Source organism: Chlorocebus sabaeus, chromosome 25 (assembly GCF_047675955.1).
Source record: "Chlorocebus sabaeus isolate Y175 chromosome 25, mChlSab1.0.hap1, whole genome shotgun sequence".
Classification (NCBI taxonomy): domain Eukaryota; kingdom Metazoa; phylum Chordata; class Mammalia; order Primates; family Cercopithecidae; genus Chlorocebus; species Chlorocebus sabaeus.
Genome location: NC_132928.1, coordinates 62,771,481 through 62,832,212, shown reverse-complemented (window position 1 = coordinate 62,832,212; position 60,732 = coordinate 62,771,481). Strand labels below are relative to the sequence as shown.

The 60,732-nt window shown below is 43.6% G+C and overlaps 2 protein-coding genes across 5 annotated transcripts; one reads left to right on the top strand and one right to left on the bottom strand.

Moving 5' to 3' along the window:
* Positions 1-22,787: 22,787 nt before the first annotated feature.
* POGK (pogo transposable element derived with KRAB domain) lies at positions 22,788-37,883 on the top strand. Of its 4 annotated transcripts, none has more exons than XM_073011826.1 (6): positions 22,788-22,890; positions 24,238-24,371; positions 30,021-30,147; positions 30,900-30,998; positions 32,327-33,730; positions 35,994-37,883. In XM_073011826.1, the coding sequence occupies exons 2-6, from the start codon at positions 24,240-24,242 to the stop codon at positions 36,050-36,052; spliced, it is 1,821 nt and encodes a 606-aa protein (XP_072867927.1). In that variant the 5' UTR covers positions 22,788-22,890; positions 24,238-24,239; the 3' UTR covers positions 36,053-37,883. The 4 variants fall into 4 exon arrangements, with proteins under 4 accessions (XP_072867927.1, XP_007987876.2, XP_007987877.3 ...); XM_007989685.3 differs by having other exon boundaries at positions 32,327-33,812; XM_007989686.3 differs by lacking the exon at positions 22,788-22,890 and adding an exon at positions 22,946-23,053 and having other exon boundaries at positions 32,327-33,812.
* Positions 37,884-40,211: 2,328 nt separating this feature from the next.
* TADA1 (transcriptional adaptor 1) lies at positions 40,212-60,096 on the bottom strand. The gene is made up of 8 exons (XM_007989684.3): positions 59,912-60,096; positions 53,524-53,615; positions 53,201-53,266; positions 47,885-47,982; positions 45,954-46,163; positions 43,920-44,071; positions 41,826-41,988; positions 40,212-41,422 (listed from the first exon to the last, which is right to left on the bottom strand). The coding sequence occupies exons 1-8, from the start codon at positions 59,983-59,985 to the stop codon at positions 41,270-41,272; spliced, it is 1,008 nt and encodes a 335-aa protein (XP_007987875.2). The 5' UTR covers positions 59,986-60,096; the 3' UTR covers positions 40,212-41,269.
* Positions 60,097-60,732: the final 636 nt, after the last annotated feature.

Sequence of the window (60,732 nt, the reverse complement as noted above, 5' to 3'; positions counted from 1 at the left end):
CCAGTTGGTCCATGGGTGGCCATGGACTGGCAGAAGAGGATCCATGAGTCCCCACTCCAGTCCAGGGGACTGGAAGCCCAGGCACCAGCCTTCAGGCCCTCCCTAGCCTGAAAGTGGAGCCTTACTGGGACCCACCCACTTCCACCCAGGAATCTGTCTGCCTCCCACTGCCATTCATGCCCTTGGGGCTCAGTCCCAACTCTGCTCTGAGATTGGAGCGGCTGCTAGTAGAGAAGAGGCGGCACTAGGCAGCAGGAGCAGACATTTCTGAGCCAGCAGGGGAAGGCGGGCCATTCCTGGCCTGAGGATGCAGGCTGCAGAGATACCCAGGTGCTGCACCTGGGGAGCTCCTGCCCCTGCCCTGCCAACTAGGAAGGGTCAGGGCTCCCACTTGTCCCCAGCTCCTGCCTGCTCCATGGAGTGGGAGGGCCAGGTCTGCAGCTGAGGGTCAGGCAATTGCAGCTGCACCCCGGAGGGCAGATCCTGCCTGCTCCCAGCCTGCCCCAAGAGCACAGGGAGGCTCGGATCCACAGCCTCAGTATGGACCACTGTAGCCCTGCCCAAGAGGGCATGGCTTCTGCCTGCTCCATAGCCTGAGTTTGTGACCTTTTTTTGGGAGGCTGCAGCAGCACACAGGGAGCTCCTGCCCCAACTCAGAAAAAGCAGGGATCCCACAAGCTCTGTGGAGTGTACAGCCCCTGTGCAGTCAGTGTGATGACAGCAGCCACTGGCATCAGTAATTTTACTGATTATAATTTATATAAAGACATTAACATAAAAGTCCATAGTGAATTTCAGTTCTATCTCCTATCTTCATGGTTTATTTGGTCTCCCCAGCATAAGCTGGGGGAAAAAAAGTGTGGTGGAAAACAGGGCCTGAAACCCAATCAATGTTAGGGGTGTGGTTTCAGAGACTCCTTGAAGTTACATGAAGACTAATACCAAACACTGCACTGATAACCTGGCATTCCACTGTCAGGGGCTCTCTCCCTTCAGCTTGAGGCTAATCTGGGAGGAATCCACTTTGCTGCAAATATTTGTTTTAATTATCCCGAAAAAAGTTACTACTGTATATAATATTATGTAATGTGATCAAGTAGTTGTAATCTTTAAGACAGGAATCTTTAAGGAAATCAACATGGTGATCTGCTCCATTTTCTCCCTGAGGAGGAAAAAAAATGAGAGAAGCTTCCAAGGAAGGTCAGTTAAAGGAGATATGAAAAGCCATTTAATTGCACACTTAAAATGGGTGAATTTATGGTATATGAATTATATCTCAATAAAGCTTTTTAAAAAACTATTGAGAAAATCCGTGAGGGAGAAAAAAAAAGGAGCTATGAAGACAACGACAGATCTTAAGAAATACTTCTAGATTACCACTAACCTAACAACTTTAATGGAATTAAATTGTATCATTTTCTCTTCTCTCTTCAATTTTGAACGACTGAATAAAAGTCTTTTTATTGCCTTGCCTAGCAAACCTATCCACATTGGTAACTCCAACACCCATTTTTAATAAATATCCGGTACCTGATTCTCTCAGTTGTTCTCCAGTCATGAACCTGCTCATGAGGGCCAGTTGTTAAATTTTAAGGCCTTTTGTTAAACACAGCCATCAGTAAAAATCAAACTAAACTTAAAATTAAATAAATTAAATTAAATACATAGGTGATAAATACCTCAAAGTTATCCCTTCCCCTATTACTTTACTACGTTATTATTATCTATGCTTTGAAGTGTATTTATATCTATTGAGGTTATTTATGTCTATTTGGAGAGAAAAAGACCATCCTGTGCAAGAGTCAGGAATGGCAAGAGAAATAGGAAGAAAGGAGGAGGCTGTCTGCCACTGTTAGCTACTAGTATTGTTATCACTGCTGCTGCTGTTGCTACCCGGAGACGCAGAGCCCCACAGTATATAACCTATGACACCCTTAGCAGTTGGCACCCTTCTAAGAGTTCATCCCAGAAGATCTTGCACACCATGGCCCAAGAAAGCCTGGTCACCAACAAACTCAGAATTCCACAAGGCTCAGCATTTCCAACAAGCTCAGAATTTCCACAAGGTTCTCCTCTGCAGTTTTGTCCTTATCTTTTATTTCTCCTTCCAAAGATAACAATAACGTTTTGCAGCCCCTTAGAATGTGTTGTGCTCGTCTATTGTAGATGGCAGTTGTTTGTCCACCAGCTTGGTTCTCTCCTCTACTCTAAGAGAGACTGAGCTCCAGTAGAATCTGTCTGTATTAGTCTATTCTCGCACTGCTATAAAGAAATACCTGAAACTGGGTAATTTATTTAAAAAAAAAAAAAAAAAGTTTAATTGGCTTATGGTTCCACAGGCTGGACAGGAAGCATGACAGCATTTGCTCCTGGGGAGGCCTCAGGAAGCTTTTACTCATGGTGGAAGGCAAAGTGGGAGCAGGCATCTTCACATGGCCAGAGCAGGGGGAAGAGAGAGAGAGGGCAGGAGCAATACATTTTTATTATAAACAACCAGATCTCATGATAACTCACTCACCATCATGAGAACAGCACTGAAGGGATGGTGCTAACCCATTCATCAGAATTCTATTCCCATTAACCAATCACCTCGCAACGGGCCCCACTTCCAACACTGAGGATTACAATTGAACATAAAATTTGGGTGGGGACACAGATCCAAACCATATCATTCTGCCCCTGGCCCCCTGCAAATCTCATGTCCTTCTCACACTGCAAAATACAATCATGCCTTCCTAACAATCTCCCAAAGTAACTCATTCTAGCCTTAATTCAAAAGTCCAAAGTTCCATCTGAGGCAAGGCAAGTCCCTTCTGTCTATGAGCCTAGCCTGTAAAATGAAAAATAAGTTAGTTACTCCCAAGAAACAATAGGAGCACAATTATTAGGTAAATACTCTCATTCCAAAAGGAAGAAATCACCCAAAAGAAAGGGGCTACAGGCCCCATGCAAGTCTAAAACCTAGCAGGGTAGTCATTAAATCTTAAAGCTCCAAATATAATCTCCTTTGACTCCATGTCTCATATCCAGAGAACATTGGTGTGAGGGGTGGGCTCCTAAAGCCTTTAGACAGTTCCACCCATGTGGCTTTGCACGGTTTGGCCCACACAGCTGCTCTTATGGGCTGGTGTTTTCCAGGCACAGGGTGCAAGCTGTTGGTGGATCTACCATTCTGGGATCTGGAGGACAGTGGTCCTCTTCTCACAAATATTTTAGGCAGTGCTCCAGTGGGGACTCTGTGTGAGGGCTCCAATCCTAGATTTCCCTTCTGCACTGCCCTAGAAGAAGTTCTCCATGAGGGCTCTGCCACTGCAGCCAAGATTCTATCTAGACATCCAGGCTTTTCATCCTCTGAAATCTAGGCAGAAGTTTGCAAGCCTCAGCTCTTACACTGTATGCACCCACAGGCTTAACACCATGTGGAAGCTGCCAAGGCTTATGGCTTATACCCTCTGAAGCAGCAGCCTGAACTGTAGCTGGGCTCCTTTTATCCATAGCTGGAGCTGGAGCTGCCTGGATACAGAGAACAGTGTTCTGAGGCTATGCAGAGCACTGGCACCTTGGGCCTGGCCCTAGAAACCATTCTTCCTCCTAGGCCTCAGGCCTGTGATGGGAGGGCCTGCCACAAAGTTCTCTGAAATGCCTTGGAGGCCTTTCCCATTGTCTTGACTATTAGCACTTGGCTGTTTTTATCCTCATGAAAATTTCTACAGCTGGCTTGAATTCCTCCCCAGAAAATGGGCTTTTCTTTTCTACCACAAGATCTGGCTCCAAATTTTCCAAACTTTTACACATTGCTTCCCTTTTAAATATAACTTCCAGTTTGAGATCATTTCTTTGCTCATGCATATGAACATATGTTGTTAGAAGCAGCCAGGCCACATCTTGAATGCTTTGCTGCTTAGAAATTTTTTCTACCAGATACCCTAAATCATCACTCTCAAGTTCAAAGTTCCACAGATCCCCAGGGCAGGGACACAATGCCTCCAAGTTCTTTGCTAAAGCATAACAAATATGACCTTTATTCCACTTCCAAATAAGTTTCTCACCTCCATCTAAGATCTCATCAGCCTGGACTTTTTATCCATATTACTATCAGCATTTTGGTCAAAACAATCTGCCAAGTCTCTAGGAAGTTCCAAACTTTCCCTCATCTCACTGTCCTCTTCTGAGCCTGTCACACTCTTCCAACCTCTGCCCCTTACCCAGTTCCAAAGTCACTTCCACATTTTCAAGTATTTTACAGCAATGCCCCACTCCTCAGTACCAATTTTCTGTATTAGTCCATTCTGGCACTGCTGGAAAGAACTGCCTGAGACTGGATAAGTTATAAAGAAAAGAGGTTTCATTGGCTCACAGTTCTGCAGGCTGTACAGAAAACACGGCAGCATCTGCTTCTGGGGAGGCCTCAGGAAACTTTCACTCAGGGCAGAAGGCAAAGTGGAAGCAGACATCTTCATATGGCTGGAGCAGAAGGAAGAGAGACAAGAGGAAGGTGCTACACACTTTTAAATAACCAGATCTCATGAGAACTCACTCACTCACTGTCATGAAAATACCACAGAGGAGATGGTGCTAAACCATTTACGAGAACCCTATCCCCATGATCCAGTCACCTCCCACCACACCCCACCTCCAACACTGGGGATGACAATCAAGCATGAGATTTGGGTGGGGACACAGATCCAAACAGTATCACTATCCAACTTGCATTTTTTTTTCTTTTACTAATCTAATAATTCTAATGGATGTAATAGATCACATGTTATGAGACCATTGCTTGGCTATTTGTGTTAGTTAACAATAAATATCTTTAAGCTTTTATCCTATTGTAAACCTTCTGAAGTTTCCATAAATTATAAATGTAATTATCACACCAAATGGCCTCTTTCCCTCCGGTTCTCTTGAAATCCTTTTGGTCTCACCTATACTACTTTCCCCTTTAGGATCCTCTAACCTTTGAAACTTTTTGTAAATCTAAAGGCTTTTGAAGAATCATATGAGGCATATTCATTAACTCCTTCTCTTCTTTCTACTTATTTCAACTCTGCACCCATCTCCTGTTCCAGGAAGCCTCCCCTAATCACTTTAGCTCCATCTTGAACCACCTGTGGGAAATGGAGTGAAGTGGTTAAAGGAAACGTGTTGCTCTTTGGTTTGTTTAGGGCTTACACACCAGGCATAGAGACTTCTCTTCTGTGGGAGGCACGTCTTTCCTCTTGGTGGGTATGGAGTTGAATAGATAACTACTTTTAAGGACACGTTCGCCAATTTCCATAATCAATATGTATCTAAAAAGATAAAAGCAGCAAAAATCAGGAATAAATACAAAAAATAGTTTTAAATTTTTTTAATTTATGAAGTGAATATATATTCCATTAAGGTAGTCCATTGTTAAGTGTTTCTAATGCCTACAGTATATTTGTCCCGTCTCTGTCTTCTTTTTTTTATGTTTCCACTGTGTGTCCTTTGTGTTCCAGATACTATGGGAGGTATTTGGCACAGATTGGCTGACTTCTTTCTCACTAAAGCAAGGAAGTGAGGTTACAAAGGTGGGGGTAATTTCCCCAAGGCCAAAAAAGCTTATCAGTAGCAAAGTTGGTATTACACCCTTGATGTGTCTCATTCCCAAACCCAGGCTTTTTGTAATATTATTAATATGCGTTTTTACTAATACGATTCTTATTCCTTCCAATCACCTGATTATTCAATATCCTCATAGTATTTTTTGTCTAGGGGTGCTACAAAGAACAAGTAGGAAGTGAATTCCTTCAGAGGTTGTTTCCTAGCTTATTATCGTGAATTTTACCTCAGTATCTATTTCTTGGTGTAATTTAGATACACCTTCCTCCCCTCCCGCGCCCGCTTGGTTCAGAGCTCCTGCCCTACCCAAAATGGACAGCAGAGGGGGCGCTCAGCCTTCAGCCCTCCCTCACTCTGCAGGGTGTGCTGTTGTAGGGTTTGATGCTATCCTTTCTTGGGTTTCCAAAGCGCCTTTCTCAAAAGGAAAGTTTAAGGAGAAGGGGAGAAGGGGAAGAAGTAGAAAAGATTGAAGAGACGCTCCACAGAGAAAAGTGCCATCGTCACTTAGGCTTGGTGTGGGGAGCTCGGAAACAGCACGAATGAAAAATAACAGTGTGGCCAAAGAGTGGCATTGTGCGGTGCTGGCGGGGACGCCTCTATTTTCCACAACCGCCTTTTAATATTTGATGTTATCATGAGAAGGGCACTTCATCTACATAAACCTCAGTCTTCTCATCTGTAAAACAGTGGAATAATACCTGCCCTGCCGATTTCATGAGAATATTGCAAGGATCAAATAAAACAATGAGAGTGAACATGCCCTGAAGTGTCAAATCTTGTGTAGGTCTGGACTGCTGATATCAATATGGAGAGGCGGGCGGCATGGAGGGGAGCTAAGGAAGGTAATAGCCAACATATGCTGAGTGTTAACCTTGTGCCAGGCCATGATTCAAGAGCTCCATGTGTACTGAGAAACCTAAGATGGTAACATCCTAAGAGGGTCAGAGACAAGAACTATGAACCCTCTGCCTTGCTGAGTCACCCAGATGGAAGCAGTGACTGACTTTTTTTTGTTTTGTTTTTTTGTTTTGTTTTTTTTTTCTTTTTTTGAGACAGAGTTTTGCTTTTGTTGCCCAGGCTGGAGTGCAACACAGTGGTGCCATCTTGGCTCCTCAGCAACCTCCGCCTCCCGGGTTCAAGCGATTCTTCTGCCTCAGCCTTCCTGAGTAGCTGGGATTACAGGCATGCACTGCCACACCCTGCTAATTTGGATTTTTAGTAGAGACGAGTTTTCTCCATGTTGGTCGGGCCAGTCTCGAACTCCCGACCTCAGGTGATCCACCCACCTTGGCCTCCCAAAGTGCTGGGATTACAGGCGTGAGCCACCAGGCCCGGCCGTGACCAACATTTTTAATAAAAGAAAAAGAAAAAATAGCTGTCTTTGAAGATGAATAAACTCAGTCCTGCCACTAACTGCATCAATCTATTATTACATATTTGTAAGTTTTGCTTTTCTTTCAGTAAAATGGGAATAACAATAGCCACAATGGTGCAAAAATTATATGAGATAATGCAGTTCCTTCCTCATTTTTCCCGTCTTCTTTTTGCTCTGGTAGTTTCTCACCATTGATAGACCAGAAAACACAGTCGTAGGGGCTCCAGCCCCTACAACCGCATTCTATGGAGGACCATGTCCAGCTACAGAGCCACAATCCAGTGAGATCTAACGTTAGGACCAGTTCCACAGCATGCTCATTTCCTTGCCTACATGGATTTCCGAGCATGATAGTACATTGCACACACCTCAAAACAAAAACTCCTTAATCAAGAAAATGTTTTAAATGAAAGATGAATGACTACATTAGGAGACTGCGTATTCTCATACTGGACACCATTCACAATTGTCTGAAAATCTTGGTTTCAAATAAGCTGCCTTACTATTTATCCATCATCAACTTGGAATGTGTCAAATTGAGTGTTCTCATTGTGGGGTTAAAAATAAGGTCATATTACTTTTTATAATTAGAAATCTCGTCTTTTAAAAAAAAATTCTAACTTATTAAGTAGAATTTTAGGTTAATTTGGTCTACATTACTGTTAAGAAAAATTATCCAAAACTTGGGAATTAGGCAGAAGGAGAACTGCATGCCCTTTCGATGTGAGACTGGAACTTTGTTTAACAGGCTTACCCCAAAATGACTTGATTCTCTAGTAGACATACCTTTGTTTGACTTGCTATTTATTACTGATTGGGGCCCAGATACTGTGAGGTTAAACGGTAACTTGTAGATTTTCATTAGGTAGCAATGCAAACAATTCCTGTACTATAGAAAAGAGAACCACAAAGTTATGGTTTTATTGGCCAGTATGATATTAACCCAGGTTTGCATATAACCTGGCATTCAACATTCTTTCCTCAGTGCCTAAAACTTCTTCAAATGATCTCGACACCAGCTTTACCATCTTGCTGATCCCCTTATCAACACGCTTAATAAATCTTTGATGTATGTTCATTCTATTTTTGTGTGAGTATATATTTTGTTTTGTTTTGTTTTGAGACAGGGTCTTGCTCTGTGGCCCAGGCTAGAGTGCAGTGGCACACTCTTGGCTCACTGCAACCTTAGCCTCCCAGGCTCAAGCAATTCTCCTGCCTCAGCCTCCCAAGTGAGTAGCTGGAACTACAGACAGGCACCACCATGCCTGGCTAATTTTTGTATTTTCAGTAGAGATGGGGTTTCACCATGTTGGCCAGGCTAGTCTTGAACTCCCGGCCTCAAGTGATCCACCCGCTTCGGCCTCCCAAAGTGCTGGGATTACAGGCGTGAGCCACTGCACCCAGCCAAGTATGAGCATATTTTTCATTTTTAAAGAATTATTCTTTGACATTCCTTTCCCTCCCCTATTTTCTACCACTGCATCAGTGAATGATAGGATAATAAAATTCCTGATTGTATATCACAGACCAGAAGTGGCTGCAGTAAACAAACAGTCTTATTCTGTAACCACTGCCAGAAAAAATAATTAGCTATTCTGTACTAAAATGAAATGTATTATCTTTAAGACAAACAATCTCCATAATCTAATATGTATACATCAAATAACTACTTTCTGAAGGTCATCTCGTCCTGTTCCTGAAGGTATGTTTTGCAGATTTGCATTCTAGTATAAATACCAGGAGGCAGAGTTACTCGTGATTTCTTCATCTATTGAGCATTAATTTCTTGCGGGCATCCTATTTGCCACGGACTGCTCTTGCTGCCAGGGTTGCAGCAATTAACACAGTAGACCAAGTCCTTCTACCCATGGAGCTTACATTCCAGTCAAGAAAAATATAATAAACAAACAAGTACATGTAAAGGATCTCAGATGGTGTTAAGTACAATGGAGAAAATGAAGTGGAATGTAGGAGGTAGAGAATGTGGGACATGGGAAAGCAACTACTTTATAAAGAGTAATCATGGAGGGCCTTATCTGGATGGGGACATTGGAACGGAGAAGGTGAGAGTGTTCCAAGGGAAAGGAACAGCAAATTCCAAGGCTCAGAGGAAGAAGGGATGGAAGGCCTTAATAGACACAGTAATAGCTGTGAACTGTATTATGCTGATTAGAGAGATTTGAGCAGAGGAAGGACCTCGCCTTTTTAAAACATTCTGGCTACTGTGTTGAGAACAGGCTCTAGGGGAGAAAGGTAGAAGCCAAGTGACCAGCTATGAGGTCATTGTCAGTGGCCTAGTGAGAGGTGATGGCAGTTTACTCAAGGATGGGGATGGTAGAGGAGGACAGACTCTGCATATATTTTGAAGACAAAACCTACAGGATTCATAATGGCTGAAAGGATAAAGAAAGGAATTAAGAATAACAGCCAGATCAATTGAAATTATGGAGCTGTTACTTAATAGAATGGGAAGACTATAGGATAATAACTTGGGAGTAGTGTCAGGATTTCATGTTTGGACAGATTTAGTTTGACATACCTATTAGACATTCAAATAGAAATTTCTGGCAGGCAGTTGGATATATGAGTCTGTAGTTCAGAGGAGAGGTCCAAACTGGAACATCAATCAATGTGGGTCTTGTTTCAAATGTGGGTATGTAAAGCCAGGAGAACAGATGAAATAAGGAAATGAGTATAGAAACAGAAGTCTAAGAAATGAGCCCTGAGGCATTCAAATGGTCAGCTATGGGAAAAGAGGACAACAAAGAAAACTATGAAGAAGCAATAAGAGAAAAACAAAGCAGTGATATCCTGGAAGTCAAGTAAAGACAAGGTTTCAAAAAGTAAGTCATGATACATGTACTCAAATAGATACTTGTATTCCAACCTTCATAGCAGCATTATTCACAATAGCCAAAGAGTGGAAACAACTCAAATGTCCATCAACAGGTGAATGGATAAACAAAATGCAGAATATACATACAATGGAACATTATTCAGCCTTAAAAAGGAAGGAAATTCTGACATATGCTTCGACATGGATGGAACTCAAAGACATTGTGTTAAGTGAAATAACCCAAACACAAAATGACAAATATTGTACGACTGTATGTGTATGAGGTACTAGAATAGGCAAATTTACAGAGATAGAACTAATAATGGTGTTGCCTGCAGATGGGGAATAGAGGAATAAGAAGTTATTGTTTAATGGATAGAGTTTGATGCAATAAAAAAGTTCTGGAAATTGACAGTGGCAATGAGTACACTAAACGTAAAAATATACTTAATGCTACTGAATTCTACACTTAAAAATGATTTAAGTGGTCAATTGTGTGGTATTTGTGTGTATATTTTACCATAATTACAATAAATATATATACAAGGTTATATATAGGCATGCCATGATCAACTTTATCAAATGCTGCTGGAAATAACCAGCTCCCAGCCCACCTGCTGTCTGACTGCAGCTGCATAAATGATCCCAAGCAAAACTAGTAGATATACCACATAGCTGAGCTCAATGTGAATTGCTGACCCCCAGAATGAGCAATAAGATGATTGCTTTAAGTCATTAGATTTTGGGGTGCTTTTTAATGCAGCAATAAACAACTGATATGCTTGACTTCAACATGGATGGAACTCAAAGATACTGTGTTAAGTGAAATAAGCTAAACACAAAATGACAAATATTGTATCACTGTATGTATATGAGGTACTAGAATAGGCAAATTTACAGAGATAGAACTAATAATGGGGTTGCCTGCGGATGGGGAATGGAGGAATAAGAAATTATTGTTTAATAACTTAATCAGTTTTATGTTACTATAACAGAATAACTGAGACTGGGTAATTTTTTTAAAAAGGAGGTTTATTTAGCTTACAGTTCTGCAGTCTGGGAAGTCCAAGTTTGGGCAGCTCATTTGGTCAGGGCACCATGCTTCTTCAAGTCATGGAGCAAGAAAAGGGGAAGCTGAGAATGCACAAAGGAACTGTAAACCAGAAATAAAATTATACATCCCTCACTGACTAAATGGACCCCCCTCTTGGCCAAGGGCACTTGAAAGAAACCTGAAAAACTAGTTCAGACTATAATGGGGAGGATGGGACAGGCCTCATTATACCCTACTCCCTTTGGCGTTTAGGCACAACTGGACAGCATTAATATTAAAATAGAGATCACAAGGCTGAAAAACAGACTCTTTGCACAATAAAAACCAAATTCCAACCTGACTCTGGAATAGCATCACATGACACATAGTTAGCCCTGAAGAAAATCTAAATATTTTACACCAAAATACAGTCTTCTGACATATTTTGAAATGGTCCTGCAAGGCTGTCTTTTGTGGGGGAAAATTTGCATTCTGTAGAGAATCCCCTTCCCTTATTGAGTCTTTTCTGGATAATCTAACACCTTTTAAGTTCCAATAAGAGATATTTACCATATATTCTCTCTGCAGCCTGGAGGTTTCATGTGTATGACAAGAATCTTGGCTTCTACAGCTCCCCTTATCTTAACTCAAGCATTTCTTTTTGCTAACTTCAACTCTTCAGGCAAAGCCCCTTTCAACCAATCACCAATTAGGAAATTTTTGAAACCACCTGATATGGTTTGGTTCTATGTCCCCACTCAAACCTCATCTTGAGTTGTACCCCCATAATTCCCACATTTTGTGAGAGGGAACCAGTGGGAGAGAATTGCATCATGGGGGTGGTTTCCCCCATACTGTTCTCTTGGTAGTGAATAAGTCCCACAAGATCTGATGGTTTTATCAGGGGTTTCCACTTTTGCAGCTTCCTCATTTTTCTCTTGCTGCCACCCTGTAAGAAGTGCGTTTTGGGCCAGGCACAGTGGCTCATGCCTCTAATGCCAGCACTTTGGAAGGCCGAGGCAGTAGATCACCCAAAGTCAGAAATTCGAGACCAGCCTGACCAACACGGAGAAACCCCGTCTCTACTAAAAATACAAAATTAGCCGAACATGGTGGTGCATGCCTATAATCCCAGCTACTCAGGAGGCTGAGACAGGAGAATCACTTGAACCCAGGAGGCAGACATTGCAGTAAGCCGAGATTGTGCCATAGCACCCCAGCCTGGGCAACAAGAGCAAAACTCTGTCTCAAAAAAAAAAAAAAATGAAGTGCCTTTTGCCTCCTGCTGTGATTCTGAGGCCTTCCCTGCCATGTGGAACTGTAAGTTCAATTAAACCTCTTTTACTTCCCTTTCTCAGATATGTCTTTATCAGTAGCATGAAAACAAACTAATACAGTAAATTAGTACCAGGACTAGGGTGTTGTAAAAAGATACCCAAAAATGTGGAAGCAACTTTGGAACTTGGTAACAGGCAGAGGTTGGAACAGTTTGGAGGGCTCAGAAGAAGACTTGAAAATGTGGGAAAATTTGGAACCTCCTAGAGATTTGTTGAATGGCTTTGACAAAAATGCTTATAGTAATATGAACAATAAGGTTCAGGCTGAGGTGGCCCCAGATGGAGATGAGGAACTTATTGGGAACTGGAGCAAAGATAACTGTTGTTTTAGCAAAGAGACTGGCGACATTTTGCCACTGCCCTAGAGATTTGTGGAACTTCGAACTTGAGAGAGATGATTTAGGGTATCTCATGGAAGAAATTTCTAAGCAGCAAGGTATTCAGGAGGTAACTTGGGTGCTGTTAAAAGCATTCCATTTTAAAAGGAAAACAGAACATAAATGTTTGGAAAATTTGCAGCCTGATAATGCAGTAGAAAAGAAAAACCCATTTTCTAAGGAGAAATTCAAGCTGGCTGCAGAAATTTGTATACATAACAAGGAGCCAAATGTTAATCCCCAAGATAATGGGGAAAATGTTTCTAGGGCATGTCATAGGTCTTCATGGTAGCACCTCCCATCACAGACCTAGAAGCCTAGGAAGAAAAAATGGTTTCATGGGTGGCCCCAAGGTTCCCATGGTGTGTACAGCCTAGGAACTTGGTGCCCTGCATCCCAGTCACTCCAACCATTGCTAAAAGGGGCTAAGGTACAGCTCAGTCCATGGCTTCAGAGGGTGCAAGCCCCAGTTCTTGGCAGCTTCCACATGGTGTTAAGCCTGCAGGTGTACAGAAGTGAAGAACTGAGGTTTGGGAACCTCCACCTAGATTTCAGAAATGTATGGAAACTCCTGGATGCCCAGGCAAAAGTTTCCTGTGGGGGCAGGGCCCTCATGGAGAACCTCTGCTAGGGCAGTGCAGAAGGGAAATGTGGGGTCAGAGCCCACACACAGAGTCCCTACTGGGTACCACCTAGTGGAGCTGTGAGAAGAGGGCCACTGTCCTCCAGATCCCAGAATGGTAGAAGCACCAACAGCTTGCACTGTGCACCTGGAAAAGCTGCAGACACTCAATGTCAGCCCGTGAAAGCAGCCAGGAGGGGGAGCTATACCCTGACAAACCACAGGAGTGGAGCTGCCCAAGACTATGGGAACCTACCTCTTGCATCAATGTGACCTGGATGTGAGACATGGAGTCAAAGGAGATCATTTCAGAGCTTTAAACTTTGACTGCCCCACTGGATTTTGGACTTGCATGGGCCCTATAACCCCTTTGTTTTGGCCAATTTCTCCCATCAGGAATGACTGTATTTACCCAATACCTGTACCCTTACTGTGTCTAGGAAGTAACTAGCTTGCTTTGGATTTTACAGACTTTTAGGCAGAAGGGACTTGCCCTGTCTCAGATGAGACTTTGGACTGTGAACTTTTGGGTTAAAGCTGAAATGAGTTAAGGCTTGGGGGACTGTTTGGAAGGTATGATTGGTTTTGAAATGTGAGGACATGAGATTTGGAAGGGCCAAGGACAGAATGATATAGTTTGGCTCTATGTTCCGACTCAAGTCTATCAGGGGAAACCCCACCCCCGATATTTATCCTGGGTTCTTTTCTGTTTCCCTAAGCATCTTGGCTGGTTTGAGAAATACAGGGAAAGAGTACAAGAGAGAAAAACTTTAAAGCTGGGTGTCCAGGGGAGACATCACACGTCGACAGGTTCTGTGATGCTCCCTGGGCCGTAAAACCAGCAAGTTTTTATTAGCGATTTTCAAAAGGGGAGGGAGTGCACGAATACAGTGTGGGTCACAGAGATCACATACCACAAGGTAATAAAAGATCACAAAGTAAGTGGAGGCAGGGCGAGATCACAGGACCACAGGATGGGGCGAAATTAAAATTGCTAATGAAGTTTCAGGCACGCATTGTCATTGATAACATCTTATCAGGAGACACGGTTTGAGAGCAGGCAACCTGTCTGACCAAAATTTATTAGGCTGGAATTTCCTCATCCTAATAAGCCTGGGAGCGCTACAGGAGACCAGGGCTTATTTCATTCCTTCTGCTTTGACCGTAAAAGGCGGCCACCTCAAGGGGGCCGTCTATAGACCTACCCTCAGGGCACATTCTCTTTCTCAGGGATGTTCCTTGCTGAGAAAAAGAATTCAGCAATATTTCTCCTATTTGCCTTTGAAACAAGAGAAATATGGCTCTGTTCCATCCGGCTCAAGGCAGTCAGAAGTCTTCTCTCTCTTGCTCCCTGAACATTGCTGTTATCCTGTTCTTTTTTCAAGATGCCCAGATTTCATATTGTTCAAACACACATGCTCTACAAACAATTTGTGCAGTTAACGCAGTCATCACAGGGTCCTGAGGTGACATACGTCCTCAGCTTAAGATGACAGGATTAAGAGATTAAAGTAAAGACAGGCATAGGAAATCACAAGGGTATTGACTGGGGAAGTGATAAGTGTTCATGAAATCTTCACAATTTATGTTCAGAGACTGCAGTAAAGACAGGTGTAAGAAATTATAAAAGTATTAATTTGGGGAACTAATAAAAGTCCATGAAATCTTCACAATTTATGTTCTTCTGCCGTGGCTTCAGCTGGTCCCTCTGTTCGGGGTCCCTGACTTCCCGCAACAAAGTCTTGTCTTGAATTGTATTCCCATAATTCCCATGTATTGTGGGAGAGACCCAGTGGGAGATAATTGAATCCTGGTGGTAGTTTCCTCCATATTTTTCTTGTAGTAGTGAATAAGTCTCACAAGACATGATGGTTTTATCAGGAGTTTCCACTTTTGCATCTTCCTAGTTTTTCTCTTGCCACCACCATGCAAGAAGTGTCTTTTGCTTCGGGCCATGATTCTGAGCCCTCCCTAGCCATGTGGAACTGTTCGTCCAATTAAACCTCTTTTTCTTCCCAGTCTCAGGTATGTCTTTATCAGCAGCATGAAAACAGACTAATACATCACCTAAGACCTGGAAGCCCCCGACACTTTGAGAAGTCCTGCCTTTGTGGGCTGAACCAACGTATACCTTCCATGTATTGATTTATGTCTTTGCCTATAGCTTCTGTCTCCCTAAAATATATAAAACCAAGCCGTAACCCAACCTTGGGCACATGTTCTCAGGGCCTCCTGAGGCTGTGTTATAGGCCATGGTCCTTAACCTTGGCAAAACTAATCGCTAAATTAATCTGACTGTCTCAGATACTTTTTGGTTTACTCTGTTAAATCTGCTCTCTTCCTGCCAGAGTCAGAACTCACTCACTCCCTTGAACATCATTAATCTTTCATGAAGGTGGATACCTCAAGACCCAAACTTCTCTCAACACAATCACATTGTCAGGGACAAGCCACATCCAAACCATAGCAGATAAGAAATTATATTCATGGGACTATTACTCTTCTATAACTTCTACAAGACAACTTGTTACAGTAGGTAGCTAGTAAAGCATGAGCAGGGCAGGACAGGGCTCCCCCAACCCACCAGGAATGTCAGGCAACCATCAGGTGATAGTCCAGCAGTTGTCATACTGCCTCTCTAAAATGATATTTGGCAAGTCCACTTGCCCAGTTCCTGAGATCTTATTAGAAGCTGCCGATTACCAATTTCATGTATTTTATCTATTGGCAAACTGCCTCTCCCTGGTGCTGGCTGTGACCAGAGCATGTGCATTAAGAGGCAAAATGGTGGAGTATGACCTTCCAGGGGCATTCCACTGGAAAGGGGAAGAAAGCCTCAGGTGAGCATGCGTACAACTCCAGTAAACACAGCATACATGCTCTCCTTCCAAACACAAGCAGGGCACCACACATGCTGGCAGCTCACCCTAAGGGAAGAATGAAAGGAAAGGGGTGCAAGATGCCTGAAGAAGGCCAGTATATAAAATCCTAGGTTCAACGTTAAACCAAGCACTTGACCTCCAAGATGCCCACTTGGGTCTCTTTCAAGTATACTTTCCTTTCTTTCCTGCTCCAAAACTTTTTAGTAAACCTCAACTCCTACTCTGAAACTTGCTTTGGTCTCTTTTTTCTGCCTATGTCTCTCTGTCAAATTCTTTCTTCTGAGGAGGCAAGAATTGAGGTGGCTGCAACCCATATGCATACGCTGCCAATAACTGGGATATTCACCACTGCTAACAAACTCTTAACATATGCTTAAAATTTTTCCCGATCAAAATTATTTTACCATGCTTGAGGTTTAGAACTTTAGGGATTCCACCAAACATGTGCTGAAACTGATCTAAAATTACTTCTGAAGAAAAGTCTGGCTTTGTCTACAGATGCCTTTTTATCCAGGCCACTTATTTTTTGTAATTTTGTAGTTAGATATCAACTCTTCCTCTGCTGAAGTGGATTCCAAAGCACTTAGAATCTTCCAGTGGGCAATATAAGACACCAGCATTTCACTCTCTCATTAGAGAAGTGTCTCCTTTCTAGCTCCTAGCAAAAGCTAGGCTGGGAGCAATGACATTTAGAGAAGACTAAACAACAAGTAAGCTCCCATTTACCCCTCCAAAATCTCTAAATTCACATTCCTTCAGTGAAAATTTGGACACCTAATGGATAAATATTACAGTTCATATATTTATCACCTTACTTAGTTATCTTCACTGAGCCACAAGTTGATGTCATTCCCTCAGCTTTTGCTAAGAAACAACCATATTCATCAGTTATATGCGTGTGATGAGAATTTCAAGTGATTTTCATTCTCTTCCATGAGTAAAAGAAATTTTTTCTAATAAGAGAAGCAGTTTCCAGTCCAAATATATAAAGAATTTAGAACTAGTAACTCCCATCCTCACAAGAAAAAAATGCTGAACAAACTGAAAATTAACATTTTTTTAGATCTATCAGAAAATGGAGGTCACAGGGCAAGTTGCCACCTCAATAAATGGAGAGATGGGGGAATACAGAGAATCATGGCTTACAGGTGCAGAAGCCACTACTGGAGCCAATACGATAGGAACACTTGTCAGAGGCTCAATGTGGACCTGCAGGCAAGGTAACCTCTCCCCACCAGGGGAGGGGCAATTGCAGTGGAGCCCCCACATATTCAAATTTTACCTCCAGAAGCTCCATCAAGTTCTCCAGGTTAAAATCAGAGAAAGTTCCCCTAATGTTTCTGGCAAGGGGAACGGGACAAGTCATCCTTTTGAAACAATCCCAGAGCATTCTGTTCTCAACAGAAGCCTGCCTTCAAGGGAAATTATTTTATCAGAGCCTAACCAACAAGGGTTTTACCAGAGTCTACCAGACTTGGGGAAGGGAAATGCCCAAATCCAGCCTGCTCTTCCTGTCTCACTTAAGGGGGAATGGGAAGACCTGAGAAGCACCTGTGAAGGTCCTAGCCCAGGGACACAGGCTCGCTAAGACTGAGACCTAATCTTAGGATCAAAGAATGCTTCTTCTCCCTCCAAATCCTACCACCACATCAATCAGGCACCTGTCTAGTAACAGGGGCTTATAGATAAAAGAAATGCAAGCCTCAGACTGTTTTTAGGAGTCTACAGAAATCCAAAGATGACAGTGCAGACGAAAACACAGGTATGAGAGGAAATTTTAGACTCCAACACTACAAGCACAGCAAACAATAAACCCAGCTTAAGTTCCAGCTAGATATATATGAAACCTCACACTGAAGGCCTTTTCATCTCAGTTCCTTTTACCTGATAGATCTTGTCTGGTTTTCAACAACAACAAAAAAAATGACAAGGCATGGTAAAGGGCAAAAAAAAAAAAAAAAAAAAAGGCAAACAAAAACATAGTCTGAAAAGATAAAGCAAGCATTAGAACCAGACTCAGATATGGCAGATAGCTGGGAATTATGAAAATTGAGATTTAAAATAACTATGATTAATATGCTTAGGGCTCTAATGGAAAAAGTAAACAACAGGGAAGAACAAATGGGTAATGTCAGCAGGGAGATGGAAGTTGAAAGAAAGAGGAAATTCTAGAAATAAAAACTATCATAACAGAAATAAAGAATGTTTTAATGGGCTCATTAGTGTACTGGACACAGGCAAGGAAAGAATCAGTGAACTTGAAGATATGTCAAAAGAAACTTCCCAAACTGAAAATTTAAAAAAAAAAAAAAAGAAAAAAAGAAAAAAAAAATACCAGAACTACGGGAAAATTATAAAAGGTTTATAATACACACATAACAGAAATATCAGAAGGAAAAGACAGAAAGAGAGAAACAGAAAAAAATATCTGAAGTAATAATAGCTGAGAATTTTCCATAATTAGCAATTGACACCAAACCAAACAGATCCAGGAAACTCAGGGAACACCAAGCAGAATAAATATAAAAAAGTTTACACCTAGAAATATCATACCTGTGATGGCTAATTTTATATGTCAACTTGACTAGGCTAAGAGATGCTCAGATAACTGGTAAAACATTATTTATGGGTGTTCCTGTGAGGGTATTTTTGGAATAGATTAGTATTTGAATTCGCCCTCATCAACATAGGCAGGCACCCAATCCACTAAGGGCCTGAATAGAACAAAAAGGTTTTATTGGGCTGGGTGTCCATCTTCTCTTGCTCTCAGACATTGGAGCACCTGGTTCTCAGGCCTTCAGACTCAGGTTGAATTATAACACCAGCTTTCCTGCCTCTCCAAATTGCAGACAGCACACTGTGAGACTCAGCCTCCATAATCATATGAGCCAATTCCCTTCTTCTTTCTTCTTCTTCTATATAGAGATACACTCCCCTTCTATATAGAGATACACACACATTTTCCAGCCTTTTCTCATACAGGTGTGACCATGTAACCGATCCCAACCAATGGAATGTGATAAAAGAGACAAGCTTTACTGTAGGGGCAAGAAAAGGGTGTACCTTTTTCATTTTCTCTCCCCTTCACTCTGGCAGATGGAGTAAACCACAGGCCCGAGATGGTGGCAAAGCCACAAGACGGAAGGAACACGGATCCTAAATCACAGCATCAGGAGTCACCTGTGGACAGAAACACGCTGGACTATTACATCAGTGGAAATCACACTTCTGTTGTGTTTGTGCCTTTATGCATTTGGGGTCTGTTTATTACAGTAGCTATAATAGTATGACCCTAAGTGTTTTAATTCCCTTCCTCTTCTAGAGAAACCACTGAGTGTTCCTTAACTCTCTGAGGTGCTCTAACAACACACCTCCTCTCCAAGAACTTCTAAGTCCTTCCAAGGAACTCCCCAGAGCAGGATTTTCCTTACCATTTTATCAGGATGTACCGGGAATAACTTCTGGCTTTATTGGGTAATATTTTTGAAAAATGATAGGGTCTCACTATGTTGCTCAGGCTGGTTTTGAACTCCTGGCCTCAAGCAATCTTCCTACAACTTCCTGAGCAGCGGGATTACAGATACAAGCCGGCATGCCTGGCTTCTTATGGGGTAATTTCTAGGGCTAGGGTTCATATCTTGCTCTTTCTCTGAAGTGCCAGAATCCCAGGGAAGAGAAAGATACAGTCAGCAGTGATGCTCCTTCCCCATTTGGTTCTCTCCTCCTTTCCTCCCCATCTAGGATCCCCTTGTCCGCATACCTGAGGATATCTACCACAAAATGGTCAATTCTCCTTCTCCTGCTTCAGAGCAACTCCTTGAGGGCCAAGGTTGGGAGCCCTAAGGCCAAGGTTGCCTCTTGTCATCATCTCAATAAGCTACACCCTCAAAATTGCTCTATAAGAAGGCACCCCAGAACTCAGTAGCTTAAAACAACACTAATCTTTTCTAATGGTCACTGGTATTCATGTTAGCAAGGATAGCTCTGTAACACATGCCTCCTTCTAATGCCCAAGTTGGAGGGTCAGTGACTACTTAAGCATGCTTTTGTCATAGCAGAGATCAAAAGCTCCCAGAGGTGCAAGGAGAAACTTCTGAGGCCTCTTAGGACCTCTACTCAGGACTCACACACAGTCACTTCACCCCACATTCCATTAGCTGAAACTCACCATAGAAGCAGGCCAAGTGAAGGGGCACTGAAGTACATTCTGCACATGACACCACAGCAAAGGTGTGGCTTATAACACTACCACAGGGACACAAAGTACCAAGACTATTAATTCAATCGACAGCAGTTCCCGAGGAATAGAGGTATGTGGGCCAGTAGCTATGTTGACCTGGCCATGGGGCCTCTGCTGAAGGAAATCAGAAATGCGTATTCGAACACTACAGTTAGAAATGAGTATTTTGTAAAATTTGAGGCTCTTTGGAACTCCTATGGTTTGTGTACTGTAATAATTCAACAGGAGGAAGGATGAGGTCAGACCAACAGCATCATTAAAGAACTATTATGTTGATTAAATGAATGTTCAGCTGATATTAGCCACCAACTAAGAGAAACCCATCCTACTGAATTACCAGAGTAATGCACTGTCTCAAAGACTGGCTTCAATCACTCCCCATTCAGACTCAGATAAAGTCTTATGGACAATGGGAGCAATAATAGAGCTGAGAGAATGTTAGGACAATGCATGGTTCAACTCTCTTTTTGCAGATGAAACACGAGCAGAAAGAAGCACAATGACTTAGAAAACCACTTAAACATATGTCTGCAGTGTATTGTGCCTAAGCCAGCACCTTGCTCCTAGGGTAAGTCTTGTTAGCAATTACGGACCCGTAAAAAGATGGATCCTCTGACAGTAATTTAGATCATACGACTGTGGGTTCAAAGTCAAGAATTCGGGTGGGTCACTGTTAGTTTCTTCTTGGGGACACCTAATCCAAGCCCATGAGAACATTAGGGCTCTCAAAGACTAAAACTCTAACATAGTAGGGGGGTGTGTGTGTGTGTGTGGCTATCTCATAACTGTATTAATTTCTTTTCTAAGATGCTGGGGTGCCAGCAACATCCCTAGTACCCTTCTCGCTTCCAAATGCCCTCCTCAATTTCTATTTGAATCTACCATTTCCTCAGAAAAATTAAGAGGGCAATGTCAATCAATTCAAACTAAGATGTCACTCCTGTTCTACAAATACTTTATACACAAAAATAATTGTTCATTAAAACAAAAAAATAAATTCTAGCCTCCCTCCCAATATTTGAACGATCTTTTCCACCCACAGATTAGATCTTCTATGGTCTTGGGCTATCAGCCGTGATTGCACTTCAAAGATGTGTATGTCATGTCATGCTACATTTTATGTATTAAAAGCACAGTGCACAGTGACCTCTCCCATGACAGAGAGAAGTAAAACTCACATATAAGTAGTAGTGGTCATGAAAAATTGGAAAGACAGGTCTTTTCCAACAGATACTCAGGTCTCAGGGACAATCTAAAGAGTTTGACGGACTCTTTTCTTTACCAAAGTTTTATCAGGCTTAAGCCCTCTTCTTCAGAAGGCCTCTACCCTGGTCCCCTGACCACTCACCGCCTCCCCCAACCCCCCTCCGCCCCCCCCCCCGCCCCGCCCCACGCCGAACCTGTGGCCTGCCCAGCTCTATTTTAGCAAGAATCCTGCTAAGTCAGGTTAGAGAGAAATCACCACCCTTGATATCTGATCACCATGGATATCTGATCAAATTTCTCCTTCCCCCACACTTGATATCTGATCGCCCTAGCCTACCTTCAGCAAGAATCCCTCTAGGCGCTTGATGTCTCGTCTCAGTAATTTTCCATCTACTGACCCCTTCATTCTGCTCCTTTCCTATACATCCCCAGCATTCCGTGTCAGACCTCATCTCTCCCTAGAGTGATCATCTTTACACCTATAGCAATAACCCTGTATAAAGTCTTCCTTACTGTTTTAACAAGAGTCAGAATAATTTTTTCTTCAACAAGTTCTCAACAAAAACCCAAACCCAGAATCATTTTCTGGAATGAAAAGGGCTTCAGGGCTTCTTGGGTCACTTTTGTTGTATTGTCCACAGGGCTGAGAGTAAACAACTCCTTTGGACGTTTTGGAGAAGAAAGGTCCTTCTATACAACTACTTCGTCCAAGGGATTACACGCTTGGGATTCAACCAACAGCTACAAAAATCAGGAAGTTCCTTCTCCATGTATATGACGAAGTTCTGGACAGAAGCCTGCTGCCAGAATACGAATATTCTTCCTCAAAGACCCCTCCTCATGCCCCTACACTCTCTTGCCAGTCTAGTCTTTCATTCCCTGAAATACAGCGAGAGCGCCTGGAGAGCTCGTCCAAGCAAGTGCAACCCGCTGGTGACTGCAAATGGGCACATGGAACTGTGCGCCCACGCTACGCTCAGTTACAATCAATCCGGGCTCTTCCTGCCTCGTCCACGCCGAGGTCACACGCAGCACTGAAAGCGGCCTGCAGCGGGTGGGGCAGGAGAAGGCCGAGGGCACGGCTGCCCAGGCCCGCGAGGGACTGCCCGCGCGGCGCGCGGACCGGCCGGAAGCCGCGCCGAGAGGAGGGCCCCGGAGCTCGCGCGGACGCCGTCCCCCGGCGCCGCCGAGGCCTGCTGACATCAGCCGCGCTCCTCCCCTCGCCTCCCAACACCCTCAGCTCCGGGCCGGACCCTCCCTCCTCCCACCACGTGTCCTCCCCGCTCCCTCCCGAGGGGCCGCGCGCACGGGAGGACGGAGAGGCGGAAAGGATGGCGCTGTGACAGCCGGGCCGGAGCCCTCGCGTCCCCACCCCGCGCCCTGGCCGCTGGGCCCGGCGGTGAGTGCGCGCGGGCGGGGGCGGCGGCGGCGCGGCCCCTCCCCCGGGTCCCGGGCGGCTGGGCCGCGGCGGGGGCGGGGGCGCCGAGGCTGCGCCGCCGCCGCCGCCTTTGTTGCGGGCCCGCCGGGGGAGGCGGGCGGCGCCGGCTCTCGCCGCCCGGCAGGTGCGCTGGGGCCGGGAGGGTGCCCGGCGGGGAGGCGGGCCGGGCGGAGGGGGCGGCGGAAGCGCTCCCGGCGCGGGGCCGCGGAGAAAGGGAAATGGGGCAAGATGGCTGGAGAAATCCGAACGCGCCCGGGGGCGCGGCGGCGGTGGCGCAGGCGGGGCAGGGCGGGCGGCGGCTCTGGTTGCGGCACCTTAGCGCTGGGCGGCGGCCCCTCCCACCTCTGCCCCGGAGCCGGCCGGGAGACCGCGGCCAAGTTCGGGTCCCAGCTGCAGGCATCTGAAGCCTAGACCCATCCATTGCGCGTTCGCCCATCTTTTTTGGAAATATCGAAGGAACCGACTTTGAACTCCGGAGGGATCTTTTCTTTGGAGGTCCCCCGATGCAGCCCTGAAGATGCACCCGCACTCCACACCTAGGAATTGCCCGCGCCCGTAGAGGGCAGGAGCGCGGCCCTTTGTACTGGCCAAGAGTCAGCGAATAGGGAATTTGCAGCCCAGAGGCAATGGGGCATTTCCCTGTCGGGGTGGGCCACAGCCGATTTCTGCACCTTTTTGGGTATCCAGGCATACCCCTCAGTATGTTTCACTGACTCCTGGGTTTGCAAAGTCCCTTAAGGTAGAATGACCCTATTTTCTGAACCAGCTCGTGGACAGAACCTTTGAATTTGGAAAATCCAGGGGATGGGCCTAGTGAGCCAACCGCTCCGCCCATGCTTAACTGGCTTCTAGCACCCATTCCAGTTGAGTAAGTGTCCAATCTGTGTCCAGACACCTTCACTGATAGGAAATCAGCACCCTTCCCCTGCCTCTGATTCCTGTTTGGGTGGCACTGGCTGCGAGAGAGTATTGCCTTTCTCACTGCTTAAAACCTTTTCCAGGAATATTTACCCACTGGCCAGCCTCAGTTCTGCCCTCCGGTCTCTACAAACCAGTCTGGGTTCTCTTCCCCAGATAGCTTTTTAAATATTTGAAGGCAGCCAGATGCGTTATCTACCCATAGCCTCTCTTATCACAATTAAACATGTCACCCTGTAGCTTCCTGGCCGACTCTGTTTCCTTACTTCCCTCCAGAGGGAACAGTGCTTGGGGCTAAAGAGGTTTGTATGTGGCTTAGCGTCCCCCATCATAGGCTTTGGGGAGGTCACAGTGACACCTGGTTTTTCTGAACCTGAATCTTGCTTGCAGAGATGGAGTCCACAGCGTACCCTCTCAATTTGACCCTGAAAGAAGAGGAAGAGGAAGAAGAGATTCGGAGCCGGGAACTGGAGGACGGCCCGGCAGACATGCAGAAAGTACGAATCTGCTCTGAGGGCGGATGGGTAAGTAAGAAGGTGTGGAGTCCACACAGCCAGCAGAAGCAGGCCTGAGAGCCCAGCTTGCTTTAAGTCTCCTCCTCAGACAGACGTGGGAAGTAAAAATAGCCCAGCCCGGTGTGTTTGCATTCCTGAGAAAACAGCTCTGTGGCTTTAAAAGGCAGTGCAAAGCATGGAGGAGGTGGTTATGGAAACAGTCCCTCAGCCATGTAGCTTGTCATCGTTTGATTGGAAGTCCTAGAAGCCAAGACCTTGTCTCTCTCGTTCACCCACTTTTCCTGCACTGTGTTTGATGCCAGGCACATTGTAGGCACCAAGTAAATGTTGGTTGACTTACTGCTGGTTGAAGGGAACCATTTTAAATAAGACCCGAGTCATTGGGTTGACATGAGAGGTTAGGCTAGTTGATTCTGTGTGAGCACCTCTTACCACAGTTCACACAGGAGAGCTGCCTGTCCAGCTGACCTGGATAGAAATGGTGGGCAGCAGGGAATACAGAGATTCAGGGTATACACACAGGATAGTATGATAGAGGTCAGTTTATACAAATGCAAATGCAGTAGATATTTATAGTTACAGACAGTTATTCACAGTAGTTACTGGACTTCGTGGTAATTAGGCATGAATAGTAAACATTTTAAATAAGCAACAAATTGACATTCCTTTTCTCTGCTTATTTTCCATTGTGTATAAACATTGTCAGTATACATAATATCCTTTGCTTCCATGAAGACCCCCTATCCAAGCATGGTACTTCTAAATTGTTCCCTACCACATGAGGGAACTGGGATGCAGAAAGATTATTTGCCTTGCCCTAAGGATACACATGAACACTGACATTTGTTCTTCAAAACAGGTTTCCTGAGCTGCAACCTTAAAAGTAATGCATTTTACCATATGTATGCTATACCTTAATTTTTTTTAAAACAAAAAAAAGCAGTGCAAGCACAGGCTCTCAGTTTGCCAGTCTAGCTGTGGACGCTGCGCTGCCTTTGTCTCATCAGTGTTCTTTGCCCAACACATCCTTCTTCCCAATTCTGATCCAAGCGGGCGTCAGGTCCATGTAGCCTGGAACAAGACCTCAAGGCAGTTGAAACTCAGGGCTTTGAGGCTCAATTGGTCAACCCAGAACATCTAAATGGAGAGCCTTGGAGAACAGGTGCAACAAAAGTGAATGTGTTGGGACAGTGAGGAATGAGCAAGATGAAGACCAACCATGCTTGGGTGGGGAAAGAAGGAAGTAACTAGAGGGGCTGGAGGAGGGACTCCAGCAGCTAGCTGGTGGTGCTGGGGATTGGGCATTTGTGGCCTCCAGGCAATTGGCCATCCATCCACAGTTACCAAGCACAGTGTTGGGCATAAAGAGGGTCTTTTTTCCTGATGTAATTTCCAGTCTTGTGAGCAAGACAGGGAAGTAAACATAAGTAATAGTAAGCACAGTCTGCAGAGTGCAGTGGTGGAAGGCTGCAAGGATGCATCAGGAGCCAAGAGGGGGCATGCCTCATTCAGGCTGAGAACTCCAGGGCTTCCTGGACAAGGCCTAATCTTGAGCAGTGAGCAATTTTGCCCCCACCCCTGGACATTTGGCAACATCTGGAAACACTACCCCCTTTCCCCACCCCTGGATATTTGGCAATATCTGGAAACACTTTTCGTTGTCTGACTTGATAGGGGTGCACTGGGGACTGGGAGATCCTCCTGGCATCTAGTGGGTAGAAGGGGTGCTGCTAGACATCTACAGTGCACAGGATGCCCCCCCACCTGCCACCCACACACACACACACACACAATAAAGAAGTAACAGGCCCAAAACGTCAGTTGTGCTGAGGTTGAGAAACCCTGCTCTAGAGCATTAAATTAGAAGAAAAGAGTCTGTTTTAAAAATACGTATTTTGGTTATAGAGAATTATGTTAGGGTGATCAGTAAAAGCTTTTCAAGCATAAGAACTATGGTAATATATTAGGATAAAATTCCATAGACTTGAAATAGAAATACAATTTTAAGTAGGAAAAATAAAAAATGTACTTTGAACTGAGTCTTAGTCATGATGGAATCAGCCAAGGGAAAGGGAAGGGGGTTGCACTCCAGGCAAGAGGACAGCACAGGCAAAAGCACTGGGGAGAGGAGCTTGTGTGCAGTTAGTTAGGAGCAGCTCCTGCAGCTGGAACCTGAAACTTATGGCAGGGAGAGGAAGGGGATCAGACACAGGAGGCGAGGCCAGGCCAGGGGCCAGAGCCAGCCAGGAGGACATGGAGTGCTACGCTGGTGAGTTTGAGCTTTCTCCTTAGCTCTGTGGAATGAGGCCTTAGCCCATCTTTCTAAGGGAGGCCTCAGGCTCTCTACAGCCACCATGCTAAGGCCTGTGTGGCCTGCTAAGAAAGCAAAGCTTTGGCATCAGACTTTCTAGCTCTGTAACCTTGAACAAGTTACTTAAACACTCTGTTGTTTTATGGGTAACGTAAAAGTAAGGTAGTGATCCCCATGTCCCTAGTTCAGAGGATTCAGTGAGAGAATATATTTATGTGATTGAGTGTCCTGTACAGTGCTTGGCACATAGCAGGCACTCCAAGAGTGGATCAGTACAAACTCACTCCCCTGAGATCCCTGCATCTTTGCTGGGTGGCTGCAAGGCTTTAGTGAGGCTGTGCAAGGTGTAAGCACTTTACAACATTTACCCTTTGAGATAGCGTTGGAATGCCAGCTTCCTTAGCAGAGCAAGGCAGTGCACACAAGCTAGAGGAAGAACACTTATCCAGGGAGCCCTTGATCTTCTGAGGAAAGGGAGGAGGGCAGGGATTGAGGGTCCCTACCTGCAAGGCCAAGAAGGGGTGTCTAGAGGTGGTACACAGACTGCCTGACTTCTCAGTTTTGCCCAGGGCCGGCCCTGTTTACCTTCTGCTGTGTTCAGCCAGATAAAAGGCCTCTGTGGAGCGAGGGGAGGCCTGCGCAGCAGGGCCTGGCTGAAGGATCACTCCATTCTCACAGAGGCTTGCTGTGAGGAGAATTTCTAAGCCACTGCACTGTGCCTCTGGAGCATAATGTGGGCTTGTTTGAAGATCCTCCGTGGCTCAGTCATCAATAGGAGGAGATGAATCCTGCACCAGCCCCCAGCTTTCTTCCTGCAGCTTCAGGGCTCCTGGTACCTGATGTTTTTACCAGGCCTAGAATATGTTACCCCCCTAAGAGTATTGATGGCCCCTCTGAAATGACAGGCATAGCCAGTCCTGTTCCCATTTTATCAGCAAAGGGAAAGGGACTATAAATAGGTATGGCCTAGATCTGGAACTTCCCAGGGAGAAAAAAAGGCCAAAGAGACAGTTCTTTAAAAGCCTGGGAAGTGGGAAAGGAGTGGGGTGGAAAATTCCTGGGCTGACTGGCTTTCCAAGGCAAGGAAGTCTGAGGAAAGCCTGGAGACAAATCCGTTTTACCTCCTTGTATTTCCCACTTAAGAGATTTTTGTCCATTCTTACTCCAAAGAGTAGGCTCGGTTTTGTGACAGATAAAATGTAATGATTCTCTGAAACAGTTCCAAGTGGAACAAGAGAAGGGAAATCCAGAGAAGATTTGCCTAGATCGCATATTCAAAAACACATTTTTCAGTGACTGCTAGCTACAGGAAGTGTCCTGGGCTTAGGGAGGCAAAAAGGAGTAAGTACAGGTCCTGCCTTCAACGAGCTCAGATTCTAACGGAGGGAGCAGACAAACCAACCGAAAGAGTACAGCAGTGTGATGAGTGCCCCGGGAGTGTGGAGCCCAGGGCATCACAGGGATGTCTGGGTGTGCTCACAGCATGGCACAGAGCGGGCTTCCTGAGGAGCAGGGATTTGGGGCTGAGTCCTGGAAGATGGGTGGGTGTCCGCCAGACCAGGAAAGGGGAGGCCCTCCAAGGCCAGGGGAGAATATGGGCCAAGGTGTAGGGGGCATCGGGGAATGGTTGTTCAGGGAACTGCACACAGCTGAGTACAAGCGGAGCACAGAGCTGGGGTGAGTTGAGGGTTAGTCATCAGGGAGGCAGCTGTGCTCAGTATTGCTGGATCCTTGGGGTCACGCAGTGCTGGGTGCAAGCCGCAACCCCACCATTTATTGGCGATGACATTAGCCTGGAAATGAGACCTCTCTAAGCCCATATTCTCCTTGATTAAGTAGGGGCACGGTGGCTCACGCCTGTAATCCCATTACTTTGGGAGGCCGAGGTGGGTGAATCACCTGAGGTCGGGAGTTTGAGACCAGCCTGGCCAACATGGTGCAACCCCATCTCTACTAAAAATACAAAAATGATTACAGGGGCACGCATGGCGGCGTGCGACTGTAATCCCAGCTACTAGGGAGGCTGAGGCAGGAGAATGGCTTGAACTCAGGAGGCAGAGGTTGCAGTGAGCCAAGATCGTGCCACTGCACTCCAGCCTAGGCAACAGAGCAAGACTCCATCTCAAAAAAAAAAAAAAAAAATAGGCATATCTGCTCCTCCACAGGCCCGTTGCGGGGAATAAATGAAGCAGTTACAGGCCCTTTCCTAGTACGTGCTTCCTATGTGTGAGGTGCTGTGGAAGGTGGGGAGAGAACAAGGGGGCTTCCTTGGGTCAGGGAGGAAAGGCCAATGTGACCGATGGCCTGAGCCCTGAAGTGGCCATAGGCTGTATAGTGTATGGACACTAATTTTCTAAACTGAGGAAAAACAATATCATAATCACCTAGACCCAAGATACAGCTTTGGGAAATAGCTTCGAAGGCAAGAATACAAAATAACCAGACTGAAACAAGCTGTCCAGTGCCTTCTTACCACTAAATAGGATGAGCTTTAGAGTAGGATTTTTAATGACTGAAATAAGAAATACAGTTAAAAAGAGGAGGGTGGTTTGGGTGGCTTGGATGCCTTGGGCTACTGAGGAGCCCCCTGGTACTGGGGCCAGGAGGCAGAGGAACAGGGGAGGGATGGAGTCTTCTGGGCTTTCTGCCTACCTGGTCTAGGATCAAAGTGAATGAGTTTGCTCTGGCATCTCATTACATATATTAAGCTCTAATTAGCCCTTCTTTCTTACTCTTCATGCTCTTGTGAATCGGAAAGGCCAAGTAGGGCCCCTTCTCTCTGGGCAGCTTTGGGTCCCAAGTCTAACACTTTGGTTAGTACCCTTGGAAATGCAGTGCCCTGGAAACCCACAAAGATCCCATGGAGGGCAGTGATCCTATTCAGATTTACAAACCCAACTCACCCCGCCCAGGGCCGAGGGTCTTTTTCTGGGGTGGGAGGGAATTGGGGGTGAGTGTGTTGGTGGGACACTTTGTCTGGGTGTGGGTGGCTTAAGTCTTAGGTCAGAGGTGAGCCGTGAGCAGCTCTCACCACAGCGCAGGAGGGTACAGTGTCCCGGTATCCCCCAGCCAGTGATCATGACCGGGAGTTTTCTTCTCAGGGTGCTGCTTACCTTATCTGAACGGAGAGTGGCAGCCGCGGTGGTGTGCACAGGACTGCGCTCTTGCCCTCGCTGGCCTCCAGCAGCTGTATGAATGTGGACAGTCCATTTTCCCCTGCGTCAGGGTCCCTCGCCTGACCTGTGAGAGGACGGGCTGTCCCACACTGTCTGTAAGGTCCTGTCCGCTCTGAAAGTCTGTCTGCTTGTGCCTGTTCGTCATTGTGAAAGGGCTGTTCACTCTTCTAGGTACCGGCCCTATTTGATGAGGTGGCCATATATTTTTCCGATGAGGAGTGGGAAGTTTTGACGGAGCAACAAAAGGCCCTCTACCGGGAAGTCATGAGGATGAATTATGAAACTGTCCTGTCCCTGGGTAAAGCTTTGTTTTCCTTTGTCTCCTGGAAGCTCTGAGCCCAGAGAATTGTTTCCATGCCTCTCTTCTCTGGTATATCCAACATCCCTCTCTCCTGAACTTAGACTCTGCCTCCTCAATGTCTGTGCCCATTTAATTTCCAATTTTTGATTTGGGCAGAATATAAATATTGTGCCATCCTACTCAGCAACCCGTGCTGCCTCAGAACTGCCCCCATTCAACCTAGGCATTCACATTTAAGGAAAAAAAACTATATAACCTTAGAAATGTCACCGTGGATCTGGGCCTGTGCCTCACTGTTCCTTACGAGGGAAGGCAGGCATTGATGTTACCCTGCCGGCCTCAGAAGTTTGGGGACATATCCTCCCAAAGACTGTTTGCTCCTCTCCCCAGCCCCCGCCCCAAATTGATATCACACATCTTATCAGCAGAGTGTAACCATTTGAAGAGATTTCCCAGTTTGCTCATACAGGTACCAAAATGTTAATTGGATCAGCAGCTGCATTCACCCTCTTGCCTGCTAAATGCAGTTCTTTTATTATTGGTGCCAATACCATCCCTCATTAGGAGAGATCTACCCATTCCCTTGGACAGACCTATTTTCCATTATCTTTTTTCTTTAAGTATCCCTGAGCCTTTTTCCCCTTGTTTTTCACAAAGAAGGGGAGAGTGGCTCTTAAGTATTTTAAAGAGTTGGTAGTGCTCCAGGACAGTAATACACAGCTGTTACCTATTTTATTTCCTATAAACAGAATTCCCATTCCCTAAGCCAGACATGATCACCCGGTTGGAAGGGGAGGAGGAGTCTCAGAATTCTGACGAGTGGCAGCTCCACGGAGGCACCTCTGCAGGTACTACAAGTAAAGCAGTTCAGCGTCCATCCAGCTGGGAACATTGTGAAGTGGGATTTTCAGTGTACATTCCACGGGGTATTTAAGAGGTAGAAGGATTATGGGCTTTGGAGTTTTGAAATCTCCCTCTTTGCAGTGCTAAATGTGTGACTTCAGGCAGCTGCTTTTACCTCAGAGCTTCCATTCTTCCTCTATCAGCTCTGAGTAACAAGACTCGATGTATGACCTTCTATGTGGATGAAGCAAAATGAGGCTTGTGCAGCGTTTGGTCCAGTGCACCTTCTAGCCGAACAGGGTTACCTCAGTAGTGTACCATGTGCCTCTGCAAACTAAGAATAGTGAGAGGAAGCATGCTTCCTGGCTTACCTGGCTTCCTGTCCATTTCATACTGGATAGAAAAAGCATTAGCAGTCATAGTATACATTTGAGCAAATGTATCTAAGAAGTACCTAGTCCTTTGTCAAGAAAAGTGGTTATTGAGGCCGCAGTTGAATAAATATAGCATTGCTTCCAGACTGCCAAAATAGTTTTGTCTTTTCTCCAGAAGAGTTTAAAATGCTGTATTTCACTGACTCTGAGACATGTTTTTTCCCCCATTGCTCTACTGTCTGATATTGAGAATGCCTCTTAAAATCAGTGGCACATCGTAGCTTAATTCGTAGTGTTTTCTTTCTTAGTGGCACATAATGATGCATCCTACAACTGATGGCATTTTAGTTTGGGTGAGATAGGATAATTTCCCCAAGTCATACTCAACTTCTGTGACCACCTTCTAAATATAAAGTGAAACCCGGTTCCGCTATTAATGTGCAAGAACTAATTTTCTGCCTTATAAGCTTAACTTTGCTAAGTGTGGTTTTTGCTATAGGTTTTCTTGGTTCTAAAGGGGTATGATTCAGGCCATGATGCGTCTCTGTAATATTATATGGTAATATGGTTTACATTTGGCTTCTCATTCACATACAAAGTATTTTGATGCAAACATGGCCCCCAAATTATTTGGTCCAAGCTTGGTGCCTCTGTTCAATTCCCAGCTTTGCCACTTTCTGGCTTGGCTCCCTTGGTGTATTATGTAACCTCTGTAGCCTCCCCTTCTTCATCTGCAAAGAAGGAACAGTGATACTTAGAGTTACTAAGAGAACTAGGTGTGGGTAGTCCATATAAATTGTCATATGGATAAGGACGTAGGCAATGTTACCTGTTATTAAAGTTACTACTTTTGGTGAACCTCAGAGTAAGGTATTCTTAGCATTTCAACCCCCAAAAATCAGGGTATAAGCCATTGTACTTACTGGCATTATTTTTGCCCCTCACTATTTGTCTCCCAGAAAATGAAGAATCTGACGTAAAGCCTCCAGACTGGCCACACCCAATGAATGCTACCTCCCAGTTTCCTCAGCCTCAGCATTTTGACAGCTTTGGCCTCCGTCTGCCTCGGGATATCACAGAGCTGCCTGAGTGGAGTGAGGGGTACCCCTTCTACATGGCCATGGGCTTCCCAGGGTATGACCTCTCGGCTGACGACCTAGCTGGGAAGTTTCAGTTCAGCCGGGGCATGCGGCGCAGTTACGACGCAGGGTTCAAGCTGATGGTGGTGGAATATGCCGAGAGTACCAACAACTGCCAGGCTGCCAAGCAGTTTGGAGTATTGGAAAAAAACGTTCGAGACTGGCGCAAAGTGAAGCCACAGCTTCAAAACGCCCACGCCATGCGGCGAGCATTCCGAGGCCCCAAGAATGGGAGGTTTGCTCTGGTGGACCAGCGTGTGGCCGAATATGTCAGATACATGCAGGCCAAAGGGGACCCCATCACCCGCGAGGCGATGCAGCTGAAAGCTCTCGAAATCGCCCAGGAAATGAACATTCCAGAGAAAGGGTTCAAGGCAAGCTTAGGTTGGTGTCGAAGAATGATGAGAAGGTATGACCTGTCTCTGAGGCATAAAGTGCCCGTGCCCCAGCACCTGCCGGAAGACCTGACTGAGAAACTCGTCACTTACCAGCGCAGTGTCCTGGCTCTGCGCAGGGCGCATGACTATGAGGTAGCTCAGATGGGGAATGCAGATGAGACGCCCATTTGTTTAGAGGTGCCATCACGGGTAACTGTTGATAACCAGGGCGAAAAGCCTGTCTTGGTCAAGACACCAGGCAGGGAAAAACTGAAAATCACAGCAATGCTTGGTGTCTTGGCTGATGGGAGGAAGTTACCTCCATACATCATTTTGAGGGGAACGTATATCCCCCCGGGGAAGTTTCCCAGTGGGATGGAAATCCGCTGCCACCGGTATGGGTGGATGACTGAAGACTTGATGCAGGACTGGTTGGAAGTGGTGTGGAGACGGAGGACAGGAGCGGTGCCCAAGCAGCGAGGGATGCTGATCTTGAATGGCTTCCGGGGCCATGCCACAGATTCCGTGAAGAACTCCATGGAAAGCATGAACACTGACATGGTGATCATCCCAGGGGGTCTGACCTCACAGCTTCAGGTGCTGGACGTCGTGGTCTACAAGCCACTGAATGACAGCGTGCGGGCCCAGTACTCCAACTGGCTTCTGGCTGGGAACCTGGCTCTGAGCCCAACCGGGAATGCTAAGAAGCCGCCCCTGGGCCTCTTTCTGGAGTGGGTCATGGTCGCGTGGAATAGCATCTCAAGTGAGTCCATCGTCCAAGGGTTCAAGAAGTGCCATATCTCCAGCAACTTGGAGGAGGAAGACGACGTCCTGTGGGAAATCGAGAGTGAGTTGCCAGGAGGAGGAGAACCACCAAAAGAATGTGACACCGAAAGCATGGCTGAGGGCAACTGAAGGGAAAGGGAAAGGTAACCACTCAGGAGTGGATACTCAGTGCCTTTGCTGATTGACATGCCCTTCTCTCTTTCCATTATTTTTCTGTTTTTAAGTTCACTTAGAGCCTACAGTGCAGTAGTATAGCTCAGGGGTCTCCAGCCCCCAGGCCACAGACCATACCGGTCCATGGCCTGTCAGGAACTGGGCTGAACAGCAGGAGGTGAGTGGCATTACCACCTGAGCTCCACCTCCTGTCACATCAACAGCGGCATTAGATTCTCATAGGAGCACGAACCCTGTTGTGAACTGCGCATGCAAGGGATCTAGTTTGCATGCTCCTTATGAGAATCTAATGCCTGATGTTGTGAGGCAGAACAGTTTCATCCCAAAACCATCCTGCTGCCCCCCATCCCGCACGCCCTAGGTCCATGCAAAAATTGTCTTCCATGAAACCAGTCCCTGGTGCCAAAAAAAGTTGGGGACTGCTGGTATAGATAACAGACCGTTAGCATTTTCTCCTTTATATGGAACATTTATTGTTTGATTTACTTTGTTTCTATTTTGCTCTGTGGCCTGGACCCAGAAACACTTGTATAATAGGTGAAATGAACAAAGAATGAGCTGCCAGAACATCTGAGAGCTGTAAAGTTGAAATTATTTGAGCCCAAAGAAGCATAGTCTGGCATTGTTCAGTTCACACAAAATTTTGTCTGAAAAGCCAACTTTTTTCTTTCCCTTTTAAATTATGCCGAACATTTAGGGCCAGTATGTGTAACTGTGTAACTGACATGCTGGGACATTTGTACTCACTTTTGCTGGCCTGTACGACCATGACATAGGGAGAGCATTAAGTGTGCCTTCAGTACAGTGTCGTCTGGGCCTCGGGTCTCAGTCCTGGAGCTGTCTACACAGTATGCCACCAGCGAATAAGAATAATAGCGTCTGCTTGCTTTTCCCTAGGGAATTCAGGGTTTTTTTTTTTTTTTTTTTTTTTTAATCTTAGTCTCATTATGACCTTCACATGGGCTATTACAATAATTTCCTGTAGTCAGCAGATGTCTGAAGGAAAGTATTTTTAAACTGAATCTTTACACCAAAAAAAGAAAACAGGGTGCATATCTAGGACTCTAAGTGAGTAAAGTTTGAGGGCTGAAGACAATAGGCCTGGAATTTTCCGGGTTGAGTACACAAGAAGAGCAGCTTTCAAAGGAAAGTAGGAATGGAGGCCTGAGACAATAGTGAAATGACCCCACCCACCTACACCTCCAGAAAGGAGGAGGATGAGCATGTACAGCAGGGGGGACACCCACAAAGAACAAACAATTCATTTACCTCTTTGATTTTATCTCCCTAATTATAAATTAATTTGATCCTCTAGACAGTGTTTTATATGAAGGAAGAAGCCACCTCTTTCACAGAGGACCTGAAACCATCAGCCATCTTCACACATTCTTTTTCTTTTAATTAGGTGTTTCCATCTTCCTTTTTTCTCCAAATGAAATGCTAATGGGAGCCTTCCTTTACCCACTTCAGCTATATAAGTCTGTATGTGTTTCAAAGAGTGACTTACGTCTCCTTCCTTGTCCCCAAATTAAATTGTACTCATATTGCTGAATCCCATTGTAATTCTGGGATCCCTGGAATTACAATAGAGCAAGGATAAGTTCTTACTATTACATTCAAAATCATCAAAATTGCTTTTTTTCCCCCTTGTGTCCTCCATGTTTTGAGAAACCCCATGAATCCTGCCTCCCTTTTCTGCTGACCCTTATATTGCCTGCGTTGGATTTCAAACTGAATTACACTGAGTTTCCATCTTTTCCTCATTTACCTTTTGCTTTTCCCTCTCCTTGTTAGATAACATTTTTGTGCACTTTTAATTTCCTAAGCTCCTTACCACCTCAGGGACATGATTAAACACTTCCAGAAGAGGAAAGGAGAAAAAGCTATGCTGAGTTGCATTTATGAATGTTGGCCTCTAATATTGGTCATGCGCTTTTGCTCTTCTAGACTGCCACCATTCTCTCTGCAGCTCCTGAGGAAGTGATGGGAGTAGACAGATCCACAGTGAACAAGAGATTTGGGAGACCAAGTTGGCATAAAACTGCCTCTGGTCATCCATTTGGAAATCTGACTGATGGAATTATTATGTCTGTTAAAAGTTATACCAAAAAGCCAAGGGTTAATTCATTTAGGTTCTCTCTGTTTTCCAGCAAATGGAACTCTGATTGAAACAGCTGGAGAGGAAAATCCTCAAGAAGATTATTCCTGAAAGTGTGGACGCGCTGGATGCACAGGGAACATCAGGAAAAGGCCACGGGGCTCTGAACAGCCCGGATTCAGACAGCAGCCTATACATCCATCCCAGGACACAAACCAGCCTCTCCCCACACCATAAACGGTATCAGAAAAGTCTAGGACCTATCATTTCATCAGAGACATGTTCAGAAAAGAAACTGCTTCTGCCCCATTTCTTGTTTTGGAGATTACTCCATCTGTCCATCAAAAGAAACCTGTAAATATGAACGAACAAAGGTTATTTCCTGGAGAAAAGACAATTTGTTCAACACCAACAAGGGACTCATCATATGGGCACAACTCTGGTGTCCTTCTATGGAGAAAACCTCGAGTAAAGTTTTATTCTGCCTTTGAAAATGCTTCCAAAAGTAGACCCTGTCCCCACACAGGTCAAGACTACAGAGAAGGCTTTGTAGAAATGTGTCACTTACGTACACCTGCTACTTACACAGTTCCTCTTTTGGAAAAATGAGATATTTAGGATAACAAGAAAATTAAGACATACTGGCCTGGTGCCAGCAGATGGCTTTTCTATAGACAAATTAGGTTAGTCTGGAAGATATAGGTTAAAATAAACTATGCTGTTTTATTTATCTTCCCAACCTGATTGGCAGCTAGACTTTTTTTAGGGTCTCATTTAGTGGCCCTGTTTTTTTCATTATTATATTTAATGATAGGGCAGGATTTCGTATGCAAGCTCTTGTTTCTCAGGCTGCCTGCAGAAGAAGTCACTATAAATTATCTGCTGTCTACATGGTACAAGGCCCATTGACTCATTTGATGCTTGTTTTGTTAATTTCTTTAAGATTTTTAACACAGGGGCAGTGGGAGGGCTTGGGCTTTTAGCCACAGCTGTTTTAAGACTTCTGATCTCCTGCCCTGCAGGAATAGGTGGGAGGTCATTGAATTTTTACACTATAGTAATTTGCATTCCCACATAAGTTTGAGTGTTACGAAAACATTCCTTTAAAGCGATCTGTGCTACAAAAAATATGCCAGGACTTCACAGACAAAGCCATTGCTAGAAATGTCATTCCAATGATCAAATCTGGAAACAGGCTGCCATAACCACTTTTCCTTCCTGTAGACTCAGCTCACCTGTATATTAAACTGTTCTTGGCATCTTGAAACACCTATTTCTACTCAGGTACTCATTTTCCTGTTAGTGATTCACCTTTCTGATCCTTTTAAGCCAGTTTTCCCCTAAGGGGGGAAATTTTACTTAACCTCTAGTATCTGAACAACTGTCAATATTTGAATTGTTTCCCCATTTGCTTTTACCTGTACTGTATTCTTGGTCATCTCAAATGGCATCTAAACCCAGCTACTTTGCATTCCAGAAGTTTCCATTCCCTCCAATTCCACCTAATTTTTCATCTGTCCTAGTTACTGGCTCTTTCTTCTTCATGTCTTATTTCTCTTGCTTTGGGAGCTTAAAAGATTTTACAAGACCTAATTTTGGGTTCCTTCCTTGGAGCCATAATTACCCTGCCGAGAAGAGTGGAAAATGGGTTCAACTCCTGTTTCACTCCAACACCTCCGTGAGTCTCATCATCGGCTGCGCGATGATGCCTTACAGGTTGCATAGCACTGGAACTTTCCTAGAGTAACGGCTCTGCTGCCAGGGTTTCTCTGGGCTCATTCTTCCACTGACCTAATTATGATCTATGCCTAACAGAGCCCCAGTACAACTATTTTGCAGAATGGCTGTTACCCTAGAATTACTATAGCACATATTGAGACATAGTTGTACTCCCTCGTAGATAGGAACTGACCCCAACAATAAACTTTGATAATAAAGACAACAGGCTATGGTGGTTTTATTTCTTTACCTATTAGCATTGTGAAAAGTTACATTCAAGCCGTTGGCTGCACCTTATTCTCCATCCAATTTGGTACCAATATATTACATCTTTGAATCAAAAAGTGTTCATGAGATACAGTATAAGTAATACTGGTATCTGTGAAGACACAGGGAAGAATGTGCAGTGGGGCAAGTTTGGCATAGCTTTTTTCCTCAGTCATGTTTTGTATGCTCTCAGCAATGGTACATTACCAAAATCACATGAAAGAAATCCCATAAAGGGATCTGAATTTTAAATGAAAGTATGATGAACCCATAAGTCTTTTTTTTTTTTTTTTTGAGGCGGAGTCTCGCTCTGTCGTCCAGGCTGGAGTGCAGTGGCCAGATCTCGGCTCACTGCAAGCTCCGCCTCCCGGGTTTACGCCATTCTCCTGCCTCAGCCTCCCGAGTAGCTGGGACTACAGGCGCCCGCCACCGCGCCCAGCTAGTTTTTTGTATTTTTTAGTAGAGACGGGGTTTCACTGTGTTAGCCAGGATGGTCTCGATCTCCTGACCTCGTGATCCGCCCGTCTCGGCCTCCCAAAGTGCTGGGATTACAGGCTTGAGCCACCGCGCCCGGCCGAACCCTTAAGTCTTAATTATGCACTTTCAGTAAAATTAGTCCTGACAATTTACAGTGCCTATAAAGTGGTACTCGATTCTCCAGGAATAATCTGGCAGTGTTCTTTTTCCTTTTTAACCCATCAATATTAAATGCTGAGCCACTCTCCACGTCTGACCCCTAGACCAAGCTTCCTTACTCTTCCTCCCAGAGGCATTTTGGGATGAGTCAAAGGCATGGCAGGACACTGGCATTTACCTGTGGTCATCACTTCAGGCAATGGAAAGGAAAAGTGTTTGAGTAACTCTGTCCCTGGTTGATCAGAGAAGTGGGTGATAAAGATGATAAGAACGTGCTAAATAACAAACCTGCACACTTGTACCTCCGAACCTATAAGGTTTTTAACTCAGAACAACAAAAAAAGAACATGCTACGTGAGTCCTCCCACCTGCCTGGTAAAGTACAGCCGGCCTTTTCACACCTGGTTTTGCACAGTGATAAATTCCTGCAGGAAAAAAGTTTTATTCTAAGTCTGAAATTATATGGTTTCTAACAGCGTTTCCCTTGTTAATTGTTTTTCTACATGATGCTTAATAATAAGCTTTGTTTCTTAACCTAATTAGAGAAGAGATTGCACTCAGAGTCCCCAAAGCTGGCAATAGTGTTACAGATGGAACCAGCCTTTGGTGGACAGAGTTCAGATGTTTCAAGAGGCTCTTGTGAAAATGCTAAGTATTACTGTTTCTACCTTCCTGCCCTGCACTTTACCCCATCTCCCTCTTTAGAAAATGATTTCATAGGAAAACTGGCATGAAGAGCAGATAGTAGAGTGTAGACCTGAAATACATGAGGCAAAGGGAGTCCTCCAGCATTCTATGGTCCCGCCAGGTGGGTAGGTGACTAGGAATTCAGGCCAGGTCATAGAGAGTAGTGGGAAGTTTTCCTGTTTGCAGTTTCCTCTGTGCTGTACATAGAGCTATACAGCCTATGGAACCTGACATTGCAATGGACAGCAGGACATGGTCAAGGCTCCTGGCTGCCTCTCCATCTATGGAACTATGAAATTTCACACATACTCCCTAGGCAGCATTAAGGCCCAGGTATATAAGTAGTCCAAACCAAAACTATATTGGAGTATTAGTTCAAATTCTTCCAAGCCCTAAAAGTTCTTACGTAGTTTCTCACCCAAAACTAATGGCTTGTGCCAAGAACTGAAACTAAGCTATTGATTTTTTTTTCCAAGCCTTAATCTATACATAAGAAATTACATACCTGGCCAGGTGCAGTAGTTCTGGCCTGTAATCCTAACACTCTAAGAGGCCAAGGCAGACTGCTTGAGCTCAGGAGTTCACAACCAGCCTGGACAACATGATAAAACCCTGTCTTTAGAAAAAAAAAAAAAGTTTGTAATTACCCGGGCACAGTGGTGCGTATCTGTAGTCCCAGCTACATAGAAGCTTGAGATGGGAGAATCACCTGAGCCCAGAGGTCAGGGCTGCAATGAGCCGTGATCACACCACAGCACTCCAGCTGGGGTGACAGAGTGAGACCCTATCTCAAAAAGAAAAAGAAAGAAAAGAAATGGCATACCTTAATTGGAATCTGCTTTTTAATCTTTCTCATCTAGTACATTATTTTGAGAAGTCTCTGCCAAGCCCTCATAAAGCAGACAATTTTCATATTTCTGTAGAAGGCAATATTCCTTATCATGTTTAATAAACAACAAAGTTTTCTCCCAAAAGGTTTATTTGTCACATTTAAAGTACAAAATCAAATACACAGATCCAGATATGTGAACCATATATACATATCTATACAGCCATTATTTAGACCGAGACAAACCTATCTATACATTCTAATTTATCTATCAACACTATCCCTTAGGTAAAAAGCAACATATCTCTTAAAGTAGGTTTGTTATCAGTAACACTGTCGAATGTAAATTATTTTCACTTTATCACTTGAAACGGTAGAAACAGGTACCTCCTAGAAACTGGGGAATTACCAAGCATATATCCAATTTGTATAGATTTCTTAAAATACATTCTATAGGAATAATTAACTAAAGAAACTGCCAATCAAAGTTTTTGGGCCTATTTAACAAAACTTGAGTCATGGGAAGACATAAAGTTAATTAACTGCATTACAAGAGTTTTGTTTTGACTTTGGTTTTAAATGCAAAGAGTGACTTTATTTTGTTTAGTACACAGAGCATTTCCATGTCATATTTCCTGTGGAGTTATAGTGATAAATTTCTCAGGGGCTACCTATAGCTATTAAAAATTAAACCGGTCACTAAAGGAGGTATCTGATTGTTAACACTGTAGGTTATTTCAACCAAAATGCAAGAACACATTCTTTAGGAGAAAGGCAGAAATTTTAGACTACCAGATACAGAATGTATGACCTCACTGAACACACAGATATCCTGCTGATCAGGGGGATTAAGTTATAACAGCTTCTTTGTTTTAGGATGTCATCTATCTTACATGCAAACCACAGGACACTAAGCCTCAGGTACCTAAATATCTCCATTTCAGGCACAGGATTTCATTAGTGCCTGCTTCCACAACTGGGAACATACACACATATAGAAATATGGGTCATTACCAAAGGTTTATATTAATGGCTTCACAATAGCAACACAAAATGTACTCAATGTCACATTTCCATAGGAAAGGTTATATATACACTATACACTTCAGCCTTGAAATGTGGACCCCAAAAACATTCAATTTTCAGTAATCAATGAATTTGGTGAGGGTCCCACACCCTCAAATCCTAATTTAGCACAGCAAAAGCCCCTCCTTGGCTGCCAAGCGCTGGCGGTGAACTTTGTCTTGCTGCAGCTCTTCATGATTTGGATGCCAGAGTTTCGTGATGATCCTTTCAATATTAAGGGCATAGACAGTATGTGTAGGGATGACTTCCCTGTGTACCTGGGATTAAAAAATTAACGCGTCTCCAATTATACTTCAGTAGACTTATTTTTCTGACATACAGAAGGGTTTAGATCAACAAAATGTACACACATCTATAAACTTTCAGTCAGACACTAAAATGAATCACCAACTGAATAATAATAAGATAAGGAAATAACAAGCTTCTGAAACAGGAATAGGAGAACGAGGGATTTTTTTTCTTTTCTTTCTTTATTGGGGAGATAGAAGATGGGCTCAGGATTTGAAAAATGAGGCTAGTATTAATAATGGCTTTTATAACAGACAAAACTTAAAAACACAAAGCCAAGAAGTGGGAAAAAACAGTGAGTACCTTTGTAGACTTAAAGACTCTCTTAACCTATCCATAAATCTAGGTAAACTTTAAGGAGCCAAGACTTACCTGCAAAGCTTCAAAAAGGTCATACATGTTCACCGGAGGCAAAGATGCAGGCAGTGTGTCTCCAGAGCACGCCAGCAGGAGTGCAGCCTGCTGCTCGGCATCATCAGGGGGTGGGTGAGAAGCTGGATTCTGACCAGCACAGGGAGCGGTAAAAGCTGGAGGGCTGAATATACAAATTTCAGAAATATTCCCAGCATGGAGACAACCAAACAACAAGGACAGGAGTGGCCTGCTAGAATCTTATTAAAAAGACATTTAATTGAATTAGAAATCCATTCAATGTCTACTCCTGTAGATATGAATAGTCTGTAATTTTAATGTGTAAAGGCTGGAAATAAAACGTAATGCAACTACATTTACCCTCCTTCTTCCACAATGGTAAAATACTTACTTAGCTCAGGATACTGAACCAAAATTGTTTCCTACCCTTAAAGAGCTTCCAGTTGAAAAAACTAATAGACCTTAACTACAGGAATATAACATTAAAAACAGAGGGAGGTGAATGGTACTGGAGACAACTCATTCTAAAATAAATGAGAAGAAAAGAAGACATGGCACAGAAGCAACAGGCAAAAATGGAGAGTGGGGAAAATTAATCCAGAACCTGCCAATTTCCCAAAATAGAGGAAGATACAAACTGAGAAGTCAGACATGGGTTTTACTTCATAACCCAGTAGGAGATAACCTACACAATGCTGAGGACATATCAAGAGGTAAAACAAAAGAGTAAAGCAGTAACTCAGAGGAAAGCACAGTGGAACGTTAGCGTGGGACTGAAGCATCAGACAAAAGCAGCCCTGTTAGAGTAACAAGTGGCCAATAGAGAGGCAAAAGCCCTCAGAGACCAGCCAGCAGGGCAGCGAGGGCTTGGGAGTCCCGCCAGGGCCAGACGCTGCTCCCAACATCACCCACTACAAGGAGCCACTTTTGGGGATTTGTTTTTTTCTAGAGAAGAATGATCCCAAACAGATACGCCTGAATGGGATTCAGACGATAAATCACCACATACAGTAATCTAAACAGTGAACCCAATTTAAGATGGGTTAAAATAGGCCCATGACCCCTGTAAAGGTCTTCAGAGCCATGAAATGGGCACTGGCACAAACTCCCACATGTGGTATCAACACTTTCTCTATCCAACTCTCTTAGCTTTTCACCTACACCTCCTGCCTTCCCTTCCTGTCACTTCACCAATCACCCTGCCAGCCTTCCCAGTCATACATACTTTTTTCTCTGAACTTGCAAGTCCCAGTTATCTCTGTACCTCTCTTCTCCCAAACTAACCAGATATGCAAAGTCCAGCAAATCACAAGAAATTCAAGTCACTTCAGTAACCATAAAGAAAATTATATTATGGGTTTGTTTTTTTTTTTCTTTCCCAAAGGTTTAAAATTCAGACTAAATTCCCTTTGGGGAAAGTGGAGGACAAAGGGAGATGGAAGGATAAGAAAGACAACACAGGGATGAAAGTAATCTAGGTTGTTTCATAAAGGGGTGACTCAGGATACAGAGACATCCTGAAGCCCTCAATGGGAAGAGGACACAGGAATCCCAGAGGTGAGCTGAGAGACCATGTCTGCACAGCAGGAGGCCAAAAGCAATGTGATGACACCAGGCACAGGCCACTATCTTGAGCCATGCCTACAACAGCCAGATGAGGGCCTGGAGTAACATCTACCACTCTTCCTCCTCCCACCACCAAGACACCCAGTTGTAACCCAACAATCACAGGCCCTGCCTCTAACTGAAAGCAAGCTCACTTCCCCACAGGGCAGGTGATGCCCCTCAGGAACCCTCACGATGCACTGCCTATGCACTACTCCATTCCCCCTACGAAAGTTGGGGTGGGGGGACAAGCACATTAAACCCACATGCAGCAGCCAAACTCTGCAACTTCACTTCTCATAAAAGGAGTACCAAAATAATTCACTAGATCTCAAGCAAGTATCAGACTTTAAAAAATAAAATTGTACTCCTATTAAAGGTACTTTAAACCTACGAAAACACAATTATTTAACAATTAATTATTTACACATAAGAGGCGTATAAACAACTAGCAAAAGATGGAAGAAAATCACAAGAAACTTCATTTACCTCTCTATTAAGTTGTTGTAAGCTACTACACTATTCTTCAGGTATGGCTGTGGGGTCACATTACTGCCAAAGGCATATTTAAAATGGCCATCTCGTAACCGATAAGCTTTCCTTCTTGACACAACTGACGTTAGTATATCTTTCAGGTGATTCTGTAAAAATAAGAAAAGAAAAATAGCATGATAGCCTCTTTAAAAGCAAATCATAAACCTTCCACTGACCAAAAAACATTTATTGGCATTTAGACAGAGATGCAGAATAGGTTAGTATATGCTAGAACCAAATGAACCTTCACACGAAGAGCCACAGAGCCACACCAAAGGAGTAGGAGGGTATGGGAAAGAGGGGGACATGCTTATTGTCATTAATAGTTCTCTTTAAGATGGGCTTGCTATACATGAAATTTGAAAAGTCTTTACATCTCTAAATTGGCTCTTCTCTCTCAAAAATGATTTTTAGATGACTTTAAAAGAAGTATACAAAAATGATTTTTTGAGATGGAGTCTTGCTTTATTGCCCAGGCTGGAATGCAGTAGCACAACCTCGGCTCACTGCAACCTCCGCCTCCCAGGTTCAAGCGATTCTCCTGCTTCAGCCTCCTGAGTAGTTGGGATTACAGATGCCCGCTACCAAGTCCGGCTAATTTTTGTATTTTTAGTAGAGGCGAGGTTTCACCATGTTGGCCAGGATGGTCTCGAACTCCTGACCTTCGGTGATCCACCCACCTCAGCCTCCCAAAGTGCTGGGATTACAGGCATGAGCAAAAATGACTTTTTAAAAAGAGACAAACTATGCTGAAACTTTGTTTAAAATAAGACAAAAAGTTTTAAGATCTGATATTATTGGAACCAAAATCCTTGTGTGAAAAGAACGTTGGCTCTCTCAAAAGCCACATAAACAACAGATATATAGGAAATAAGCACAAAATAAATTAGGTACTTGATTTCTCTTCACTTTCATGAGAGCCAAGTACATAAGAAAAGGTTCAGGAAGCCTGTGAAAATAGTGACAGAACTCGTCCCAGGCTACCATTATAGGGTACCATTGTAGGGGAGCCAGGATCAGGCAGGGTGCTTCAATTATACCAAGGAAAATCCACTTATATCAAGACATTATTGTACTATTTAAGTTGGTTTGCACACTAACTTATATATTAATGTTTATAACTTATATTAATGTTTATAACTTCATGAGACAACTGTTATTATTTTTGAGGTACTGATGAAGAAAACAGGGCTCAGAGAATTGAAAATCCAACGTCACCTAACTGTACCCATGCACTATAGACCTCAACGTCAAATTAGTTTTGTCAAGTAACTAAATGAATAAAATGAATAGACAAATGAAATCATGTGCAGAGATAAGAATCCTGCTGTTCAGATGCCAAGACTAATACTCTTCGGTGCTCTATCACAGCAAAAACAAGTGACTATAATCTTTAGGATTCTCAATTTCATTTCTTTCCTTAAAAAGTGTTCCCCTGTTGACAAAACATCAGATCAACCAGAAAAGTTATGTCATAAATAACCTTTCTGAAAAGCTTACTCTATTAATTGAAGACAATTATTTGGATTGTAATGAGTTTCTCCGCTTAAAAGAAAACAACTTTCAGCCAGGTGGTATAGCTCACACGTGTAAATCCTAGCACTTTGGGAGGCCAAGGTGGGAAGACCACTTGAGCCCATGAATTCAAGACCAGCTAGACGACATAGAGAGACCCCCATCCCTACAAAATTTGTTTAAAAAATTAGCTGAGTATGGTGGCGCAAGTCTGTAGTCCCAGCTCTTGAGAGGCTGAGGCAGGAGGATCGCTTGAGCCCAGGATTTCCAGGTTGCAGTGAGCCATGATCGTGCCACTGCACTCCAGCCTGGAGACAGTGACGCTGTCTCAAAAAAAAACCAGAAAACTTCAACAATGACAATTCTGTGAAATCAGAGTGACATCTGGATTCTTTTCTTGCAATACCGACTTTAAACAACACACAAGCCTATCACATTCAACCTGTAAGATTATTTCTGCCAACACAAACCAACCTCCACAGCATAGACAACCGCTGAAACTGCCTCCTCGGTGACATTGTCCAGCCCATGCTCATAAGCAGTCACGATCATTCTCCCTTCAAGCTGGCCTCGAGTGGGAAGCATCATTGTGTGGGAACAAAGTTTCAAGTCGTCATCATCTTGAGGATCCTTTGCCACAAATTGCTGAGCTCCTGAGAGAGGATTTTGAGGCTGGAATCTATGCTATGAGTAAGAAAAACTTTTAAAAATTACTCATCACAGTGGCAAACAAGACACAAAAGTTAACTCCTGTATTGAAGTTGAGATCCTACAAATTAATGCCACCAAAACTATACCACAGGGGTTAAGGGTAAAAAAAGTTAATTCATGCACAAATAATCACAGATTCACATCCAATACAAGGTTATAATGAAGACATGGATTAAGGGGAATAATGGTAGTTTGTATAGTAGTTTATTCTATTCAATTAATACCTTGGTGATCACAGAATGTATGGCACTGTGTTAAAAATAACTGAGGGAGAAGGAGAAGTATAGAACTATATTCAAACAAGTCAGAGCATTTTAAATCTAACCGTAAGTAGGTTCTAAAAGTACAAACATATAATGAATGATTCAACTAAATCTTAAAAACCCTAGCTAACCAATATGGCAGATCTAGTAACAAATATTCCAAGATAATGCTATGTAGTGTAACTATTTAATTGCTGTTATTTTCTACTTAGAATTCTCAACACAGAACCTAAGATACAGTCATGACTATTTATCTCAGTCTTTTTCATTCATAAAAATCTCAGCCTTCCCCTGGGAAATTCTGAGAGCCCAGTCATATTCTCCATCACCAGTGGGAGCTATGCCCCAGTAGCTTTTGCTTAAGGCCAATATAAAATTCGGCCGGGCGCGGTGGCTCAAGCCTGTAATCCCAGCACTTTGGGAGGCCGAGATGGGCGAATCACGAGGTCAGGAGATAGAGACTATCCTGGCTAACCCGGTGAAACCCCGTCTCTACTAAAAAAATACAAAAAAACTAGCCATGCGAGGTGGCGGGCGCCTGTAGTCCCAGCTACTCGGGAGGCTGAGGCAGGAGAATGGCGTGAACCCGGGAGGCGGAGCTTGCAGTGAGCTGAGATCGTGCCACTGCACTCCAGCCTGGGCGACAGAGCGAGACTCCGCTCAAAAAAAAAAAAAAAAAAAAAAAAGATTTTGCAGTGAAGATGTTTTGTCGCTGTTTGAAATTGGTATTATGAAACCAACGCGGTTATTTTTCCATTTTCCAAGTACAAAACTACTTTATACTGAACATGTCTTTTTAAATCAGACATGTCTCTCTAGAGATCCCAGTGCCCTCTAGATTCTTACTGATATAAAGCATAGAGTCAAGGTGAAAATAAGTAATTGTTTATTGATGTTAATCAATAAAGCTATCAATACCCCATAAACCTATAAAAGGGTTACTTTGGGGAAGTTTCTTTTCCCTAAATATACACTGGAAAAAGCAATTTGTTTTAAAATGCTTCCAAATTTTATAGCCAAATGCCTTCATGACATCTCTACTAGTCCCCAAAAGGCTCAGGCCCCAGCTGAGGATCACCAAGATCCCACCAAAGGCCCGCAGGCTGCCTGAGCCCTTGGACAGATGTCTTCATCCAAGAAACATTATTCATTCAAGAAAAATATTTAAGAGGAGAGACAAAGGCATTGTTTTGAATAACTGAAAAATCATTAGGTACTAATGATAACATTAATATTTAAGCAACAAACAAGAACTATAAAAATTCAGACACCTAGAACTCACAATCCTTGAAACCCTTTTCTTCCCAAATCATACTCCCTTTTTTTCAACTCTGCTACCAGTATTTTAATATTCATTTAAAAACTAAAGCTAGTCCCAACACACCAGTACTTCAATTAGTCATTATCAAGGTCTATTAAACAACAACCTACATCAAATTTCTGACGAACAGAAGAAAGCTTTTTCTTTCCTTTGGGTTTTCCAGGTTTTGCTGCGGAACCCCCTGGCCAGGGCAAAGATCCAGCACCGTCTAGGAGACAGAAATATATAACCATAAGTAAAAATAAGGACAACTGATAACTGCTAAGTTTGTTTTCATTTGGGGTAAAAAGCATGGAATGTTCATGAAATGCAAATAAATGATGAATGCTTAAATCAAAATCTTCTCTTTCTACTTCTCTAAATAAAATTATCAGTCCTCTCAAATAACATTTTTTTTCCTAGCTGCAACTAAAATTTTTTTAGGAAGACAAATTTTTTTGTATTTTTAATTACTGTTTATTGGGTGTTTTGTTTATTAGCAGTAGTAGGATTATAGACTAGACCAGCAAATTCTGGTCTAAGATGATGAACTTAGCACATGTATTTATCTCCTCTACCAAGACGCTACAAAATATGAAAGTAAGGAAGGTAAATGGCACACTTGCACAACAGAGATTAAAATGGAAAATGAGTGGCAGACACGATGAGATGTCAACACATTTCTAGGTTGGACTAAAAGGGTGCAGACTCACGAAGCAGACCCATGGAAGCTGTAACCTAGGCTAGGCAAGGAAGGTGGCAAGTGAGGCAGAAGCACGTCAACCTGCCTGGTAGAAACCCACAACCTGGATTGGGAGAAGTGAGTGAGTGGAAACGAGGACGGATCTGTAAGGCTAAAAACAAAATTAATGGAATGTCTATATCCTTAAATCATCCACACAAACCCATTCACTCACCCCCAAAAGTGGGTTCAGTACAAAATCAAAGTGCTGGGCATCATGTTCAAAAATTAAGGATTTCAAGATAATGATGGTACAAACCCAAGTGCAGGGCCCTTCTGTGCAACTGCAGGTCACAGGCCCATAAAGGCTCATTCCCATGCACAGAATGACACAGAGCAGGGTATTTGTAATAGCTGGGGCAGGGGGTTAGAAGGAAGGTGGGGAGGGAATAAGGACTCTTCTCTAGTTAAACTGAACACAATTTCTGGGATTTACTAAGGTAGTTGGTACGGATGTCGGTACCCTACAGCAAAGCTCTCTGCATACGGGAATTTGGGAGACCCCAGTTTAACAGTAGACTTCCTGTCAGCTCACTCTAAAGCAAAGTCTCTAGGCAGTTTTATGCTTCATTCTTAAACATGAAAAGGACAACAATGAATTACCAGATATTTGACAATATTCTTTCACATGACAAGAAAGAGCAAGCTTAAAAAAAACAAAAACAAAACAATAGAGGTCCTAGACAGGAAATGCAAAAGAATTCTGATAAAATTTCCAACCGGTATCTGCAGATACCTTTGAGAACAGATAAACTTTGAGAACATGTTTATCCATGAAACAAGATGCTATTAAAATTGCTGAATTAAAGAATGCATTCAACAGAAAGGCCAAAAGAATTGAGGAAATCTCAAACACAGAGATGTTAAAATCAGTAAATCCAGAAACAGATTTAAGCAACTATGAGGGTTATAGAGGTCCCACCAGAAGAACAAAAGAACAAAAAGTAGCTGCCTTTGGGAATAGGTCTAGGGATGGGAAAAAGCTTTTATCATAAAACCTTCTGTGCTATTGATGTTTTTTTTTAACCATGAACATATATTGTTGTTTAATGTTAAAAACAAAACAAAAAAAAGGAATACAACCTCACTATAGTACACTTAAAAACAAAAAAAATGTTTAAGAAAGAAAAAAATCACCCATAATCATAGTAAAATGTTCCTGCAATTTTGATATTTTTGGAAGGAAACGTTTTTAAAGCTTTCAAAAAAAAATATTCCAGATTCCTCAGCTTAAAAAGAACTGTTTGGGAAGTCAGGTTCCTCTTATCTTTGGCATGCACAGATCTCACTTGATAAGGTCAGTCAATCTTAGATGATTTTCCCAAGAAATCTCTTCCTGATAAATGAAACTGGATGCTAAGTGATGATAGGAAAGTAGGCTGAACATGCAGATGATGATGCAAAGGAGCAGGCCTGCAAACTCAGAGCTTACCAGCTGCTGCTGTATGGCCAAGCAAAGCATGGTAAGGCCTAACCATGACAAAAGGGAAGGCTTTTTAGTAGCACTTAGATTTCAGTTTTGATCCAACACATCCAGGCCTAAGGCAAGTTTTTATTTTGTTTTGTTTTCTCTTCTCTGAAGTTTGTGTCTTTTATCTATAAAAACAGGCTAACACCTACCCTGCAGAATTATTGTGAGGATTAAAGACAATGCATATAAGTGTCTAGTATGCTGCACTCAACAAATATTATTATTAATATCATCTTTCCTGACAAGTTTAGAAAACTAGAAAACAACCCATCCAAAACTGTAAGGTACAAAGAACTATATTTTACTTTTAACAGAAATCTTCTCTTTGTTGCTAACAAATGTTAATTTCATTTTGAGAAATTTGGGGTGTTCAATGGAAGAATACATTCTCAAAATCGAAATGCTTCTTCATTTGTTTTAAAATAACTATTAACAAGCATTCAGAATATCAAAGGTTTTTGTCTAATTAAAATCAGCCACCTATACTTACGAATACCACTTCAACACTTCTTTGGCAATTTTTATTTATTCTTTTAATTTAATTTACTTTCTTTTTTGAGACAGAGTATTAGTCTGTCGCCCAGGCTGGAGTGCAGTGGCACAACCTTGGCTCACTGCAACCTCCGTCTCCCAGGTTCAAGCGATTCTCCTGCCTCAGTCTCCCTAGTACCTGGGATTATAGGTGCCCGCCACCACGCCCAGCTAATTTTTGTACTTTTAGTAGAGAAGTGGTTTCACCATGTTGGCCAGGCTGGTCTTGAACTCCTGACCTCAGGTGATACACCCACCTTGGCCTCCCAAAGTGTTGGGGTTACAGGCTTGAGCCACCGAGCCTGGCTGGCATGTTTTATTTTTAAAATCACTTTTTTATAAGTTCATAATCCTACAGGGTAGATATTGCTGTACTTATTTTATAAATGTGAAAGTTAAGAACACCCAAGTAACTGTATTATGTAAGCTAGTGGCAAAACCTACAATTGAACCTAAGTCTCTTGACTCTTATCAACCAGGGTTTTTATTTCTGATCACTCCATTTATCTTTTGCATATGTGGCAATTTACAATATGCTTCCCTAAAAAGTAAGATGTAATCTTCACAATACTGGCTTTTCTGATCACATTAAATTTTATACAACAAAGTAGATTATGATTTAACTTTGGACACAAAAGAGGAATGGCTAAAGTCTACTTGTATATAAATTAACTAGCACATCAAAAATCCGACACGGTGTAAGAATGTGCGGTGATGAGTGTGGTAAGGGGAGGGAGCAGTCACTACTCTCTAATACAACTCCACAAGCAAGTGCTCACAGTTTACTACACATTAACGACTTCTTTGAGGGTCAAGGAATGAGGTGTTAGGAGATCTTACATGAATTCCTTTTTTTTTTTTTTTAAATACAGTTTCACTCTGTCACCCAGGCTGAAGTGCCGTGGCACAATCTTTGCTTGCTGCAACCTCTGCCTCCCAGGTTCAAGCAATTCTTGTGCCTCAGCCTCCTGAATAGCTGGGACTACAAGTGTTCACCCCCACACCCAGCTAATTTTCTTTTTTGTATTATTAGCAGAGTAGGGGATTTCACCATCTTGGCTAGGCTGGTCTCCAACTCCTGACCTCAAGTGATCCGCCCACCTTGGCCTCCCAAAGTGCTGGGAATATAGGCATGAGCCACCATGCCCTGGCTGTGAGTTCTTTATCATACAGTAGAAGTAAACAGAGAGAGAGGATAAAAAATACCAGGCATTTATAGATAAAACATAAGCTTTCGGTATATGATCATCAGAATCACCCTAAGACCTTAAAAAATTTCCATTTAATCTACAACAGGAGTTGGTAAGCACAATTCTAATGGTAACTTTTGTAGTCTTATGAATAAATTGCAATTTAGAAACAAAAAACTACTGAATAAATCATTTGGCCTAATTTTTTTTAAAAAGTCCAGGATGACTTTTATCATGAGGAAAGTTTTCAATGTATTTAATTACTTGTTTCTGACTGATTAAACTAAGATGGTTGAAAGAGGTGACTTATAGCTTAATCTTCTCTTCAGGTTAAAGTGACAGGTTTTGTTTCCACCTACCACCTCAACACGCTACTATCCCCTGTCTCTTGTTCTCTGCCAATAATCTGCCAAACACAGGAGCTGAAGCTTGACCTTTCAAGTGCTATCTTGCTTAAGGACATAGTGGAAGTCCAGGTTCCCAACATATGCTGGGTTCCTCCACCTCCCGAAAGCTACGGACACCTTTCAAGTTAGGTATCCCTTAGGTACAGGACACCTAACCCCAACTGCCCTCTCTTCATCCTCCTTAACTTCTTCATCCAGACTTCCCATCCTCTTCCTCACTTCTCATTTACTCACGTAATCTAAAATGTAGCTGAGTTGGGAGTCAATATCAAAAGGCAATATAATATAAGCACAGGGACATGGCCTGCTTTACAAAGGCTCTGCATATTTGGCCAGTCCCTGCTGCGGTGCTCACCCTGAGCCCTCTTGTTCCAGGGCTATCTCCTCGCTTGCCTTCTGGCTCTCTCATGCCCTTTTCTGAAGGACACCACCATTCCCCCACTGAGCAAACTGGCCTGTGGGGGAGGGTGGCACACAGAGCATCCTTGCCCAGCTCTCCCAGCACAACATGCCCAGACCCAGGGGTTCACGGGGGCTAGGACTTGGACATGCTAAGGATTACACAATAACACCTAGGGAGAAAGCGCTTGTGACAATGAACATTCAGATAGCCCTTCCTTCTGGGTGTTAGAAAAGAGAAGCCCCGCATCTGGCTTGGCTGAAAAACACTTTATTGATGTAGGAGCTGGCATCATAAGATGAAGATTATAGAGGAAATGTTGGTGTTGTACTATTCAATTTTGGCAAAGAAAAGTTTGGTGTCAAAAACGGTGATCACATTGCATAGCTCATTTGTGAACAGATTTTTTCTCCAGAAATAGAAGTTCAAGCTTTGGATGACTCTGAAAGGGGTTCTGGAGGTTTGGGTTCCACTGGAAAGAATTAAAATGTATGCCAAGAATCAAAAATGAGAAACCATACCTTTTTCTCAAAAATAAAGAGTTTTTGCTTTTAAAAAAGAAAAAGATTCTGTAAAAGAATTTGTATCTACCTAAAAAAATTTTTCTTCTGAGCAGTTCAAAAACATCTGCGTTACAAACACTAGCTGTGCTAAAGTCTAGTGCTTTGCTGACTGACACACACTGGAAGTATTTCCACTCCCTTACCTGGTGTAGAAACCAAAATCTGACAACGCGTGAGAATGGCCAGGAGGAAATCATTGTGAGAATGGACTGAAAAAGGGAAGACAGTGACAATCAAATTCAAAACATTTTCAACACAAGGAAACCACAACTTTGGTCTAGCTTGTCAGGATTTTGGATATCCCCTATTCTGCCATGCTTTATACTTAATTTTAAATATCCACATTATTCAGATAACCTTATACACCACAAAACCCAAATTTTACTTTTTAAAAAGGGAAAAGACTTTACTACAAATCTAGGAAGACTATGGAATAGTAAAATAACTCCGCGGATAATTATTTTACCATTATCCTGTGTGAGCAGTCTATGAGCTTCAAGGTCAAACTCCTCTTTGCTGATTTTCTGCTTGAACCACAGCTTTAGGTTAGCCCAGTATCTGTAGAGGCAGAAACAATATTAAGAACCACAGATTTGGCTGCTTCCAGTTTGTTTTCAATTGGTGTTTTTTTTTTTAGAGACAGGGTTTTATTCTGTCACTCAGGCTGCAGTTCAGGGGAACAATCAGGGCTCTGAATTTCTGGCTTTAAGCTACCCTCTCACCTCAGCCTCCTGAGTAGCTGGGACTACAGCACAAACAGATCTTGCTTCTTCCCCAAGTTCAGCATACATGCTCCAACTCTCAGGAAAGGAAATTCTGCATTCCCTGGCTCTATGGGCTGAACTGTGTCCCCCCACAAAAGTCCTATGTTAAAGCCTTAACCCTAGTACTTCAGAATGTGACTGTATTTGGAGATTGGGCCTTTAAATAGTAATTTAAATGAGGCCATTAGGGTGGGCCCTAATCCAATATGATTGGTGCCTAAGATAAGAAGAGGCAATTAGGACACAGACACATTCACATACAAAGAAATAACCATGTGAACACACAACAAGAAGGCTGTCATCTATAGGAGAGAGGCCTCCTGCCAAAATCTTGATCACAGACTTCCAGCCTTCAGAACTGTGAGAAAATAATTTCTGTTGTTTAAGCGAACCAGTCTGTGGTACTTTGTTATGGCAGCCCTAGCAAACTAATACACCTAGGAATCAGAATACCAACAAAGAAAGGAAAATCCTCCCTAAAAGGGGACTGGCCAGCGCAGTGGCTTATGCCTGTAATCCCAGCACTTTGGGAGGTCAAGGCAGGCAGACTGCTTGAACCCAGGAGTTCGAGATTAGCCTGGGCAACATGACGGAACCCCCTCTCCACAAAAAATACAAAACTTAGCTGTGCATGGTGGTGCATGCCTGTAGTCCCTGCTACCTGGGAGACTGAAGTGGAGGGACTGATTGAGCCCAGGAGGTCAGGGCTGCGGGGAGCCATGATCACCACTACACTCCAGCCTGGGTGACAGAGCAAGACCTTGTCTCAAAACAAATAAAAGGGAATTGGCAGGTAGTCACAGAATTGGACTCGTGATTCACTTAGCCCAACACTATAGCTATACCTTTGTTTCTCACTGTCACCTTTCTAACAGAGCTACTCTCCAGAATCCTGCATTTCAGATTCACATTTCAAAGTGTGTGTGTTTAACAGAGAGGGGAGTAGTCATTTATATTTGTTTTAGATGACATCCTTCCCTTCAGATAAACTCAACTTTCAATCTAACTGGCTGGAAAAAAAAATAAATGGGTTTCTAAACATCTCAGCACAAAGAAAATGCCTGGGGATATGAGAAACTTGGTAGTTTTTAAAGTGAAAATCAACACCTAATAATAAAAATTACTAGGCAACTGGTAGAAAAAAAAATGACTTAACCTTTTACACTTTAACAAGGGTGTTAGAAATTAAAGTAAAATATGTCACTTTTCACATCACATCCACCACCTTTGTTTTGGTACTTAAGGAAGCTGCTTCTTGTTTATGGAATGGGATGAAAAATTACTCAGTACTTGAGTTCCTAACAGGGAAAAAAAAAAAAAAAAAAACAGATTTCTAAATGGGATGATTTAATATTTTCACTGCCATATTATGCCCATGGCAGGAGTCGCCCTGTGTGTGGATTAGCTTCATGTCATCTTAGTATCTCTGTATGTAATTGACTATGATCATATGTAGTTGCATGCAAAGCTTTGGGTTCATGTTTGTTGTTGTGTTGTTTTTCAGGAGAAAACCCATCGCTTTTAGGGGGTCTTAAGTGGCCCAAAACCCATGACACTGCCATCTTTCAGGCCCATTTCACTCAACAACAAAACACGTGCCGCTCTAGAGCTTGGTATCCTTTCCACTTGATAGCTGCACATTCATTAGTCAACCGCAACTTTCCAACAGTGGATACTTTTATACATTTTTTAAAGGACAGGAATAATAATGAAATAAATAAAATAAAGTTCCACAGAAAAACAAAGGTCTTTTCCTATCCCATCCTATTCAACAACAACAAAAAAAATAGTAACCTAGAGAAAAACTCTATTATTTAAAAGTCCTATGTCAGTATTTTATAAGAAGCAGATATATATTTGGAATGAGTGAACTTGTTCCAGAACTAAAACAAGGCTCTACCAGGGAGCTCTGTCAAAATAATGCAAACTATTTTCTCCAGTGGCAAACGTTTTAGCCCAAAGAGCTAGAACTAGCTACCAAAAGTCAAAAGACTTGCTCTCCAATCCTGGTCCCTGTGTTAACTCACTGTATAGCCACAGACAAATGACTGTTTCCCTCAACAACACTGCTATAGTTTGGACATTTGACCAAACCTCATGATGACATTTAATCCTCAATGGTGGAGGTGGAACCTAATGGGAGGTGTTTGGGTTATGGGAGAGGATTCCTCACCAGTGGCTTGGTGTGATCTTTCCTGGTGGTAATGAGTGAGAGCTCGCTCACTCTATGAGTTCCTGCAAGAGATTCTCCAAGAGCTGGTTGTTAAAAAAGAGCCTGGCACCCTCCCCATCTCTTGCTTCCTCTCACAAACTGATCTGCAGGCCTGGCGCGGTGACTCATGCCTATAATCCCAGCACTTTGGGAGGCCAAGGCAGGTGGATCACCTGAGGTCAGGAGTTCAAGATCAGCCTGACCGATATAATGAAAGTCCGTCTCTACTAAAAATACAAAAATTAGCCAGGTGTGGTGGAACGTGCCTGTAATCCCAGCTACTTAGGAGACTGAGACAGGATAATCGTTTGAACCCGGGAGGCAGAGGTTTCAGTGAGCCCAGATTGTGCCATTGCATTCCATCCTGGGCAACAAGAGCGAAACTGTCTCCAAAAAAAAAAAAGAAAAAAAAAGTGATCTGTACATGCAGGTTCCCGTTCACCTTCCATCATGAGTGAAGCTGCCTGAGGCCCTCACCAGAAGATGCTGGTGCCATGCTTTTGGTACAGTCTGCAGATCTGTAAGCCAAATTAACTTCTTTATAAATTATCCAGCCTCAACTATTCCTTTATAGCAACACAAATGGATTAAGGACAAATACCAAAAAACAAAGTCAATCAATCCCTGTGAAGGTGAGGACAATGGGCAGAAGTGTAAGTAGGTCGGACTACGAAGCACTGGATATAGCTAAAGAATATTAAATAACATATGATCATGGCCAGACGCAGTGACTCACACCTGTAATCCCAGCACTTTGGGAGGCCAAGGCGGGTGGATCACATGAGGTCAGGAGTTCAAGACCAGCCTGGCCAACATGACGAAACTCTGTCTCTATTAAAAATACAAAAATTAGCCAGACATGGTGGTGGGCACCTGTAATTCCAGCTACTCAGGAGGCTGATGCAGGACAATCACTTGAGCCCAGAAGGTGGAGGTTGCAGTGAGCCGAGATCGCGCCACTGTACTCCAGCCTGGGCAACAAAGTGAGACTGTGTCTCAAAATAAATAAATACATACATAAGGAAATAACATATGATCAAATCTATAACAGAAACGAGGCACCTATTTGAACATGGCATTCTACTGGCTACCATACAAAGTGAGTTGTCTAGCAAAGTCCATGTCTTCCTGGAAGCAGCTTGGGCACACAGCTCAACCAGTCAGACATGAAGGATGTTCAGACCACTGGATAAATAGCAAATAACTCATATCCAGCCTCTGTGCATAACCTTGTATGTTTTGCCTACCGCCAAGGACCACACTTAAATAGGCTATGCAAACCAAAGCAAACTGCTCATGGAGGAAATATAAGAAATGACTGTACAGTACAGCAGTGTTACTATTTAACCAAGAGGTACTTTTTAAGGAGAAGGGAAAAGAACAATGAGAGAATGGAAAAACAAATTTAGAACTATACCGCACCATTAACTGTTTCAGGCATAAAAACTTTTTTTGATTGCATTTTAGTGGGGATTCATGCTCCAGATGCACCAAATTTAGCTTCAGCATCAGTATTTGACCAACATCACATAGTCGGTTTTGGCCTTTAAAACCTAAATAAGGAATGCTAACTTCAAAAACACTTTTGGCAGCCCTGAACCTGTAACTGATGAGTATGGGATGACAGAGGTCACCATTGCATCTAATCAGGGTTAAAGGCAATCATACACAAACCAGGTCCTTCAGATTTATTTTGGTATGTACACATTCGCTTTCAAATATTTGTAAACACTGTAGATGGAACAGAGTGAAATGCCTCTTATGTGCTTAAAAATGTAAATTTTGGCTGGGCGCCGTGGCTCACATCGGTAATCCCAGCACTTTGGGAGGCCGAGGCAGGTGGATCACAAGGTCAGGAGTTCAAGACCAGCCTGGCCAAGATGGTGACACCCGGTCTCTACTAAAAATACAAACATTAGCCGGGCATGGTGGCGGGTGCCTGTAATCCTAGCTACTCAGGAGGCTGAGGCAGAGAATTGCTTGAACCCAGGAGGCGGAGGTCGCAGTAAGCGGAGATCATGCCACTGCACTCCAGCCAGGACGACAGAATGAGACTCTATATCAAAAAAAAAGGTAAATTTTATCAGTCGGTATTACAAAAGTAAAAACCTATAGTAATTAGGGTGAAAGCTGTCAATTTTACCTATTAAAATAAGTAAGAATATTTAATTCAATAAGCACAGTGAACATGAATATTAAAAGATAACTTTCGGGGAACATTATAGTCGGGTGTGGTGGCTCATGCCTGTAATCCCAGAACTTTAGGGGGCCAACGTGGGAGGATTGCTTGAGGCCAGCATTTGAGGTCAGCCTGGGCAACACAGCAAAACTCTGCCTCTGAAAAAAGAACTTTAGCCAGGATTGGTGGGGCGTGCCTATAGTCCCAGTCACAGGCTCACGGCACGAGAGGATCTCTTGAGCTCAGGAGATCAACGTTGCTGTGAACTGTGTGATCAGGCCACTGTACTTCGGCCTCTGCCACAGAGCAAGACCCCAATCCAAAAAAAGAAAAAAAAAAGTGGAACATGTCACTGGGAGTAAATAAATGTTCATCAAAAATTAATTGTGCTAAAATAACAGTTTAGATTTTAATTCTAGTCTTTTTATAGTTTCCATTACTATCTTACTAGGATGAAAAGTAGACTGTCAACTCTGTCCCCCCAAAATTTCACATGAAGGAAAAACTACAAAATTCATGGATGACATCCAAGGTAAGTAATTTCAATCCAGCAATAACAAAGAACAGAGAAGGACGAAAAGAAAGTATTGGAGAAAAATTAAGTATTCCCAAATTGCTCCTCCACCAACATCATTTAAAAGTATGCATCCATTGAGTCATGCAAATGTGTAGAATACCACAGAAGCCATCTAGCAGCAAAAACACAGGCACTATAATTTCAAACGTTTACATTTGCTTCCTATATTTTTGAAAAATAAAGTTGTAATAACAACGTTTTGAAAATTTCCAAACTCTTCCTTGTATCCCAGAGGTTCCTTTTACGCTGTTTGGCTTTGGCCTTGGCTGGATACTGATTTTCCCCTTGGCCATTCTGAATCTAACCCGACTGTGCACTAGGTCCCCTGCCATAACCTGGATGAAGGTCTGGCTGGGCGTCTCTGGGATCCTTTACAGCCCCTCTAAGAAATCAGTCAGGAATCAAAAGCGTGGGTCCCAACCCTGACAGTGACTTTTGAAGTTACTCATCTGCACTAGGTGTCTCAGTCTTCTCATCTGTCAAATGGGAATAACAAGTGTACCTACCTCACATCTGTTGTAAGGATTAGATAATATATTTAGTGAGTTCAAAATGTTTAAATGTCCGCTACTGTTATCGTCACTATAATTGTAGTGTTCAATGACTATGGTTTCACCAGAGGGTCCGTCTGCCTTACGAAATTGCTGTCAAAAGAGCTTACCGATAATCCCTAGCAGATCACACGAGCTCAACAGGCCTTCACCTCCAGGAAGCCCTCCAGGGATGGGCCGCCCTGAGCGATGCCCTCTGGCTGGGCGCACAGGGCCCGGTTCACTCCGCCCAAGTCAGCCTCCCGCATCCCGCAGGCCCCCGCTGGGGCCCGCACCTGCTCAGCAGGCCCTTGAGTGCGAAGTGCGCTTCTCCCGCCCCACCCAGGGCAGAGAGTCCCGAGCAAAGGCACCCGCCGGGGTCTCCCGGGTGCCCAGGAGGCTCGGTCCCTCCAGGGCGGTGAGTTTAGGTGGCCGCCCCGCCCCGGCCGGAGAAACCCCGAAGCCCCACCGCGGCGGACTCAAGGCTGCACAGGCCCCCGGGCGGTGCGGGCGTCTCCGGGGCGGGCTGGCAGCCCAAGGCGAGGAGAGCACCCGCGTGTTGGCCTGGACGCTGCGCTGGGGCAGCTCTTACTGTTTCACGTTGTCCCCCAGGGCCTCGCTCAAGTTCTTCTTGGCCGCCTCCAGCTCGCTCACAAAGGTCGCCATTGCTCCGCGCGTCTCAGCCCGACCGCAGACCGCCCGGCCACCGCGATCAACAACCAAAAAACCAACGCGGCGGAAGGCCTTGGCTCTGGAAGCTAAGCCTGCCGCCGTCAGCCCCGCCCCCAATCTCTCAGAAGTCGTTTGTTTGGTTTTCGGCTCCGCCCGCCTTTTTGTAGGGAAGGTGCCCAGCCAAACTCTGCTCTCTTCCTCCCGCCCCTCGAGTCACGTGATCCGCTTCACCTTTTGGCGCGCCCAACCTAAAGCCGCGCGCCCCGCCTGGGCTGCAGCGTTGCTGGCAGGCTGGCGGGTCCCAAGCCCGTTCATTCTGGTACCGCTGGGGCAATTCCGAATTCAGCCTGCTGTCCTCCTGCCTGGAGGAGTACCTTACCGCTCCATTTCAAAAAGTAGATGCAGTATCAGTTTTACTCTTTCCTTGCCTTATTTTTCCCCGAGCACTAATCGTCTCATATGACATTTAGTTGATTTATCTTGTAAAAGTTATGGCTCGAGGACAGGAGTTGTGTTTTATTCACTATTACCCGCAGTTCCTAGAGCAGCGACTGGCATATAGTGAATGCTTAGTAAGTATTTGAGTAAATGAGGTAATTATGTAAAATTTGGGAAATATACAGAAGGATAAAGATAAAAAGAAAGAAAAAGTGTTTTACCACTCCCGGACAAACACTTGGATTTCTCCTTTACTTCTCACACCCCCATGACTTAAAATACTCTGTGTTCAATTTTGCACGT

Coding starts and splice junctions, on each gene's coding strand:
- POGK (XM_007989685.3), top strand. CDS start 24,240: ATGGAGTCCACAGCGTACCCTCTCAATTTGACCCTGAAAGAAGAGGAA. Junction 24,372..30,020: donor TCTGCTCTGAGGGCGGATGG/GTAAGTAAGAAG, acceptor TCACTCTTCTAG/GTACCGGCCCTATTTGATGA. Junction 30,148..30,899: donor TGAAACTGTCCTGTCCCTGG/GTAAAGCTTTGT, acceptor TCCTATAAACAG/AATTCCCATTCCCTAAGCCA.
- TADA1 (XM_007989684.3), bottom strand. CDS start 59,985: ATGGCGACCTTTGTGAGCGAGCTGGAGGCGGCCAAGAAGAACTTGAGC. Junction 53,616..59,911: donor CTGGGGGACAACGTGAAACA/GTAAGAGCTGCC, acceptor CTGCCTCTACAG/ATACTGGGCTAACCTAAAGC. Junction 53,267..53,523: donor ACTGCTCACACAGGATAATG/GTAAAATAATTA, acceptor TCCCTTTTTCAG/TCCATTCTCACAATGATTTC.